This window comes from Bos mutus, chromosome 10, assembly GCF_027580195.1.
Source record: "Bos mutus isolate GX-2022 chromosome 10, NWIPB_WYAK_1.1, whole genome shotgun sequence".
Lineage (NCBI taxonomy): Eukaryota > Metazoa > Chordata > Mammalia > Artiodactyla > Bovidae > Bos > Bos mutus.
This window is the reverse complement of record NC_091626.1, coordinates 37,782,137-37,854,225: the sequence shown is the minus strand read 5'-3', so window position 1 is coordinate 37,854,225 and position 72,089 is coordinate 37,782,137. Positions and strand designations below refer to the sequence as shown.

Below are 72,089 nucleotides of genomic sequence, written 5' to 3'. Positions count from 1 at the left end.
CTGCACGTACATTAACTCATTGAATCCTCGCAATGACTCTTCGAGGTCAGCATGATCATTCAGTTCAGTTCAGTCGCTCAGTCGTGTCCGACTCTTTGTGACCCCATGAATCGCAGCACGCCAGGCCTCCCAGTCCATCACCAACTCCCAGAGTTCACTCAGACTCACATCCATCGAGTCAGTGATGCCATCCAGCCATCTCATCCTCTGTCGTCCCCTTCTCCTCCTGCCCCCAATCCCTCCCAGCATCAGAGTCTTTTCCAATGAGTCAACTCTTCACATGAGGTGGCCAAAGTACTGGAGTTTCAGCTTTAGCATCATTCCTTCCAAAGAAATCCCAGGACTGATCTTCTTCAGAATGGACTGGTTGGATCTCCTTGCAGTCCAAGGGACTCTCAAGAGTCTTCTCCAACACCACAGTTCAAAAGCATCAGTTCTTCGGTGCTCAGCCTTCTTCCTATGATCGTTAATCACGTGTTAAAAGTAAAGAGACCAAGGAACCGGGAACAAAATTAAGAAGCTTGCTCAAGGTCGTGTTTTAGTCGCTCAGTCATCTCTGACTGTTTGTGACCTAATGGACTGGAGCCCCCCAGGCTTCTCTGTCCATGGTATTCTACAGGCAAGAACACTAGAGTGCGTGGGCACGCCCTTCTCCGGGGGATCTTCCTGACCCAGGAATTGAACCCAGGTCTCCTGCATTGCAGGCAGATTCTTAACCATTTGAGCTAGCTGGGAATTTTTATTCACTTGCTCAAGATTGTGCAGCAAGTAAATAAGCAACCCAGGATTCAGCCCTGGTTATTTGGTTCTTAATCCCTGCTCTAAGCCACTAAACTTGACTGCTTGACTCACGACTGAGGTTAGAGCCAATCTTCTTTTATTTATTTATTTTCCTTTGTAAACAATAGAAGCCTCCCTCTTTTTAAAAATGAACTTCGGGACATCCCTGGCAGTGCAGGGGTTAAGACTTTGTGCTTCCAGTGCAGGGGGCGCCAGTTCAATTCCCGGTCATGGAACTAAGATCCCACGTGCTGTGCAGCACAGCCAAAAACAAGAACAAACCAAAACAAAAAAATGAGCTTTCTTGTGGAGTGCCAAAAAATGCCTTGTCCTGGAGTTTGCTCTTACTGGACAGCAGGAGCTGATCAATAACTGCCTGCTTTTAGAGAGCCTCTGCTCCTCCTGGGTCCCTAGCCCATTAGACCCAGCATCCTGCACAAAGGCTTTAGAAAGAGGAAGAGTAGAGGTACGGAAAATAGGAAGATTGACTTGTCTACGTCAGTTCTGGGAGGTTAGAGGTATTGTCCTATTAGTGTCAACAGAATAACTCAGGATTTTCCAATCTGTACCTCCGCAGTGTGTGTTTTGGGGACCCTCTCCCATCCTTTGAGAATAACTGATGCTGTGGTGCTCTTCTGTGACTGATGAGAGAGGGTCTTATTAGGGGAACAGTGGGAGGTTGAAGGCACATTGAAAACCCAGGGATGCGTGACTTCTCATAAGACCTTCTTTTGCCTCCTGCCTTGACTGTCTGTGGCCTTCATGATGTCTGTCTGGAGCCACAGACAATGCCAAAAAGAGGCCTCACAGTCCTCGGGCTGTGGATCCCTTTGAGCATCCACCGAGGTCAAGTTTTATAGACCTCTAAGGGCTACTGTGACAGTGTTGAGGAAGTTGCCTTCCAGCAGCACCATTATTACACCATCTCTTAAAAGAGTAGAATAAATATTACTACTTCTCTTCCCAAAGAACCTGCCTGAAGTTGCCAGATTCAAAGGGCAGTACCTGGGGTATTTTGTTTCAGAAAGTCCTGGAATGGAGCAGTTTATAAAGTCATTTTGCCAAACCTTTCTTTTGCAGCCTCTCCCATTCCCAGCCCTCAGTAAAAAGCTGGAGGTTTGGAGATCATTTGCTCAGGCCAGCCTGGAGGTAGCTTTTCCCCAGCGACTCCTCCAGGTTCCTTCTCACTGGGCTCTGCTTTGAATTGTTAATTTCCTCTCTGAGGGCACTTTCTGACTTTGTTAGCAGGTCTGACACTGTCTGGCTGCTTGCAAAGAGCAACCAGTGCCGATTAGGTGCCAGCACTGTTCTAGAAGTGGGAGACATAAAGGGGAAAAGATCCTGTTTCTAACCTCAGGGTGTCCACAGATCAGTGGGTAGACAGCCAGGCAAACATGAGATTACACTATGGTGTGATATCATATTATAATTGTCAAAGGAAGGCTATAGTGGAAATGAGGCAGAAGGATGCCTCATTTGCTTGGGAGAAGCAGGGCTTTTTGAGAGAGGAAACCTACAGCTGAGACTTGGAAAGGAAGAACTTCAGGGATATATGTGTTAAGTTGGAAGAAAACCATTGCCAAGGATTTTGTGGCATCATGCCATACGTGGTATCTAAGGCACTGAGCTGTGGTACCTAAAGAGAGAAACACTGGGTTCCTATACCTGCTTCTCCACCATCAGGGCAATCACATATTAGTTTAGAAATTGATCATTACTTTGAACTCTCACCAGAACCTCCTTGAGAACTGGTGCTTTTTTAAAAATTTCACTCTTTCCTGTCCCACCTCACCCCCAGGAACAAGTATAATAATTTTGCCAATTAGCACTAAATAATGGGAGCCGAGTTAAACAATGCAAGAATAAAATGGGAAATAAAAGATGGAAATTAGCTGGCCAGGTTGTGGAACGCCTTCCATATCAGTAAAGCTAAGGAATGTGGGTTTTACTTGGAAGCAGACAGAAGACTGATGAGGACTAGAATGAAGGAGGGACAGGTTAGCGCTAGAGATCAGGTTTAGGCCATCATCAGTATGCAGTGAAGAATCCGTTGAAAGCAGCCAAATGGTAAAAATTCTCAGAGTAGAGAGAACCAGAAAAAAAAAAAAGAAATGAGAACTGCAAATATAATCTTGAGGACACCACAATTAGAGAGCAGACTCAGGAAAACCTGTCTTAAAGTATTGGCTTCCACGTATGTAGATATTAATAGCACCACCCAGTCTGTCTGCTCCAAGGATTTATTGAAATAATACAAGAAAAGTGCTTAGCATAGTGCCTGGTGTAGAGCACTTAATAAATATTACTCTTCATTTTTATTATAAAAGAGTGATTTCTTTTTTACATTGAGATTAGTTCGACTGATGTACAAATACTAATTGTTAATATATGCATTGATGATTTGTTGCCCGGTAACTATGATTTTTGAAGTGACAAACTCATTTCAATGTTTGCCTTTTAATTAAAATGGGTATTTCGGCATTTTAAAATTCATTTTTGAAGGAACCCCCTACTGAGCTGCAGCATCTCAGGCACAGCAGGCGTATACTACCATTTTTAAAAAGCCAGCTAACGATTAGTGTCATAATTTTGTATTTATCCTGCTAATTACAGCAGAGACAAACCCCCGTTTGTCCACGACTGTGCAAACAAACAAAGAAGTCTCAGCACCAAGAGGCAAGTTACTTGTAAATTTGCATATTAATTACTGTTTACCGCCTCTGCCCCTGTGGCTGATTACTTCTAACAAAGAGCAGACTATACAGTGACTTGGATTGTCTGAGACCACCTGAAATGCAGCCACTCTAAGCAGGACTGGAGAAGGACACCATGTTTACTAATGGTGACATGAACAGAAGGGAACAGTCCACACCCCTGTCTTAAGGGATCTTTATGTGAAGAGTCATCAATTTCTAAGACTCTTTTTCTTTTTTTTTTAAATTTATTTGGTTGTGCCAGGTCTTAGCTGAAGCATTCAGGACCTAGTTCCCTGGCCAGGGATCGAACTGGGCCCCCCCTAGATTGGGAGCACAGAGTGTTAACCACTGGACCACCAAGGTAGTGCCCCTGAGATTCATTTTAATCAAGACAATAGACAATAAAAGTGGTTCTACAGATTCTCACTCAAGTAAGACCATCTTTGCTAAGGACTTCAGAGCAGTATTATTCTTGATGCATGCCATACAATGTGAAATATAATATCTACTAATTTTTGTGCTTTGAAATATTACTCATACATTATAATTAAACTCTGGTCACAGGACCTTGGAATAAAAGATTTCCTAAGGCTCTGGCACCAACTGTCAGGAGGACAGGGTGCTCTGGGGGGAGCCACCCAAAATCCAGTCCTGTTTTCCCCTAACGGTGTTGAATGGATTGGGACACGTTCATGTCTAACATGGGAATGGGAGTTTAGTGTGTACTGTAGAATTTAAACTTGGTTGTAATTGGAAACAAAAGCCACATTAGTTGATTTAAAGACACTAAAAGCCTGAAAGAAATTCTTTGTGCTCACAATTCGGAAAAAGCGAAAGTATCCTCCTCTTGAGACAAAGGCCCGTCCAACAAAGCCCTTGATGGAGGCAGGAGAAAAATCAATGGAAAAATTTTAATCCTTACATAAGCATAATACATTATGCATGATAATTTTCAGAATTTGAAATCCACTTACAGGCAATCATCTGAAAAAGCAGGGGCTGGTTTACAAGGTGACTTCATTTTTCCTGTAGTTGCGTGAAAAGTGTTCAAAGTGTAAGAACAGAAAAACTCCTTTCTGTTTTTAATCTCTGAAAGAAGAAAACAAATGCTTTTATGTGTAATGTCTCAATAGCCACCCCTTAGGAAAGTCAAAATAATATAACAGTAATAATAACGATAATGATAGCTAACAGTTATTAAGTGCTTACTCTGTTCCAGGCACTTAATATGCATGATCTCCCTTAATCCTCACAATGAGGAGGGTTTTGATTTTTCATCCCCATGAAAACAGCTGAAGAGACTGAAGCTCAGAGAGATTAAGAAACTTGCCAGAGATCACAAAAGTAGAACTTGGAAGAGCTGGGATTTGAACCCAGGCAGACTGACTCCACGGCTACCATGCTATGTGGTTCTCATTTTATGTATTAGGAGACTGCTGTTTATTTTCCTAAGGCCTCAAGTTTTGTTGTAAAGTTGGAATTCCATTCTAGTTTTCTGAACTCCAAAACCCATTGTCTGATACTTTCTCTAATTAAAACCATTAGATTTGAAATATCCCAATATCTTACAGTAGAGATCAGTGACTAACTGACAATCTGCCTACTATCTGATTTTGTAGATAAAGTTTTTCTTGGAACACAGCCATGCCCAGTTGTCTAAGTGTTGTCTGTGGCTGCTTTTGTGTTACAGTTGAGTTGTTGTAATAGCGTAAGGTCCACAGGTTAAAATGTTTCCTATCTGGCTGTTCACAGAAAAAGTTTGTTGACTCATATCTTATAAGAAACGTTTCTTTTCTTTTTCCTAACTAACCTATGGTCCACGTCTTCAGCAGTAGCAGCTTTGAGTAAGAGAGTAGGTATAGTGATGACTAGCCTGGCCAACTGTGCTTATTTAAAATCTGAGATTGTCTGTTGTTCAGTAGCTAAGTTGTGTCCGACTCTTTGAGACCCCATGGATTGCAGCACACCAACCTTTCCTGTCCTTCACTACCGCCTGCAGTTTGCCCAAACATGTCCACTGAGTCAGTGATGCCATCAAGCCATCTCATCCTCTGTTGCCCCCTTCTCCTCTTGCCCTCAATCTTTCCCAGCATTAGGATCTGGGGCCAAGTAAACGCAAGGACAGAGGCTTTGTTATAACAAAGTGTATCTGGTCTTTGGTGCTTTCTCTCAACCTGCTGTAGAATCGAAGAAAAACAATTCCCTTTTGTATACCCAGCACCTTCAACACTGCCAGAGCTATCATAGACAATTGGTCTGATTGATAGTCAGAAATATCTTGCAATAGACCACAAATTCTGTCTCCAGTCAGTCTCCAGGATGGAGTTCAAGTTCAGTAGCCTGACAGTTGTGATCCTCTCCCCTCCCCCTACATATCCTAGCTCATTTGCCTATGCAACAATTTCTATTTCTTCAAGACTTAACTCCTGACCATTTGACCACTCAGAAAGGCCAGATTTGCTAGGCTGGCCAGATCACAGCTGGCTTTGGAAGAGGACTGATGTGATCAAAATGATGCTTATGATGTGCAAAAGAACCTGTAGGGGGGAGAGACTGGAGGCTAAGGGGTCAATTAGGAACCTATTTGAGGTGATAATTGTGTAGACAGGGGCAATGAGAGTAGAGAGGAAGGGACAAATTGGAGAGAGATTTGAAAGGAAGCATCTTCAGGAATCTGATGACTTAGTGATCTGAGGGATGAAGAAGATAGAAGTGTAACAGTAAGAATTTTAGTGTTAGTGACTAGTAGATGGTGTTGTCATTGACAAAAAATAGATATTCTCAGAAGAAAAGCAGGGTAAAGGGGGTGAAACAAAGTGTATCTGGAATTAAGATTGGGATTATCCTCCTGATAGTTGTGTGGAATAGGAAATTAGTGGCACTTTTGAATTGAGGCCTAGAGATTTTAACCTAATAAGAACTGCCAAACAACACTGTAAATCAATTATACTCCAATAAACCTACAATTTTTTTTTTTAAATTGACAGATGGACTCATGCATTCATTGACTCAGCAAATATTTATTTGAGCCACCACAGTGTGCCAGACATAGTTCTAAGCCCTTGGGATGTATCAGAGAACAAAACAAAAATTCTTGCTTTTATGGAGCATCAATTCAGTTCAGTCGTTCAGTCGTGTCCGACTCTTTGCAACCCCATGAATCGCAGCACGCCAGGCCTCCCTGTCCATCACCAACTCCCGGAGTTCACTCAAACTCATGTCCATCGAGTCAGTGATGCCATCCAGCCATCTCATCCTCTGTCGTCCCCTTCTCCTCCTGCATACATTCTAGCAAAAGAGACAAGCAATAAATAATGAATATCATAAATAAGTATATAGTATAATAATGTGTTAAGTGTATGATTAGGCAGGGTAAAGATTAGGCAGGGTAAAGTGTCTGGAGGCTCCTGGAGCAGGTGAGGGCCTTTGCAACTTTTAAAGTGTTCCCAGACAACACCTAGAGCTCTTTTTCTATGATCTATGGTTTGTTATTTGTCTTCTGACTGAAGGAACAGAAGAAAAAATGGTAGGGAATTGGCTACTGTGTGATGTTTTAATAAAGATTCTTTGTGTGCCACATCTGGAGGCAATTTTAAAAAAGGGAAACTTCTTATGGTTCCCATTTCCTGAATGAGTAGCACTGCGATGAAATTTAGGTGAGTTGAGGCTGATAATTTTCAGCAATTTAAATGTCGTTGCCTTTCCTAGAAGGAAGACCTTTGTTTATAAACAGCTGGGTCAATAGAAGTTGTAGCCTCGTTATTCACATTCTTCTGATAGGCTCCCAGTCGGGACACAGGGTGCAGAAGGGACATACAGGGGTTTGAAGCATCATTATTTAGCTTCGGGGTTTTGTTCTTTGTGATGAGGGGGGAAAGGTACAGAACTAATTTCTCTCTTTCTTAGTAGACAAATTAGAGGGGATGACAAACTTTTCATAAAGACTGAGAATTTAAGCAATTACCTAGTGATGCGTAGGAACATTATCTGCATTCTTCCCTTCTTGGATTATTAACAAAGTCCCCACTTGGATCACATGCTAAACAGCTCTCAGTTTTCTGTGTTTCTTCAATAGGATATGATGTGCCAAAGAGCCACTTTGATTTCTACTGCTTTCCATTGCCAAGATGCTTATTTAGGGTCCGCAGAGGAGAGGGGATATTTAAAAAGGAAGGAGAGAAAAAAGAGAGGGTGACATGGTTTTTGGACAGTGTCTGAAGACACCATTGGTACAGATTAAGAGAGAGGTATGCACTGTAATTCTAAAATGGCCTCAGTTCTATTGAAAATAGAGAAACTTGATTCTTTGATGTGGAAATGAACTAAAATGGGAAAGGAAAAGGTCTACTTGTAAACTCTGGGTCTTTTTTTATGTGTTGCTTTTCCTGAGCCAGTGAAATTCCCCAGGTGCAGGGGGCAGCCTGATGCTTGAAGGGACACCCATCGAGCAGACCCAGGTTTCCCTCCCTTTGTGTTGACAGAAGCAGCTGCAGCCACAGCAGTTGGCAAGGTAAGATCCTGTCTGCCTTGGAAGAATCCTGGGAAGAGCCCAGCATCAGTTTGCATCTTTTCAGCTGCAGGTTGAGTAGGACAGAAGGGGTGGGTACTGGAATAGTTTTTAATGTAAAACCTTCTGCACTCAGAGAACTGGGCTCACATACAGCCATCCTTGGAAAGGAGTCATTTTTTAAAAAATTTTTACTGAAATATAGTTTACTTACAATGTTGTGTTAGTTTTAGGTGTATAGCAAATGACTCAGTTATATGTATATATGTGTATATATATATACATATATATACACACACACGTACATAATAACATTCTCTTCCAAATTAGGTTACAAAACATTGAGTAGAGTTTTCTGTGCTATATAGTAGGTCCTTGTTGGTTAACTATTTTATGTGTAGTAGTGTATAGATTTTAGTCCCAAACTCCTAATTTATCCCTCCCCTGCTCCCTTTGGTAACCATAGTTCATTTTCTATGTCTGTGAGTCTATTTCTGTTTTTTAAATAAATTCATTTGTGTCATTTTTTTTTTAGATTCCACACATAAGCTATATCATAGGAAAGGAACTATTTTCAGTTAGAAGAGCCCTCACCAAAGAATGTCTTCAGTGGAAATGCATTTGTTTAATATTGCATTAGCGATTTCTACCCCTTGCACCTATCCAATTCAACATTTATTAAACTCTTCATGGGTGCTTAGGACTCTGTGTGGTGCTGCAGACTAAAAGGAAAGAGTAAACTTGAATTAATGACAAAGTAAAGGGAAACGATTTTTTTTTTAGCAATCTTCGTAGGAATTCCATTACAAGGAAGCAATGAGAAAGCATGGACCCCACACTAGTGATAGCCCCTGGCATTCCTTATCCTTTCATACACACATACAAACACCCAGAGATGTGCTCAGGTAGGAATGCTCTTTGGGTAAGAATACCCAGGGCTTTTTACACAGTGCCACTTGTCCTAGCTGGGCTACCCCATGGTGTCATCTCATTGATGAAATGCTGATTAAGTTGCTTTGTGCTCCATCATGGACCAATGGGTCATTCTCTGCTTCTTGTCAACTTCAAACAGGCTGGGCAGTCTGAGTTTGTTTTAACTCTACTGACCCCAAATGCCTTTTGTCTTTATCAGACTTTATTCTTATCTTTTCAGAAATGGAATAGTTTCTCTTTTTCCTGTTTCCTCAATATTTGCCTAAAAGATGCAAACTTACAAAAGATGTTTCTGAAAGTGAAGCCGACTGAAAAAGTACCCAATTTTGTTTCTAAATAACTATAGAATTTTCCAAAGACAGTCTGTCACAGATGGGGGATTCCATCTCAGTCTACCTTGAAAAGCAATCAAATTAAACAAACATTTGGTGAGTATCTGCTTTGTATCTGACTTTGTTCTAGGGGAGTTAGAAAGGAAAAAGGATTTATCCCTGCCCTTGAGGAGTTTAAAGTCAAATTGAATTAAGAGGCAACATTAATTAAGCCAAGAATTTACTTCTGAGTTCTTGAATTTGCATTCTTGGCTTCAGTGTTTCTGAATGGCCAAAAGGGTCCATTAAGTTTAATCTATGCAACATAGTAGATTTAGTTGTTCATGAAAAAGAGCTCTCTAACCCAAATAAAGGAAACTCAGTCTAGACACTGGGGATGCTTTAACTAATTTTCAAGCTAATTTGGCTTAACTAGTTCTTTTCCTAATAGTACTTCCTTCCAGACTCTATGAGCATTAAGCACTCACGCAGTCCGGCCACTTTCCCTGGAGAGGTAAAGCTGAATCAGGCATGAATCCAGCTCTCAAGAAGCTCACTGCCAAGCTCAGCAGGTGAAACAGAGCACGAGGGAAAAAGTCGCTGGTGCACAAGGACAAGAACCACGGGACCAGTAACTGGGGTTGAGAGGTTGAGAGAATCACTCCTCTGCTTTTTCTTCAGAGTAACTTCATCTCCCCATGTCAAAGTGTAGTGTAAGGACTGTGGGGAATTCTTTGTGCTTTTGGATGCAAGGTGTATTATATAAGGTCTGTAAAAAGTTTTGGGGTACATTTAGAAAAAAGTGATAACAGTGATAATAATATCTAATATGTATTGAGTGCTTATTATATGCCTGGCATTAACCTAAAGATGGGAATATAGCTCTAATCTGTAACTCTATTTTATATCTGTTGACCCCTGAATTATCTAAATATTAATTTCTAAAAGTGCGTTTTTCATAATCTTTTTATAATTGTTAACCTGGGTGACATTTTCATGAGAATTCATTAATTCTCTCTACTTTTGTGTCTTTAAATTTTTCATAATCAGAGGCCAGGCTAAAAAAGGAAGGGGCCAAATAAACTTCATTACCTAAATAATACCTCTGACAAATGATGAAGGCTAAGAAGTCAACAGTTTTCAGTATTTACTATGAGCCAATCCTTCACATACTATCTGTGAACTAACTGTGATTGCATTTTACAGTTGAGGCAATTGAGGCTCAGAGAGGTTAAAGGACTTCTTAAGGAGTTGAAGGAAAAGGCAATGGCTCCCCACTCCAGTACTCTTGCCTGGAAAATCCCATGGACGGAGGAGCCTGGTGGGCTGCAGTCCGTTGGGTCGCTAAGAGTCGGACACGACTGAGCGACTTCACTTTCACTTTTCACTTTGCATGCATTGGAGAAGGAAATGGCAACCCACTCCAGTGTTCTTGCCTGGAGAATCCCAGGGATGGTGGAGCCTGGTGGGCTGCCGTCTATGGGGTCGCACAGAGTCGGACATGACTGAAGCGACTTAGCAGCAGCAGCAGCAAGGAGTTGAATGCTGGTCAAAACTTATGTATGCTCTTTCCAGCATACCATCTTGCTCTCCTGGTCCATATGGTTTCTAAGGACAGGATCCCTGTGTTTAATCTTGGCAGCCCCAAGTGCCAGTGGGTAAAATCATACTGCTACACTTCAAAAGTCTCTCTCTGACCTAGTTCAAAACCAGATAAAATGTTCTAAAAACAATATGACATGTATGCTTTAGGAAACATTTCAAAGAAAGATAGAGAAAACTGGCAAAGCAATGGTTAATGATAATTTGTCTCTGAGCGGAATGTCCTTAAATGTCCCTTCACTGTGTGGGTGTGAATATGGAAGCATAACATTTGGGACTTTGGGGTAACCAACATTTATTTCCAGACATTTCACAACCTCTCTTTAAGGTTATATATAAGGCCCATTTTACAGATGAGAGAAAGGAGGTTGAGAGGTCCAAGTTGGCAACATCAAGCGTCCGCTGAGCATTACCATGCCATGGAGTGTGGTGCAGCTGGAGTTCAAATCTGGCCGTCCTGTCCCTCGGTGAACATCCTCTCACCACAACAGTTAAGTGCTATGGTAGAATCAGATGCTTTCTTCTGTGCAAACACCATCTATTAAAGGCTACAGAGGGTCAACCAAATTCCTCTATGTGGCCTGGGAGCGGGGAAGCATTGGGTGTAACAAAATGGCAGCATTTCTTTGTCATGAGGCAAAACTTCCCCCACTCTGTTTGGATTTATTTGGTCTGCATGGACCAAACTGAACAGAAGTGAATTATCCCATCTGTTGTCAAAACCATCCTCCCTGACTTCAAAGAGTCCCAGCCCCCGGAGGGAGAGCCCCCCAGGGTGCAGAGAGAGATGGAAGCCCCTAGGCCTCCTGTCGCCGCTTCAGTCTCTGGGGGCTGGAGCTACTGCCTGTCATCCCAGCTGACTTCACTTTGAATCTGCAGCTCCTCACCACCCCCAGCCTTCCCCTCAGCTCAAACAGACAAGGCCCGATGTCTGTTTGAAGTAGATGTGCTACTCTTCACACGGTGGGCTCTCCACGGAGGTGCAGCGGGATTAGAGGAAACGGCTCCCCGTGGGGCGAGGCCACCTAAGCCTCCAGCGGCGGTGGCGACAGTCAGAGCTTTCAGCCGCTCAGGGGGCAATAATGGCATTCCGGGCTTTTCCACAGGGGTCCCCAGGCCACCGAGGGATCTTAATTAAAGTGGCTTTGTGGGCCTTGGAGGCAAACACAGGCCCAGAACTCAGAGGGGGTTCTTGTTGTGAGTTCTGGTCTCAGAGGGACCTAGTTCATAGGAGCAAAGGAAATGAAACAACTTGGGCCTACTGTCTAAATTCTAAAGCAAAAGTCTTGTTCACCTGAATAACCCAGAGCAGTCCCCGCAGAGCATCACCTGGTATTTCCTTTGCTGGTGTAGAAATGGTTGGGAAACCAAACTGGAAATTGCTCAAAGTAGAGCTTTCCTGGTGGCTCACTGGTAAAGAACCTGCCTGCCAATGCAGGAGATGCAGGTTTGATTCCCTGGGTTAGGAAGATCCTCTGGAGGAAGGCATGGCAACCCACTTCAATATTTTTGCCTGGAGAATCCCGTGGACAGAGGAGCCTGGTGGGCTATAGTCCATGGGGTCGCAAAGAGTTGAACGAAACTGAAGCAACTTAGCAGGCACACACCATGCATTGGAATGATGCTTTCTCCTCCCTCAGATTATTCTGAGGAAAAGGTAATAAATAGATCTGTAAGGAAATTAGTTATCTTAAAGTTTAATTACATGCGTTAGTTATTACCTTTTCATGATGATAGATGAAAATTTTGAGTTATTTTGCTATAGGGCAAGTATCTCCCCATAGATATTTTAAATGTAGCTCTAAGCAAATATTTTTTAAAAAGATAATACAAAGTTAAATATAAAATTATCTTCTCTGTAAAAATATTTTTTATGAAGATCAATTTTGTGTGTGTGTGTTTGATTTAATTTGAGTATTACTCTCTGGATAGAATCATAGAATATATTTGTTTTGAAAATGTTATTTAAAAAGGAAAAATGAAGTCTGGGTGCCATTTTTAAATAGAATATCAATAATTATATTTTCTCATTAAGATGATACAATTAGATAGGATTAAAAGAAATATTAGTATCCAAGGATAATTTATATTGATGCCTTCCCCTCTGTTCTTAAAGTATGAAATTATTTACACATCCCTCTAATTGGCAGTTGTTTCACAATTTGGAGATATATATACATATATGTGTGTATATATATACACATATATATCACAAATGTGTGCAATTGTTTAATTAGTGCCAATTTTCCTCCTAGACCTTAAGCTCCAAGAAGGTAGGGACTATATCTGATTTGTTTACCATTGTATGCCCAGTGCCAGACATGTCTTAGCTGCTCAAATATCTGTTGAAATACATAAGTAATCACTCAAAGAGATGTAATGTAATAATGATGGTATTTATTTGTTTTTATAAGAGTGCCTGCTTTGAATTTTTTCTCTTAATCAAGAGACTCAGGTAATAAATTTGGACTTTATGATTTTAAGAAAGCACTAATGTTTATCTACAAAAAATTATGACTGAAAATAGTCTATGGATTGTCACATCAGGTATGCAATGGTTTACCAGTTCATACAATTGAGACTTTCAAAAAATTGGTGACTGGTCCCAACAAATCAGAGTAAGGGTAAAATTTACTCAATATAATTGTTTAAAGAGTCTACTTGTAGCTGAAACACGTTTAAATTTTGCCTGGAGATGAAGTAGTCTTATTTCATGGTGTTAGTACCAGAGCAGGTAGTTCTAGGGAATTTGCACAATTGCTGTGCTACGCATTTCATCTATAAAGATGACTAGCTGACATGGCAGAGCTAAGGGACTGAAGTTCAAAGTTGGTGTAGACATCTGTGATTGACTGTAGGGAATGCCAGGCACTGCCAGACAGATGTGTTGGGAATTCACCCCCAACCTTCATGGAATCACCTTGTGCTCACTCCTTCAAGAGAAATCTGGTGAAGGGGAACTTTAACAATGCTGAAAAAGAGCTAAACGATAACCTTTTCTTCCAGGAATAAGGATGCCTCTGGTTGTGCACGAGTCAGCGAGAGTAGGAGCTGTCTCATAGCCTTGCAGACAAGACCTGCATTGTCCAAGGTTGCTGTTTCCGCTGCCATTCCCTGGTTCCCCTCTGCCCTCAAAAGATTTGTAAAGTGGTCAGGGCCATGATGTTGCCCAGTTTTGCTACCAGCTTTCTTTTCTCTTGATCTTTTGTTTCAATGTCTGCTTTCTTTCGTGTATGTGCTCACTGAAGCCTAATTGTGGGGGTCAAGCTATAATTAGTTTATATATGAAGTTTAATTCACTGTGGCTCTTCTGGCATTAGACTCAAATGGGCTTTGATGTCTGGCTGGAGCTTTGATCCCTGTCCCTCGAATGGTGGTCATCACCCCAACTCAAAAGACTGCCTTTTATTTTTTTCCCTCCTATTAGGAGACAGCTTTTCCCAATTACATCATTTGTGTTTGTTTGGCCATAAAAGCTGGAAGGCATCATTTTGTTGCATTGCTCTATAGCTAAACGTGCAATTGATGCTCCTTACTTTGCTGGGCTGCAAAAAAATGTTCACTGCTGGATAAGGCATTTGTACAATGATGCTCAGACTTTGTGGGGGGTGCTGTTGGGAGTCGTTCTGCCCAAGGGCAAAGCGTCAGACTGTGTCATCTGAGGGACCTTTCCTGGCTTTGCCCAGGAAATGTCTAAGTGTAAGCCACATGACTGTGATATATTCAGTCAAGATTCTTTTTCATGCTGGCAACTTTATCTTACTCTCTAGATCCTCCGGGTGGCAGATCCACCCCGTCTTTAATGTCACACATTCTGAGTGTCGATTAGCAGCCTTTCTGAGAAGACAGAAGCCTCCAGGGACAGCAAAAGAACTAAAGAGAGCTGAGCAATACTAGAAAAGAGATAACAAAGTAGCACTGGTGGAGGAAGAAGCACCAGTACTTGCTTTAAAAAGAAAAGGAAAGAAAAATCAAAACAGTAGGGCAAAGTGAGATCCTGTAGCTGACAGGAAGGAGCAGCAAACAGTGGGTGATTACCTTCAACTGCTTCCCAAATACCTGCAAGCAAAACAAAGACTCAAAGAGGAAAGAAAGCCTAAGAAAGAAAGACTAAATTGGAGAGGAGAAATAGGCTGTTGGGTTAAAAAGAGAATAGGGGCAACCCAACCAGGCACACTTAATCTGACAACATTAGTTTTCCTGGAAAAACAATTACAGCGTTGAGCTCCTTGGTTCTAACTTCACTTGACAGCCTGAGTTTGTTTTAATTGGTGCATGAATGAACAGCATTATTTATTAATGTGTAATGGATACTTTGGAAAGCATAACCTCTTTTCCTATTTGTGACCATTTTATTGGTGGAGCTGTTTGAATAGATTAGTTTTAATATTTAAACTTGCTGGGAACACTTTTTCATGGACATGTACAAGCTGTTATGGCAAATGGTTTGCTTTGGGTTAATGAGCCAGCTCGAAGCTGCATTTGGTGAGGAGGGGGCTGGGGAGGTATAGAGGTTTGGAGACACAGTGACTTGTCTGTCTACTTTAACAAGATTTATTAGTAGTGTGTAAAAACATGTTTCGGCTTTTTTCCCCCCTCTCGACTATATAAATATAGTTGTCAATGTGTGACATAACACAGGCCCCAATAATAGACTCCACCCAGCCAGAAGGAATCTAATTCAGAACTAGAAAGCAAGAAACTTGCCTATAAATGAATAGCACAAGACAATGACAGAGGACAAAGGGGTGTGGCATTTGGCAAAGAGGACCAGTCATTATTCTTTAGTGCTTTACTAAAATAGGAAGGAAATTTTGGTTCCTTTATTATCAAGTACTGTGTTTGGCACACAGTAGGCATAAAGCTTAGATGAGCTGAAGAGAATTAATTTTGTATGCTGATGAGCACCCAAGCATAATTCCATTTTTACATTTTTAGATTTAATATACAATCTAGTTAATGGTGAATCATGGTTGTAGTTATAGTTCCAATTATGACTGTGAGGGCAGCAATGGGGAGGTCAATGGAGAGTGGCTAGAGAATTCTTATTTTTGCTTTTTGGTAAATGTGAAATTGTTTTTTGCAGAAATTAAGTTAGTTAGACACTGTGTTAATGAAAAAACAATTTACAACCAACCTGAAGTTTCTTGAATGATTGCAAAGGCATTGTCCTCACTATAGTAATACTTATTGTTAGGTCACTCAATCGTGTCTGACTCTTTGCGACCCCATGGACTGCAGCAGGGCAGGCTTCCCTGTCCTTCACCATCTCCCAGAGTTTGCTCAAACTTATGTCCATTGAGTCGGTGATGCCATCCAACCATCGCGTCCTCTGTCGTCCTCTTCTCCTCCTGCCTTCTGTCTTTCCCAGCATCAAGGTCTCTTCTAATGAGTCTTTTCCAATAGTAACATTAAGAGAAAAATAATCACTGCCTTCGAGGAATCCTAATAATGTAATTGGAGAGAACAGATACACATAAATACCTATGTACATAGTTATGTGTGTGCATAACCGGATAAATAACCATGCAAAGAGCATTTGGTAAGAATCAAATATTCATGCAGTTGACTGGAATTCAGAGGAGAGAAGTGAACTGATCTTGGAGGGAAGAAGGTTGGCCCACACAGAGGGGAGAAAGGAAGAATTCTTAACAGGGGTAAGAAGCTTAAGAAAGGTCTAAGAGTCTTAAATAATGATATAGAATGCATACAACATTGTGCCTGAACTTCAGCAAACTGCAACTGGCTGAATTCAATTTCTGAGTACATCTCTTGGACGTACTGCTTTTAAAACAGATATGGTACTTTTCCATGGACAAGCCGACGAGAGGCATTTCCAGACCCCATCTCACTGAAATGCCCTGAGACCGGTGTCCCAAGCATAGATGACAATATTACAAATGCAACCGCAGGGGGAAAGTTTGTTAAGTCCTTCTGGAGGAAGAAAAGAAAGATACAACTTAACTCACATAACCTTTACTCTCTCTGTGCCTGTGCCACTGTAAACACACTATATATATATATATATATATATTATATACTGTATATTATTATAATTCTTACAACAGGCACCTTGTTAGTAGTTCCATTTTACCCTTGGGGAAACGGAGGCACAGAGAGGTGAAGTTACTTGCCTGCGCAGCTAGTCTTGGCAGGAAAGGGGATTCAAATTCAGGCAATCCGGTTTCAGAGCTCTTGTGCTTGCAGACTAAATAACAACAATAAAAAACTCTTAACAAAAAAACCCAAAGCGCGCAAGCGCACGCGCACCCCCTAAGCCCGGAGCTTGTAGAAGAATTGATGCAACCGCTGGCTGTACAGCGACATCCTCCTGCCTAATTTTAAATGCCTTCCATGAAAAGATTAAAACAACAGCAGCAAAACCAAGAGTTCAACAGTTTTCGGACAACGCTGCACTGTGCCTTGTAGGGCTTGCCTTTACAACTTGGAATCACAAAAGCCAACTCCAAGAGAAAGTCTTTGAATACACTCGCAGTACCTTACTTGGTAAGGTGGAAGAAACCTAAACCAACCTGAGTGGATACGAACAGTGGACGTGTGGGGAAAGGGTTAACATGGTGGGCTGCAACTCGGTCGAGTTTCAGAAAGTTCTCTGGGGAGCCCAACTGCTGCGTCCCTTGGCGGACCCTGCCAGCGAAGCCGGCTGTAACAGGATGCTGGGGCTCGGGGTGCTCGCCCCTGGCTTTGTGCGATTGTAAAGAACCAATAAGAAGCGAGGCAAAAACTGGGTGCCGTAAACCCGAAAAGGGGGCGAGGAGGCCCGCGGGGAAGAGCGGGGGAGGAGAGAGGGAGGAGCGGGGAGGGCCAGGCGAGCAGGAGGCCGGCGCCGACCGCGAGCGGCGCCCCTGACACTAGAGGGGGAAGCCGAGGGGGAGCGGGCCTCGCAGCCGAGGGGCCGGCGCGGGGAGGGGGTTCGCCTGGCCGCCGCGCGTGACGTAGCGCCGGGCAGGGCGTTATCAGCTGCGGGGCCGCGGCGAGGGACGCGCGGCGACAGCGGACGGCGCCGCCCGGGGCCCGGACGGCTGCAGCCCGGGGCCGCGCGCGGGTCTTGAGCGCTCCGGGTCCCCGCCCCCGCCGCCGCGCCCTGCCGCCGGGAGGCATGAGCCCGAGGCCGCAGCCCTAGCGCCCGCTCCTCCGCCCGGGCGGCCCGGCTGCGGGGACGGGTGCGCGCGGCCGGGTTGGGGGCCATGAAGCCGAGTCCGACTGGGACGGCTAAGGAGCAGGAGCCGCCGGCGCCGGCCCGGGGAGAGCAGCGCACGGCGGAGCCTGAGGGACGCTGGCGGGAGAAGGGCGAGGCGGACACGGAGCGGCAGCGCACCCGCGAGCGGCAGGAGGCCACGCTGGCCGGGCTGGCGGAGCTGGAGTACCTGCGCCAGCGCCAGGAGCTGCTGGTCCGGGGCGCCCTGCGCGGCACGGGGGTGCGGGGCCGCTGCAGCCCGCGCTGGGGAGCTGCCGGGGGAGGCGGCGCAGCGCAACCGCCTGGAGGAGAAGTTCTTGGAGGAGAACATCTTGCTGCTGCGGAAGCAATTGGTAGGTCGTGTCCGGAGGTGGGGCCACGGCTGTCCCTGCAGACGGGCCGGGGGTCGGGCAGGTGGTCCGTGGTGGGTGCCTCTAGCTAGGAGCAACCCTCTGGCTTCCCGGGACCCCCGCCCGGCTCTTCCCTGACCCGGGTTCCTGCGGGTCCCCGGGGGCGCGTGGGTTGTCGACGCCCACGCGATCCCGGCGTGTGCCCGCTTTGTGTCAGGTGAGGGGCCGGAGACCCCGTGCGGACTGCCCGGGAGAGGCTGGCCGCTCTCTCCTCCGGCCCTGCCTTCGGGATTCTTGGAGTAGTCTGGTCGGAACCTCCAATCGCTCTAGTTAGACGAATGCCTGCCCTCTCCCCGAAGGTTTGCAAACCCTCATTTAAAACAGCATTTCTTTGGAGGGCTTCTTGGCTTCAGGTCCTCCCGCCGAGAGGGGACAAAAGCCGAGGAGGGGACTTTGGGGCGCGATTGACTGTCCAGTGCCGAATTTTACTATTACACGGAAGCGGCCGCGGGGAGCCCTGCCTGCCCCTCCCTGGGCTCCCCACCTCCAGCCTGCCAGCTTTTGCCTACTCTGCTGCTTAATTTCAGATAGAAGCCCTTTGTATAAGACGGCTAAAACAGATGCACATGATGGAAATTTGGCTGGAGAAAGTGCCCCCTCCTCTCATAGGTACTGCTCGTTGTGACTTGAGGTGGAGGTGGGCGGAAGGGAAAACCTCCTCTCGGAGCATTTATCTTATTGGATTTGTGTCAGCATCTCAGACATTCTCTACCGTCTTCATTAACGGGGAAGAAAAAGAACTTTGACGCTTAATGTATTGATGAACAGCTTTGACCCAGCCTCAGAGAAATGGCGGCAGCTTTGTTTCCATGACCTCAAAAATGTAGTTTTGAAAACAGAAAAAAAAAAAAAATCCTTATCTGACCATGTGATACTATCTGAAACTAGACATATACTAGATAATGTCTCTCCTGCTAACAGAGTGATGCCTTGTGGTTGTTGAGTGTTTTCTTGTATTATCTTTTTTCAGATAATTTGTCTCTTTTTTGAGCGTCAAAGTGATTTTACTTGGTTGGTTCATTTTTTTCCTGAAGAAACTCGTTCTAACAAACAAGCATGTTATGTGTCCAAGCTTTTTAAGTTCAAGGACAGACAAGAGGAACAGATACTCATATGCATCTGTTTTGTAAGGCTGTGTGGAAGTAGTGGTTTGTGCAATACCTCAGGTTTGGCATTTTGCTGTGGTTTTTGGTAGCAGACTGATTTGAGTCAATTGTTGCTGGTAGTGCCTGGTCATTGACATTCTGTGCATTGTCTTATACAATAGCACCTTCTTGTCTTCATGAATCTCACAATTGTGAGTGGCACATTCCTGTTGTTCCCTGGAGAGGGGCAAGACAGCATGTCAGGAGAATTCCCGTCCAGTCAGTGTTTGTGGTACTATTTTCATTTGTAGACTTGGCATTTGTGATTTGAACCAGATGCCTCTGAGTTTTCTTTTCTTTTTTTTTGCTTTCCCAGCAATAGGAAGCACTAGGTGGCGGTGTGACTTAGCACTACAATCTGTCACCTTTGGAAACCCGAGTTGAGTTCAAATCTTGATGGACCTTCCCTTGAGGGTTTTGGATTCTGCCAGCTCACATTATACTTGGCACTGGCTATTAGTATTAGTTTCTCACTTTCAAAGGCCCTAAGACTGATTAAACCCCACAAAGTGACTAATAGAAATCAAAACTCTGCAGGATATTTGGCCAGAAAATCTCACCTAAGAAAGATTATAGTGTATTGTAGGAAATCTGTTACACTCTGACTTCAAATTAAAGAGTTTACTGTGAAGTACTGTTTTGTAATAAATTGGCTGTACACAGAGGTGTTTTTTTTTTTTTAATCTCAGTGGGTTTTTCATATCCCTACCTATAAAAAGTAAGTTTATATATATATTAGCTGAAACTAAAACCAAGTTTTGTTTTTATGAAGAAAATTTATATCACTGCAAAATGTGAGAAAGTGGAATTAAACAGGACATATTCTTGAAGTTTTTCTTCACTTCAGATCATCCAGTAAAATTTTGGTTTTGAAAAATTTAGGGAACTCTTCAGATGGTAATTTGAATACTTAGAGCCAACTTTGTAGTTCTTTGTCACCAGAATTTTTTTTTTTTTTCCTTTCTCTGTTTCTTCCTCATCAGAATTGTTTGAGGAGAAGAGATGCTGGTTTGTTGAACCAGTTGCAGGAACTCGACAAGCAGATAAGTGACCTCAGACTGGATGTGGAAAAGACATCTGAAGAGCGCCTGGAGACAGACAGCCGCCCCAGCTCAGGTGAGTGTGGGGGCACGAGGAGAAACTCTGCTGTCATGAGTTCTGTCTCGGCTCCCTGTGCTTAGCATTCTCAGACCTGCAAAGGACAATGGAGTTTGTTTCCAGTACACAGAGACTACAGCAAAACAAAACAAGAAAAGTCTGTTATTCAGTTGCATGACAGGGAAACAAAATCAGGCAATAAATTTATTGAAATATAGTTGATTTACAGTGTTGTGTTAATTTCTGCTGTACAACAAGTGATTCAGTTACTTGTATATATATTCTTATCTATTATGGTTTATCACAGGATGTAGTTTCCTGTGCTGTACAGTAAGATCTTGTTGTTTATCCATTTTCTTTTTTTTTTAATTGATTTTTAATTGGGAGAAAATTGCCATCCATTTTCTACGTAATGATTTGTATCAGCCGATGCCAGATTCCCAATCTATCCCTGCCCACCATTCCCCAGCAACCACAAGTCTGTTCTTTTATATCTGTGAGTCTATTTCTGTTTCATAGATGAGTTCATTAGATAACAAAATTTTTAATAATGAGACTCATCTGACTGAAGTCCCCTGAGTTTAAAAATAAAAGCTTCTATGCAAATTTCTGGAAGCGTGATCCTCCTTTGAAACTTGAGAAAGTCAGAACAGGGCTAGAAAATTAGTCACACTTCAACTTCCTGAGACCACTTCAAAAGTTTTCTTTTTTCCTTTTAAACCATTTGGCTCCTTACATAGATTTGTTTTTCTCTTCAGGTTATTTTTTTCTGAAATGTTTGTGAAAAAGTTGACACTCTCACAGATCTGAGTCTCTTTCCTTGCCCATCTTTAAAGGTGGGGTCAAGGAGGAAGGTCAGTTTGAGAGTGAGAGTACTCTCAACTTTGAAACGTACTTGTAGTTATGGGCTTTTTGCCTTTTTCTGAGGATTGCTGGAAACGAAACCCTAAAGTCAAGACACTATATCTCATGAACCAAAATTGCCATCCCTCCCTCCATATTCTCTTTTCTCTCTTTTGTACATGATTACCCCTTTTCCTTTTAAGCACAAATGTGTGTTTTTGCTTGACATGATCTTAATTTCAAATGATGTTTTGATTTGTAGGGTTTTATGAACTGAGTGATGGGGCTTCGGGATCCCTGTCCAATTCCTCGAACTCGGTCTTCAGTGAGTGTTTATCCAGTTGTCATTCCAGCACCTGCTTCTGCAGCCCCTTGGAGGCAACCTTGACTATCTCAGATGGTTGCCCCAAATCTGCAGGTAAGACTTTTTAGAATTGACATTTAAAAAATTTCTTTGCAATTGGAGGATAATTGCTTTACAGCATTGTCTTGGCTTCTGTCATATAACAGTTTGAATCAGGCATAAACATACATATGTCCCCTCTCTCTTGAACCTACCCCCACTGCACACCATCCCACCCTTCTAAGTTGTCACAGAGCACTGCATTGAGCTCCCTGTGTTATATAGAAATTTCCCATTAGCTATCTCTTTTACATATGGTAATATATATATTTCAATGCTACTCTCTCAATTGGTTCCACCCTCTCCTTCCCTCTGTATCCAAAGTCTGTTCTCTATATCTGCTTCTCTATTCCTGTCCTGCAAATAGGTTCATCGGTACCATTTTTCTAGATTCCATATATATACATTAATATATGATATTTGTTTTTCTCTTTCTGACTTACTTCACTATATAACAGGCTCTAGGTTCATCTACCTTCCTAGAACTGACTCAAATGAGTTCCTTTTTATGGCTGAGTAGTTTTCCATTGTGTATATGTACCACAACTTCTTCATCTACAGAATTGATAGACATTTTTAATTGGAAGGGGTCAAAGGTCCTTAAAAGTTGTCTAGCTTCAGCCCCTTCTACTGATGAAAAACAAAGACAGAGAACTTCATCTGCTTTTTGCCTTTAGTGCCATAGCTACCTCTAGGATCAAGATCACCACTATTCCCAGTCCTTTTTGGGTGTTACCTGGCTTTATATCCTGATGGTAGCAAGATAGCTTATCTTTAGAAATCCTGTCCCAATATTATAGATCTTGAGCTCTGTTTCTGAATCTTTGCTGTTAACTTGCTTCCGTTTTCAAGATTACTTTAGATCTGCTTTCTTCTTCCTTTAATCATTTAAAGTTAAGGCTTCTCTGGTAACTCAGTCAGTGAAGAATCCTCCTGCAATACAGGAGACCCAGGTTTGATTCCTGGGTCAGGAAGATCCCCTGGAGAAGGATATGGCAATCCACTCCAGTATTCTTGCCTGGGAGATCCCATGGACAGAGGAGCCTGGCAGGCTACAGTCCATGGGATCATAGGAGTTGGACATGACTAAACCACCACCACCAAAGCTTATATCAAATTAAATATATCTGTCAGCCTGCTTAAGAGCTGCTTGGCTCTTCTGGTGGCAGTGGCCCTGCGTATTCTCCAGAATGCCTTGTGTGATGGCAGCTCTCTCTTCTTTTAGAAGGTGGATGGGGTTAGATCCCCTCGACCATTTCCCCCTTTGGGGCTATTATTGCAGTGATCTCTAGAGAGAATCATGCCATTGTTGGTTCTGGAAGAGTTTCTCCATTTCCACTATGTGTCTCACACACTGCTGTATGCTCCGCGTACATTTCTCTGCTTTGAATCCTCCATACAGTTCTGCAAGGTGCAAGTGTTGTCAGCAACCATTTTATGTATCAGAAAATGGAGGCCCAGTGAGGTTAAGTTTGGTAAGTTGCTTAAGACTATATATAGTGAGTAAGTGGCAGAAGCAGGGTTCAAGCTTAGGACTAACTGCTAGATCCTTGTTTTTCCACCACACTAAGGGAATTCAGAAAGTGTTGTGTTCAACCTTCTCATCAAACAGGAGGAATTTGGTTTTACATGCCTTTTGTCAGAGACTCCTGGTTTGCTGAATGGCAGAGTTGTTGCTGAAATTTGGGACATCTTCCTTAGTTCAGATTTAGTGTGATTCCTCAGAAGAGCAGAGAAAATACAGAGATTAAAGGAGGCGATAGGTTCTGGCACAAGTCACTATACCCTTGGTTTTATGTATTGTCCACTTAGGTATAGGCTGAATTTCTGAGGTCTAGGCAGTGCAAACATAACACCAAACAACTGAGGCTGCTAATCAGCTGGTGTCTCTGTAGTGTGTGTTGTTAGCAGCAATCATTTGGGGAAGCACAGATCTGTGTTATCTAGAGTGTCTGGGTCTCAAGTTCATTGGTAATTGCTGCCTTTCATTCTGCAGATTTGGTTTCAGAGGGAAATTTTATAAACCCATTAAAGGTACTTTGGTATAGGTTTTCCTTAAGGACAGACTCCTCTATCCCAAATGTCACATCTTCTCATAATTGAGACAGTTGGGTTGGCCTTTGGGGGCTGGGATGTCTGTCTTGTTCCTTAACTCTAGAAAAGAGGGAACAGGGACGAGAGGTGTCATGTAGGTAAATGTGGCTTTGAGTAAGATAAGGATAGGCCTTGGGGTAGTGAGGAAGAATGAGCACAGATATTACCTAGAGAGATTTCCCCTTCTTACAACGAACTGTTTATTGGGAGTGGAAGTGGAAATGGGGACATGACACATTTATATTATAATAAACTTTTGTTTACAAATGAGTATCATTTCTGGGTCTAGACTGGCCCTGCCACCCAGACTGCTAATAATCATAGAAATTCACAGGGTTTTTCTTTAAACAGTTAACATATAATCTAGCACATAGTAGGTTTTCAATATTTGAGTGAATAAATATAATTATAATGGAAAGCAGATTAAATAGGGACAAAAACTTTGATCTTCTGTAACTAAAAGTCACACAGAGGACTTGATATTTATAATATATACCAGGATAAGAGAGCAGAATAATCTAATTAAGCAAGAAAGCTTAATTTCATTGTATTTTGGCATCTATGTTTTTGAGATGTGGAAATTTTATTCATTAGTACTACTCCTCAATCTTTTAAAGCCTTATCAAAAGTTCCTTCATAAAATATTGTGCTTTATTTTTTAGTATAACTATTAAAAACATAAGGTGATTATTATTTAAATTTAGTTTTGATTGAAATTAGTTTCCCTGACCTTTCAATTGACAGTTATATTCAAACACATGTCATTAAGAATTAGGTCTAAAAAAAAATTCAAAATCAGGAGAAAGCCCATGAAAGTATAGTTTATCTCAAGTACTTAAAGGGAAACCAGGAATAGAACACAGAAGGGAAAGTGGCCCAGAGAAAGAATGGCTCAAAAAACGTTTATTTTTCCAGTTATAAATGCAGTACATATGTGAAAGTGAAGTCGCTCAGTCGTGTCTGACTCTTTGTGACCCCATGGACTGTAGCCTACCAGACTCCTCAGTCCATGGAATTTTCCAGGCAAGAGTACTGGAGTGGGTTGCCATTTCCTTCTCCAGCATACTTTTATTGAAAAGTTAGAAAATAGAAAAAGAAGAACGTACCATTACTTGCTTTCCCAGCACTTTGAGATGCTACTATTAGCATGTTCACATGCTTCATTTCAGACGTTTTTCTTTGACTATATCCAGTCTTAGTAAAATTATAAAATTATGATTTTCACTCCACTTTAAAGTGTTTTCCATATATTATTCAATAGTTTGAAAGCATTTTTAATGGCTGAATATTTTTCATTCAGAGTTATATCTTGTTAAAAATTCCTTTGTTGATTATTTTTTTCCTCATCTAGTAGTATGAACTGTATATGAAATACTACTAGAGTAGTATTGTCTTGTATTTGGTATTCTTTGTTATTCTCTCACTATCTCTGAATTTGTCTTCATAGAAACTGGCCTGATCAAGCTGGTGCTGACCAGTTCATTTCTTCAGAGTGTACCTTTAAATGTTTTTCAGATCTCATAGGATGGCTGGAATATAAAGAAGGCCATTGTGAAGACCAGGCCATAAGGGCAGTTGACTGTTCCCCCTCCACACCACAATCTAATTCCCTTGCTGTCATTGCAGATGTGAATCCCAAGTACCAGTGCGATCTGGTGTCTAAAAATGGGAATGATGTGTATCGCTACCCCAGTCCACTTCATGCCGTGGCCGTGCAGAGCCCAATGTTCCTCCTTTGCCTGACTGGCAACCCACTGAGGGAAGAGGAGCGGCTTGGTAACCATGCCAACGACGTTTGTGCGGGATCTGAGCTGGACGCCGTCAAGACAGACACTAACTCACCATCTCCAAGCAGTTTGTGGTCTGCTCCCCATCCTTCATCCAGCAAGAAGATGGATGGTTACATTCTGAGCCTGGTCCAGAAAAAAACCCACCCAGTAAGGACCAACAAACCGAGGACCAGTGTGAACGCTGACCCCACGAAGGGGCTTCTGAGGAATGGGAGCGTTTGTGTCAGAGTGACTGGGGGTGTCTCACAGGGCAACAATGGGAACCTTAAGAATTCGAAACAGGTGCCTTTGCCCTCCGGAGGCATCCCTTCTTTGGACAATGGGGGCTTCTCCCCACCAAAACAGTGGTCAAAAGAATCAAAGCCAGAACCTCTGGAAAGCAAGAGGTTGCCCGCGCCTGAAGGCTGTTCTCCAGGCACTGCTACCGAACTTCAAGGTAAGCATTTGCCCAAAAATGCCAAGCCCGTCTCCCAGGAACATGCGAGGTGTACCCCCGCTGGGACAGGGGAGTCCTCTAAGGAAAGCGGGCAGATCCCAGCTGCCTCTCCGAAAGAGAGCCCTGGGAGGGTCCTCGCACCGCTGCAAGAGAACAAAGTGGTCCAGCCACTGAAAAAGGTGCCACAGAAAAACAGCCCGCAGGCAGGCACTCTGGCGCCCCCTCCCGCCGCCTCAGCCCTGCTGCCCCCCACTTTCCCGGCGGAAGAGCGGCCGGCCCTGGATTTCAGAAGCGAGGGCTCTTCTTCTCAGAGCCTGGAGGAAGGGCCCCCGGGGAAGGCGCCGCCCGTCCTGGCGCCGCCTCCGGGGGTCAGGCCGCCCCGGGGTGCGCGCCCCGCGGCCGCCCCGAGGGGCTCCGGCGTGAAGCACCGGGCGCTGGCCGTCCACGGGCCGGAAAGTGCTCTGCCCCCCGTGAGGGAGAAGGCCCGGGTGGCCGGCAAGAAGTGTCGGTTCCCCGACGACACGGATACAAATAAGAAACTGCGGCGAGCCCCGGCTAAGGCGCGGCGGGGCGGGGGCGGCCAGCCGGACGCGGGGCTCCCCAGCCGGCCTCTGGGGGCGGGCCACCGCCCAGGGAGCCGGGCGCACGGCCACGGCCACGGCCGGGAGGCGGTGGTGGCCAAGCCCAAGCACAAGCGCACCGACTCGCGGCGGTGGAGGTCGGCCGCCGAGGTGTCGTACGAGGAGGCGCTGCGGCGCGCGCGGCGGGGCCGACGGGAGCCCGCGGGGCTGTTTGCGGCCGGGCCTTACGCCAGCCCCTACGCGTACGCGGCCAGCGACTCCGAGTACTCGGCCGAGTGCGAGTCCCTGTTCCACTCCACCGTGCTGGACACCAGCGAGGACGAGCGCAGCAACTACACCACCAACTGCTTCGGCGACAGCGAGTCCAGCGTGAGCGAGGGCGACTTCGTGGGCGACAGCACGAGCACCAGCGACTCGGAGGAGAGCGGGGGCTTGATTTGGTCCCAGTTCGTGCAGACGCTCCCCCTGCAGCCGGTCCCGGCCTCCGACCTTCGCCACAACCCCACCAAAACCTTCGTCAAGATTAAGGCCTCGCACAACCTCAAGAAGAAGATCCTCCGCTTTCGATCGGGCTCTTTGAAACTGATGACGACGGTCTGAGGCACATCCTCCGTGTAGAGTGGGGCTTTCTAGTTCCCCGCCAGTCGGTGGTGTCTTCCTTTTTCGTGTGTAATAATTTCACGGAGTGCTTTCCTTTGGTTAAAAGAAAACCGAGGTGAATTTTTGTCTCATCTTCGTCACGTATGGACACTAGTGCCTTTAATGGAAGGTAAAGAATGTTTTTTTTTGCTGGTTAGAAGTGAGTATTGAGTTTCTTATGGTGGTGACAGTGAGTGGATTTTGTGGTATCAGATGATTTTTCTTTGAAATGGTCTGAGCATCTGTGAAGGCACAGGTTTTGATGTTCAGGTGTTAAGTGGCTGAGACCTTTTGATCTGGAGGTCAGGTGGATGGCATTTGAGGACATGCATTTGCTACTTTTGGTTCTTCAGGGCAGCGTCGCCATGAGGGTTTTCCTGTTGGGGGTATCACATACAGTTGTGTGAAGCAGATACAAGGGGCAGTCGTGGTTTTCTGTCATTTTTTATATATTCTGCTTTTCTCAGATGTAGCCCCATTCTGTTTTCTTCTCAGAACTGTTTGGTTTACTGGACTCAGAACTTGAAGACCACACCCTACATCCAGAAAGGTGATCTGGGTAGGGAGGCTGGTAATACCTTAAAAGGATTCGCTAAAACCTTTGCCACCCTTGGTGCCTAGGCCCTGGTTACAGTAACCCCTTCTAGGGCCATTTACCCAACATTGATGCCTTTTTCCCCCCTCTCTAATTTACAGCAGATCCAACCATTTCTCCCTTGGAGACTTGCCTTTGGTATAACTTTTCGTCATTGGGTGCAGAGAAATTCACTCCTAATGAAATAACTCTTGGGTGCGACTCCAAGCTCAGAACTGCTCACAGAGCACTGTGCCATCTAAACATTAGCCCAAACATATTAGTGCAATCCAGTCCAGATTGGACCACTGACCCTGTCTTGGAAGGGCTTTTTTAAAAAAAAATTTTTTTGGTAAACAGTATTGTGTAAAATTGCTTTTTTATACCAATATATGCATGTTTTGTGCATGAGTAGTATTTGTTTTGATATTCCTGTTGATGTTAAATGACTGTATGATATAAACAGTATGTGTTTTTATATATCTTTGTGTAAATTTAATATAACTCATTATATGCTGTAATAAACGATTTGTTTTCCTGCTGTTAAGTTTGTTATTTGGGTATAAAACCAGATGTTTACACCTATAAATCTTGTGCTGATTATTGTGGGATTTATATTAGGCCTATTCTAGCATTTGAAATATTATTTACAATAATTAAGGCAGATTTTAAGAGTATTTGAATGGATGGTACATAAACAAATGAGGACAAGCAATTCACTTGTTGAGAATGGTTAAGGTGCTTCTTTAAAATTGAAGGTATGTTTAATAGAGCTCTTCTAAGGAAAATATTTTTGTGAAAACCTCCTCTCTCCCTCAACTTCTAAGTATGCAAAATTGTCAACATGCAAAAGCTGAAAGGATAGTACAATAAACACCTGTGTAGCCACCACCTAGATTCAACAATTGTTAAGATTTTGCCATGCATGGTTTAACACTCTATATAAATAGATTAGATTAAACCATATTGCTGGTTTTGTGGGTTGAAGATAGATTTTGGTAATCTTCCCTCTCCCTACTACACTACTACATTATTTTAGAGTAAATTTCAGGCATCATGATGTTTCATTTATAAAAACCAGGTATTTCCTAAGAACAAGGCGATTCTCCTATGTAACCACAACACCATGATCACACCTAATGAAAATTGACAATAATTCTTAATATCAAATGTTTAATCTCTGTTCAATAGGTTTCCAATTTGTTTCAGGATTTTTAAATAGCAGCTTCACTTCTCCGTCCAACCAGGAGCTCTGCATTTGGTTATAGATCCCTAGTCTTAGAATTTGTTGTTGTTCAGTTGCTCAGTCATGTCCGACTCTGCAGCTCCACGGACTGCAGAACACCAGGCTTCCTGGTCCTTCACCATCTCCTGGAGTTTCCTCAAACTCACGTCGATTGAGTTGGTGGTGCCATCCAACCATCTCGTCCTCTGTTGCCCCTTCTCCTGCCTTCAGTCTTTCCCAGCGTCAGGATCTTAATCTTAGAATAGCCTCTCCATATTTTTTTACAATGACATTTAGTTGTTAAAGTCAGCACGGTTGTCTTGTAGAAGAGCCCCATTCTGGATTTGGTTGTTTCTTTGTGTGTGTGTTTTTTTTTTTTTTTTTTTTTTTTAACATCTTCTAGTCCCTCTATTTCCTGTAAACTTGAGGGCTTGATTGGGTTTAAGTTAAACATTCTTGGAAAGAAAATTTCACTAATGACCTTGCTGCTTTTATTGCTTCACATCAAGAAACAGAATATCAGGTTACCTACTATTACTGAATTTAAGAGTGATCCCTTGGTCAAGTTAGTGAGCAGAGCTTTCTCCACTGTAAAGGTTTTGTTTTTCCTCTTTGCAGATGGTTAATATTTGTGAGTGATTCTTTGGTACAGTGTGTATGTATATCCTATTCTTCATAACTTTTGACTTAATGGCTTGAGTTTACTTTGCTGATACTTGCCTGAATCAGTTATTGCCTTGGGGATGCAACATGGTGGTTTTGTAAATATCCTTCCTTCTACTTTTATTGGGTGACATGATACAAAAAGGAACTTTCCTTATTTTTTTCCCTATCTCTCTTTAAACGAGCATGGTGAATTCGTGGATTTTTACTCATTTAATACTTTATAATCACTTATGTGTATTGTTCTTTTTGATGCTCAACATGTCCCAAATTTGACCAGTGAGAGGATAAATTTCATTAAAAGACTGTGGAGTCAGCTCAGTCTCATATATTTGAAATATGAGAAATTGTACTCTATTAAAATGATTTTTCAGATGCTAAATTTCAATGTAACAAAAATCTGATAACTATCCATTTTTTATTCTGTCTTGCAAATGGTCTCTTTTTCTGTATTTCTCTCTTATCTCTAAGAAGGCTTTTAACTTTGAAACTATAGCAAATTATTTCTCTGAGACTTAAAAAGATAAGGCTTTTTTTTTTTTTCCCAACAAGAGTTCTTTTTTTAACAAGACACCTCAGACAATTTTTGAAAATGTAGAGTTGCTAGTCTTTTCATATTTGTATGTTTTTACATGTAGTCATTCTTCTTTGACTAGAATTTCTTTGGTTGCCTGATTAAATCTAAGCCAAGGACAAACAAGCAGATGATCTGACCATCTTTTCTAATGCTATGTGTGATCCAATCTTTTTGGGGGCAAGTTATAAAGTTTATTGTGTAACGCAGCTGTGACCTACAGTCAGTTCTTGAATCATGTCCAGGTTGTTCTCAATAAGCACAGAAGGGGGACTCTTTCTAAAAACCAGCTTCTGAATCATTAAATTTTAGGTGACAGAACACCAAAGAAAGAGAAGTGAGAAAAACAGGATTTTCAAAGAACCTTGAGTTTGTCCACTTCTGTCTGTTGCTTGACTTATCTGTAGCTAACAGTTGTACTACTCAGTTCAGTTCAGTTCAGTCGCTCAGTCATGTCCGACTCTTTGCGACCCCATGAATCACAGCACGCCAGGCCTCCTTGTCCATCACCAACTCCCGGTTGTAGTACTAGAAAATTGGAAAATTGGATTTTAGAAAATTGGATTTTGTCCATTATTTTCAATGACAAGTATACCTTGTTATACTTGTTATTTCAGACAAAAGAACTCTTTAAAATATTTTTCTTTATTTAAATAAATTACAAATTCTCATTGTCAGAAGGAAAAACTGTCAGTTTATGTACATATGTTTGCACTCTTAATCTTCCTCAAATCCTACCCTTTAATAATGTTGGTGTGTATATTTCCATACTGTGTTATGTGTACAAACAAATATATTATCGTTATATTTTTTCTTCAAAACCAGGTCCCGGTCTATATTTATCATTCTGTAACTTATTCTTTCATGAATATAATTCTCTGCTTCTAATGGGGTTCCAAGTACTTCCTCACTGAAGAAAAAGGCACCAGATTTTATGGGGCTACTTATTTGCCCTACTTAGAAAAATTCTAATATTTAGCAATAAAAGTGTTACCCAAGTGCTGTACACTTGCAGACCTACTGCCTTTTTAGTTTTCTCATGTGTTATTGTTCAGTGTCCTACTCTTTGCAGCCCCATGGACTGCAGCACGCCAGGCTTCCCCATCTTTCACTATCTCTCAGAGTTTGCTCAGATTCTTGTCCGTTGAGTCCATGATGCCATCCAACCATCTCATCCTCTGTCACCCCCTTCTCATGTCCTCAATCTTTCCCATCATCAAGATCTTTTCCAATGAGTCGGCTCTTCGCATAAGGTGGCCAAAGTATTGGAGCTTCAGCTTCAGCATCAGTCCTTCCTATGAATATTCAGGGTTGATTTCCTTTAGGATTGACCGGTTTGATCTCTTTGCTGTCGAAGGGACTCTCAGGAGTCTTCTCCAGCACCACAGTTTGAAAACATGAATTCTTTGTCATTCAGCCTTCTTTACAGTCCAACTCTCACATCCATACCTGACTATTAGAGGAACCATGGCTTTGACCATATGGACCTTTGTTGGCAAAGTGATATCTCTGCTTTTTAATATGCTGTCTAGGTTTGTCATAGCTTTTCTTCCAAGGAGCAAGCATCTTTTAATTTCATGGCTGCAGTCACCTTCCTCAGTGATTCTGGAGCCCAAGAAAATAAAGTCTGTTACTGTTTCCATTGTTTTCCCCATTTATTTGCCATGAAGTGAAGGGACTGGATGCCATGCTCTTCGTTTTTTGAACGTTGTGTTTTAAGCCAGCCTTTTCACTCTCCTCTTTCACTTTCATCAAGAGGCTCTTTAGTTCCTCTTTGCTTTCTGCCATAAGGGTAGTGTCATCTGCATGTCTGAGGTTATCGATATTTCTCCTGGCAGTCTTGATTCCAGCTTGTGCTTCATCCAGCCTGGCATTTTGTTCACTGTATTTTATTATTTTTTACTGTGAGGTCACTTCAGTGGGCTATTATTGGGGGAAATCTTGTGAGGCTTGATTAAGAATTTTGCCATACCGAGGAGCTTTGTCTTTTTTTCTCCTAGGTGCCTTAGGGACATATCCATGCTGGACCACTTTTAAGTTCATTTCTCTGTGTTGGGGTTACCTGCCCACAGAGGTAGTACAAGTGCAAATCCTAAACCCACATGGAAGTACGCTGGTTACATGTTCTCAGAGGAGACATTTCCCACGGCAGAAGAGCTTCTTTATTTTCATCCTGGGCCAGGAAGTGAAATTTTTTTCTTGGACCAACCCTTCGCTGAGGGTGTATCCCTTCTGTGCCTGTAGAAAATATGAAGAGGTCTCAGTCCCAAATGCTACAAGTCCTTGTCCTCATGTGCCTTGCTTCAGGGACCAGAAACTTCTCCCTCTACTCTCCAAAGGTAGACCGAACTTGGGTGCATTTGTAGTGAAGTCAATACACACGTATGAGGATGTTTGTTAATAGTTTACCCATCATTTCTAAGTGTTTTACAGTGAAATGATTAGGTTATCTAGCCCATCAAAGGGCTGGAAATAAAATCCATACAGGCACCCATTCATTGCCTTTGCCAATAAGTTGCATTCTCATTTCCTTCTCTCATTTTGGTACAGTATTATCAAGGTACAACTGAAGTATGGTAAAATGCACATACTTGAACTTTACAATTTGATCAGTTTTGACATACTTATATAATTATGTAATTATCACAATCAAAACAATGAAACTTCCATCATTCTCAAAAGTTTCCTTGAGATCTTTGTGTCCTGTCTATCTCTCTTGCCCTCCACCCCTTTCCCCAGAAAATCACTGATCTGCTTTCTGTCACTATAGAATACTTTGTGTTGTCTAGCATTCTGTATAAATGAAATTAAACAGTGTGTACCCTCTTTTGCCTGAATTTTTCATTCTTCATAATGATTTTTAGGTTTATGTATATTGCTTCATGTCTAAATAGTTCTTTTCTGCTTTATTGCTGAGTTGTATTCTTCTATACAGATAAATAATGATTTGTTTATCCCGTTTACTTGTTGGTGGACATTTGGGTTATTTCCAGTTTGGGGATATTATAAATAAATCTGTGAAGAATGTTCATGTACAGGTCTTTGTGTGGACAGATGTCTTTGTTTCCTTTGGGTAAATGAAATGTGTTGGTCTTATGGTAGGTGAATGTTGTAGAAATTGCAAAAATGTATTCCAAACGAGTTGTACTATTTTACATTCTTATAAGTGACATAATGAGAGTTTCAGTTGCTTCATATCCCTACTATCATTTGGTGTGCTCCGTCTTTTTAGTTTTAGCCAATTTAATGGATGTGTAGTGGTATCCTATTGTGGTCTTAATTTGAACTTCCTTGATGACTAAGAATGTTGAACACCTTTTAATGTGTTTATTGGCCATCTACCTATCTTCTTTGACAAAGTGTCTGTTCACATAGTTTGTCTATGGGTTGTTGGGCTTCTCATAATGCATTGTGAGAGTTTTTCTTTTTTAAAAATTTAATATAAAAGTCCTCTGATGAGTATTGTGAGTATTTTCTCCTAGTCCATGGCTTGCCTTTTCACTTTAATGGTGTCTTATGAGGAACAGACATCTGTAATATTAATCAAGTCCAGCTTTTTATTTTTTCTTTTATGGTTTGTGATTTTAGCATCCCATCTAAGAAATGTTTTCCTAATCCAAGGTTGTGAAGATCTTCTCCTATGCTTTCTTCTAGAAATATTATGGTTTTAGGTTTCCATGTAGATCAAATGACATATTCTGAGTTAATTTTTGGGATATAATGGGAGGTAAGGACAGATGTTCAATTTTCCAAACACATACTTTCAGTCTAGTACTATTCATTGAAATGATTTTCACTTCTGACTTGGCACCTTTGTAAAAAAATTGAAATATATATACATATATATACACACACACACACACACATATATATGTTTGGATTCTATTCTAGTTCATTTATCTGTATGCCTATTTTTTCACCAGTATCAACTGCCTTAATTTTTGTAGCTTTACAGTAATTGCTGAAATCAGGTAGGGCAAGTCCTCTCAACTTTGCTTTGTCATTTTCATTCTTTTAAAATCCTTTGATTATTCTTAATCCTTTTCATTATTATTTAAATTTTATAATCAGCTTATCAATTTCTACCAAACAACAAAACCCTGCCAAAATTTTTATTGGTATCACATGGAATGTAGTTCACCATAGATGTATTACCATCTTAAAAATAGCCTTTCCATCCATAAATTTGCAGTATTTATCCATTTATTTAGGTCTTTTAAATTTTCTGAAGCAATGTTTTATAGTTTTTAGTATAAAGGTCTTAGTCATCTGTTGTTAGATTAATTCTATGCATTCTATGATTTTTGGTGATACTGTAAATAGAAGTGTGAAAATTTTATTTTCTAATTGTCTGCTGGTGATATATATATATAAGAATACAATTGATATTCTATATTGACTGTAAGGGCTTCCCAGCTGGCACAGTGGAAAAAGTGCCTAACAACGCAGGAGATGCAAGAGATGCTGGTTCAATCCCTGGGTCGGGAAGATCCCCTGGAGAAGGAAATGGCATCCCACTTCAGTATTCTTGCCTGGAAAATTCCATGGACAGAGGAGCCTGGCAGGCTGCAGTCCGTGGGGTTGCAAAGAGTCAGAATGATTGAGCACAACAATAACATTATTGACCTTAAACCCTGCTAAATTCATTTATTAGGTTTAGTAATTGCTTTGTAGAATTCCAATCTTAGACTTTTTGATATTGTCCTAAAGATCTGGAGTGTTGGAGAAGACTCTTGAGAGTCCCTTGGACTGCAAGGAGATCCAACCAGTCCATTCTAAAGGAGATCAGTCCTGGGTGTTCTTTGGAAGGAATGATGCTAAAGCTGAAACTCCAGTACTTTGGCCACCTCATGCGAAGAGTTACTCATTGGTAAGACTGATGCTGGGAGGGACTGGGGGCAGGAGGAGAAGGGGACGACAGAGGATGAGATGGCTGGATGGCATCACCGACTCGATGGATGTGAGTCTGAGTGACCTCCGGGAGTTGGTGATGGACAGGAAGGCCTGGCGTGCTGCAATTCATTGGGTCGCAAAGAGTCGGACATGACTGAGCCACTGAACTGAAAGATCTGGAAACCTTGTTCATTTTTCCAATACTTTCTGTTTTTCAGTTTAGATGATTTCTATTGATCTATTTTCATTTTCCCTTGTTACCTATCTATTTTCTGCTATTTGGCCCATCTAGTGAATTCTAAAAAAAATTGGATATTGTATTTTTCAGTTTTAAAGTTTCCAGTTGGATTTTTTGTTTGTTTGCTTTTTTTTTTTTTTTTTTTTTTTTGTACTTTCTGTTTCTTTACTGAGAATCTCTATCCATTCATTTCAAATGTATTTTCCTCATGGAGCATAGTTACAGTAGTTACTTGAAAGTCTCTGATCGTTTCAACATTTAACTGATCTTGAGGTTGGCATCTGTTGATTGTTTTCCCCTTGAGATCCGGTCATATTTTCCCGTTTCTTTGGTTGTCAAGTAATTTCAGATTGTATCCTGAACTTGTCAGAGTAATATTGCATAGGTTCGGAGTCTGTTTATAATCCTCAGGGGAATGTTGATGTTTTTGCTTTACCAGGCAGTTAATCTTGTTAGGCTCTGACCCTAAGTTCTTCTCACCTTTGTGGGCAGTGGTTTAACTCTCACTCATTTATATAAACCTTTGCTGTGGTGCTTTGGGTCTGTTGGGTACCTGCACAGTTCAAGGGTTAGTCTGACACTTAGGTTGGTGGTTCCTATCTCATTTAAATTCTCAGAGCCTTTGCTGATGTTGGTTTGAGTCGGTACCTTGCATACTTGACTCAAATGTTAGATTGAGCCAAGGGTTTCATACACAGAAGTGGGGGACCCCCTTTCTCTAGCTTTTTTCTCCTCTGAGGTTTCTCCTACTCACTTCACACACAGGGTGATCATTTCCTGGTTTCTCTGGCTAGAAAGACGTTTTCTATTGGAATTTTAGCTGCCTATTCCACACATTGCTTTGAAACTGGGACCGATTCTTAGGATGAAGCTGCATGAGAAAAGGAAAAAATGGAAAGCACACCCATCCCTCCATCCAGCTGCTTTTGTTTACTTTCACAGTCCTCAGGTAGTTTTTTCTCCCCGTATTTTTGTCAGAGTTTTTAGTTGTAATTAGTAGGTGGACTCGGAGAAGGCAATGGCAACCCACTCCAGTGTTCTTGCCTGGAGAATCCCAGGGACAGAGGAGCCTGGTGGGCTGCCGTCTATGGGGTCGCACAGAGTCGGACTGAAGTGACAGCAGCAGCAGCAGCAGCAGCAGCAGTAGGTGGACTAGCTGCCATGGTAGAACCAGAATCCACTGACCTATTTATTTTTAATATGGATAGATTTCAAAGATGCAGCAGAATCCTGAAGGAAAGCCAATCATATGCTTCCCCCAAATTCCCCACCCGACTCTGAAAAACACACAAGGCTTTCTGTGTTCTGGTTTTTAAATCTCATGACATAGTAAAAGTCATTAAAAGCAAGGAAATACTTTACCTGGAAGAAGGTGTATTTAGGATTGGTATGGTCAGTTTTATTTTACTTTTTTCTAGGTGCAGACCTTTAATTTGTAGGATAGAAGGGAGCTATATAATTGTTTATTTCTTTGATTCTTTCCTTTGGGGCTGAGTGAAAAATAATTTTCTCTACACATGTGTATATTGCTTCAAAGGTAGCATAAAAGTGCCTTTTGTTTCCTTGAGTCATTTTGTTTAGTTTCAGACCTGTCACTTTTATTTATTTACCTGATCATCATATCTCTGACTATAATATAAATATAGTATATAATTACATTTTTGAAAATGGTTATTTACTTGTTGGCCCACAGTGGTTTTTTTGGAGCTGTTACAACCTATCTGTTAAACATAAGGAGTAGCAGCATGAAGCCCAGAGCTGATTCAGATAATTATTTTAAGTTGAGGACCATTGCCCAGGTAAATAACAGCTGCTTTGGAATCATTACTGCTCAAGTGGTCAATGAATAATTTACCTTTCCTTTTAACTATAACAGATGAATATTTCAAGGTTACCAAAATATGAAAAAAGTCTTAAATATCACTAGTTCATCTAGCTGTTATATTTTAAGGGAATGTTATGCACAGATACTCGGAGAAGGCGATGGCACCCCACTCCAGTACTCTTGCCTGGAAAATCCCATGGATGGAGGAGCCTGGTGGGCTGCAATCCATGGGGTCTCGAAGAGTCAGACATGACTGAGCAACTCCACTTTCACTTTTCACTTTCATGCATTGGAGAAGGACATGGCAACCTACTCCAGTGTTCTTGCCTGGAGAATCCCAGGGACGGGGGAGCCTGGTGGGCTGCCGTCTATGGGGTCGCACAGAGTTGGACACGACTGAAGCGACTTAGCAGCAGCAGTAGCAACATCAAAATGATCAGAGTGTGAACTTGGTTTTGGTAAACAACCCTAAAATCTATTTATGTATCAAAAAACTATGCAAAATGTGTTAAGGCTTTACACTGGCAACTTGGGCAGGGAATCTTGCAAAAGCAACTTTTCCCCATGGGATTTTCTTTCTGAATGTATGTTCTTTACTTAAAAGAATGCTTCCCACATTTCTGGCTTTCTGTAGGTTCTGACATTTAGTTCTGAGTATTGTATGTAGCCAGGACCAGGATAATGCAGAGGTCTATTTTTAAAACTGAAGGGGGCTTTTTTTTCCATTGAAAATATTCTTTTATTATTACAAACACAGTGTATGTGTATTATAGAAAGTCTAAAAAATACAAATAAGCAAAAAGATAAGGCTATAAAAACATGATTTTTGTTATCCAGAGATGATTCCTGCCAACTCTTCATTGCATATCCGTCCAAATCCCCTTCCAATTACGCTTCTATGTATTTTTGTCCCTCTGTTGTTCAGTTACTAAGTTGTGTCTGATTCTTCAGAATGAGATTATACCTTTCATACTGTTTTGCCACTTGATTTTTAAAGACAAGGATCTTTACCTTCCCACGTGCAATAAATGCACTTTTATTTTGTCTAATATCCAGTTCACATTCATATTTCCCCAATTGTTTAAGGGAACTTTAAAAATTTTTAAAAATTCAAAAATCAATCTTTTATTTCTAGGGGTGTTATTCTAAATATTTGCCTCAATTTGTTGGATTCAGATGATTCATGGGAGGTCTATGGCAGGCCTGATAGTTGGCATTGATAATCATGTGGTCAATTTGGCTATAGATTAATTGATTCTGCTCACAGCTCTAGAGTTACCAAAACCAAAGATCAACCTGTGCTCTGGTGAATTGAGGGACTAAAATGACTCCCATTCTGTCAAGAAGTTCTTAATAAAATTGAGAAAATATACAATGTGAAAAATATAATAGTACTTAATATTTGTAGCATTTCACTTTCTTTTGTATTACTTTATATGATGCCTGATTAGGGTTTACCATGGGAGCAAGTTAGAACCTTTGGAAAGGACCCAGGTAATTGCTGACCATTAGAATGTATCCCATAAACAAGTTTTTTTTTTTTTTTTTTTTGAGTTTTGTCCCCTAAATGATATCACATGTCAGGAAAGAGTTACAGTTATTCCCAAAGAGCAAAAAGTAGTCCAAGGGAGGAACATTCTTTCACTGGAATCTCATCAGTTGATATTTAGAGGAAAGGATTTAGGAGGCTGAAAATATGGCTTGTTGCCTAAGATACACATATTTTACTCTTCAGAAACAAATTTCTGGAAGAGTATCACTGTAACATTTAGATAAATGTGCCTAATTTTCTTTTTGTCCTTACATCCAAGTTTTTAAATATAAAAGTTGAAAATCTACAAATTAAATGAAATTGAGAAAATAGAGAAAAAAGGAAAATTATCATTACCTTATCTTCCTACTCAATTATTAGTGTTTTGATGTTTCCTCCAAATATTTTTCCTATGCATATACCATAGCTACTACCATATACATGTATACATATGTATACATATACACATATTTATATGAAAGTGCATACCATGCATGTATTTATGTAAGTACTTGCATGTTCATTTTATATACATATAGTGTGTACTTATATTTTTATATACAAATAGATATATAAGTGGAGAAGGCAATGGCACCCCACTCCAGTACTCTTGCCTGGAAAACCCCATGGACAGAGGAGCCTGGTGGGCTGCAGTCCATGGGGTCGCTAAGAGTCGGACATGACTGAGTGACTTCACTTTCACTTTTCACTTTCATGCATTGGAGAAGGAAATGGCAACCCACTCCAGTGTTCTTGCCTGGAGAATCCCAGGGACAGGGGAGCCTAGTGGGCTGCCGTCTGTGGGGTCACACAGAGTCGGACATGACTGAAGTGATTTAGCAGCAGGAGCAGCAGCAGATATATAAGTATACATTATATGTGGGCTTCCCTGGTGACTCAGTGGTAAAGAACCCACCTGCCAACGCAGAAGCCACTGGTTCAATCCCTGGGTGGGGAAGATCTCCTGGAGAAGAAAATGGCAACTCAGTCTAGTATTCTTATCTGGGAGATCCCATGGACAGACAGAAGGGGCATGCAGTCTATGGGGTGGCAAAAGTCCGACATGACTTAGTGACTAAACAAAAACAAATACATTTTATGTACTAAGTACATAAACATATGTACTTAGCAATAGTGGAGCACTTTTCTCTGATTACTACAGCCTTTCTAATCAGCATTTGGTAACGGTTACATAGTATCTTCTTCCAGTGTTCAATAATTTATTTAGCCCTTCCACTCATGATGGAAATATATTTTGTTCCTATTCAGAACCCAGTGTCTCCTAGCCCACCCACCAAGTGTGCCCGAGATGCTCCGTGGAGGGTTCTTCCTCCCCTTTCCCTCCGGATCTCAGGGCATGGCTCCAATATCCACATTCTAGAATGTTCCCTCAAGGAGCCTGATCTCGGGTCAAGCCTCATTTCCGCTCTTTCACTCTGCTCTACTCTGATGGACTTGACATTTTGAACTCTTCTTTCTCGTTCAGTCTGCCTTGCCAGGAAGTCGGACTCAAGTTCTGCGCTCTTCTCTGCCTCTTCCCAAATCCGTCTGCATCTTCCCATCTAGTCCCGGGTTTATAACTCTCGACTGGGCCAGAGTGCTCGGCCTCAGCTCACCATTGGATGGGAATGAAGGTGGCAGGGGAAGGTCACTGGATCTTTAGTTTGTGCCTATTATAAATGACTCTGGGATGAACATTTTTTCATAAAATTTCCCCTCATACTTAGGATTATTTTCTTAGGATAGAATCCCAGAAATGGAATTACTGAATTTAAAATTATGACTGTTTTTAAAGCTGCTAATATTTGTTATCAGCTGTTATAGCTAATATTTAATAACCATTTCTGAGACAATATCTCATCTAATTTTTATACCAGTTTTGTGCACCTCCCTATTGAGAAGACATATATGGTATGGGTAACACTACAGTGCATTGTTTTGGGCTGTCATCGTGGCATCATCTTTGCTTATTCTAATTTAAAAGGCAACAATAGGCTTTGTTAATGTGTTTGCTTAATTCAGGGTGTGGGGAGTAGGTATAGTAGCAGAATAGGTTCATCAAGTAATTTTATTTCTTTTAAAAAAGAACTGTGTTTTGGGTTTGTTTGTTTGTTTTTTTTTGAGCATTATTCGTACAAAAGATCCTCAGACATGAAGACAAAATCTGTTTTAAACCACAAGAAAAGCAGGAGAGGGATCTTGGTTGATCAGGTATTTCAGCACCTAGTAGATGCCTAACTGTGTAGATATTGAGCTGTAATGTAGGCTTCACAAATGGAGGACAAGAGAAGGACCCTGTCTGCTTTGGTGTTTCCAGAGCCAGGATGCTCAGTGCTGGACGCTTGGTAGGTGCTCAGAAAATGTTTGTAGAATGAATGAAAATTTTATCAGTTCAAATTTGGGTCATCAGTGAGTGACAGAAACCCCAAAATAATAGTGGCTTAAACTGAATAAGGGGTTCCCAGGAGAAGCTAGTGGTAAAGAACCCATCTGCAAATGCAGGAGACATAAGAGACTTGGGTTCAATCCCTGGATCAGGAAGATCCCCTGGAGGAGGGCATGGCAACCTGCTCCAGTATTCTTGCCTGGGGAATCCATGGACAGAAGACCCTGGTGGGCTATAGTCCATAGGGTTGCAGAGTCGGACATGACTGAAGTGACTTAGCATGCACGCAAACTGGAAAAGTTTCTTTCTTACGTAAAATAAATCTAGAGAAAAGCAGTCCAGGCTGTTTAAGGAAGGTTCATAGTATCAGGGCCCAGTTACTTGTGTCTTATAACTTTGTATTCCTTGGCATGTTAACTTACTTTAGGGTCCCAACTCACTGTTTGAGCTCCGGCCATTGCATCAACATTTCTAAGAAAAAAGAAAAGAAGAGCATGCTCCCTCTCTTTAAATTGCGTACAGCCCTTTTACTTATGTCATATTGGCCAGAACTTAGTCACATTGTCAATTCTAGGGTGAGGAGGCGACGAAATGTGGGCTTTGTTTTGGGGGCTATATGCCTTAGGTAAAATCAGGAGCTCTGTTACTCTGGAAGAGGGAAAGAATATATTTGGGGGACCACTAGCAGGATCTCTCATAGTGAACTTAAATCTTAGGAGGTGAAACTATGCATACATTAAATTTTAAATAATCACATAAAGCTTTTATATTATTGAAACCAAACAAATTGTATGGATGATATGAAGCACAGGGAGACCAACTGAAAGGATATAGTTGAGAACGGCGTCATAGCTGAGGGGTGGGACTGGGTACACAGAGAGTGGTAGGCAGAACTGGAAGCTAGTCCAAGGGCAGCAGATGTTTTATATTAGGTAGAGGTGGTAAAAATACAAAAATAAAATCATGTTGCTGATGAATAAAATCTGTCTACTTTTGATTGTGAAAAAAAGGTCATAGTAATACAGTTTCAAAATAAATATATTTTATTTAACGGGTACTTTTACTTCCTTGAAACAAATCTTTAAAGTCATGTTACTTGGACTTCCCCCTTCAAGCCTCCTGTGGTTCTTCTGTATTTAATCAGTGGTTCTCCAAGGCCTCAATTTTCTTTATAAGGCTCTTCTGTTCTTTTACGGGGCACAGAGCACTCAAGGAATCCTTGTGGCCAATGGAAATTTCTTCCAGAGTTAGGGCACCATAGTTCTCCCCCCTCCCTCCTCTGCCCCACTTCCCACACCAGTTCAACAACTGTTGTCTCCTAAGTTTCCAGTACAAAAAAAGGGGAATGAAAAACTCTTCCACGTATTTACAGAGAGTTTCTTTCTCTTATTATTATTTTTTAAAAGCACACAGATAATACACATTCACCAAACAATGAGAAAACAGGGGTGAGCAAAAAGAAAAAAGTAATCTGTAATTCCACTCTCCAGTGTTCGCCACAGTTCTTCTTCTTTTTTAATTGAAATATAGTTGATTTACAATATTGTTTGTTTTTGGTGTACAACAAAGTGATTCAGTTATATATACACATATATATTCAGTTATATATATATTCAGATTCTTTTCCATTATAGGTTATTATAAGATATTGAATATAGTTCTCTGGGCTATACAGTCGGTGCTTGTTGTTTATCTATTTTATATACAGTAGTTTGTGTCTGCTAATCCCAAATTCCTAATTTGTCCCTCCCTACCCCTTCTCCCTTTGGTAGTCAAGTTTGTTTCCTTTGTCTGTGGATCTATCATGTTTTGTAGATAAATTCATTTGAATTATGTTTTAGATCCCATAAATGATATCTTTTAATATTTGTCTTTCTTTGAATAGTTCATATTTTGTTATTAAGCCCTAAGAGAAATTTTAACTCCTTAAAAATATATTTACATAACCATTTATTTTAAAAAACACTAGCAAATTAATGTTTTATAATTTGCATTTCAATTTAATAATCTAGTGTGAACTTTGGTCAAGATATAACTGATCATTATTTTACAGCTGCCTAATATTTTATTGGGAAATTGTGGAAGGACCAATTTTCAGTGATTCGAAAAGCCTGTGTGCTGTGCTTTTCATCAGGAAGTTAGAACTGAGTGGGAGCAGAAGGCTTGAAAGAAGGTCATCAGCAAAGGTTAGTCATACCCTTGCCCGAGGCTGAAAGACTGAATCTGATACCTGGACAACTGGTGCCTCCCAGAGGAGGCTGTCTGGAGAGGTGGCTGTCAGTGGGGATTGGTATCGCTCAGAGCCTGGGGCTCCCCCAGGAAGCGGCCTGGAGCCCAGGTGAGAGCCTCTTTGAAGGCAGATGGCTCTCAAGCCAGCTGGTGTTTGCAGAAAACCCTCATCTGCCGGATGAGGACCTGTCGTTTCTCCAGTTGGTGTTGGAGAAAAAGAGCTCTGTGTAACTGCTGTAGTTTTAGAACTTCTTTAGCTGCTACCTCATTCCCGTTACCTCACCCCTCATTCCACAGTTGCTTGCATTCCGCTACCACTATCTGATGGCCACGGAGAGCAATGACTTCATGAGCTAGGTATGTGTGGCGCTTAAGCTTTCCCACTCAGGAGCCTTTTGAAATAAAACTCAGATTAGCTAACTGCTAGGACTGGATAATCGAGTACATTTTTTAATGGTGACATAATGACTTTTCTCAGTTATTTCCTATTGTTTGAAGGGGGTCATTATCTCTCTGTGAAGCCACATCTGATATGGAGGCTGAAGTGAATTGCTGAAATACAGGCCCTTACCTCTGAATGGTAAGAGCCCACCTGCCTCCATGTAATGGGCTTTGCACCATCAGGACACTGAATGGATGCTGGGCGCTTGCAGGCTGCCCTGATGTTGTGCATTAAGGTTATATTTCTTATAATATGAGAGCTACATCTGACATAGATTCTGTTCCACAAGAATAAATTTGTTCTTTCTTGAGAATAAATGACCTCGGGGATCGTTGGCTTTTAAGTGTTATAAATTTTTATGACATTATGAAAGGAATGGAGGCTATAGTAAGCCACTTAGTATTATATTTCCATTTTCTGGATAATGGATTAGATATAATGGCCCAGCAAATGTGAGTAGACTACAGAGAGACTAGAAATAGAATAGGACACAAAATATGCACAACAAAATCGCCTAAGAAAGTCAGGTTAGCTCTCCTCTGATATGACCACTTGTTAAAATACAAAATACAAGGTAAATGCTGAGGAACAATGTTAATGATTGATGGGAAATTAAGTGAAAATAAAACCTGACTAAGTTCTTAGAGGACCCTAAAACTGGAATTTGGAAAAGGTAAAGGTAGCCAGAATAGCAGAGACTCAGGCTAGATATCAAACAGGAAACTGGGGAAGTGGATTGAGATAAAACCAGAAGATTCAGATGAGATGAATGCAGAGATGTGACCCTGAGGAAGAAAAAGGAGGAGAGAAATGCAGGAGGGAAGGAAAGAAAAAAGCAAGAAAGGAAGAGAAATAATTGCAAATATAATTTCTATGTGGAAATATAAATATTTCATAATGCTAAAGTGTTTTTCATCTAGGAGAGCAGGGGTTTGAAATGAATTCACATATTAAATAGGATTCTGCATGTTAAGAAGGATCATTTTTATTCTTTTTGATAGGAGAAATGGAAAGATAGTGAGAAAGATGCTTCATATTGCTAGGGGCTAATCTTTTTGCCTGGAAGCTGCTCTTACTCTTAGTAGTTACAGAGTTAAAATAAGTAGGCTTTTTTTGTTGTTTGTTTTGTTTTGTTTTTAGGGAAACTGAAGTCGAAGACAAAAGGAACCTTGTGATTTGGTAGTCAAGGCCATTGGCATAGGGCTACGTGTCCATGGGAGCTGGCATTCAGAGAAACAAAATACCTTGAGAAACAGATGGGGAAACAGCCAGAGAACCATAAAGCACTTTGCTGGACATCATATTGCTGAAAGTTGGCATAGCAAATTCTCTCATCATTTAAGCATTATGAAGGAGTTCAGTGACTCAGGGACAAGTCATAGACTGACTGGCAGGAATTGACTGAAAGGATGTTCCAACGCTATATATTTGGATGTTGTCACTTTATGTCTGTCTCAGCCTCTGTTTCCACATCTGTAAAATGATGGCATTGAAATAGATGATTGTGGCCCTAGTGAGGGCTGGAAAGAGGGCTAGGGCTTTCACAGTTGGGAAAGTTGAGTGTTTTATCTAAGATAATAGTGAATCAGTCTTCTAGGCAAAGCTAACTAGGAGTACCAAATCTATAGGAGTCATGAGGCTTAAGTGGTGGTGGGTCAAAGATAGAAGAGTGAGTTTCTAGGACACAGTCTCCAGACAGGGTCAAATGGCCAACTTTGGCATTTTGTTGTTAAGACCTTCTTTCTTGCTGTGCTCTGTACCTGAGCCATGTCAGTCCTAAAGCAGCTATATATGGGAGCAGCTGTTAAATCCAGATACTGTATTTGTGAGAAAAGTTTGTAAGTATCAGAAAATAAGGGAGCCAACCTAAACAATAAAAGAGAAGTGATTATTAGCAGGGGTGCTTGGCACCTTGGTAATAGACTCAAAGACTGGAAGGCTGTTGGGACTTTCCATCTCTGGTCTTTGTTCCTCTTGTGTCTCTGCTTGGTCTGTTAGGCATAACCGCATTCTCATCAGCACTGTTAGTGCATAGCTGGGATATGGTGTCCAGTCCTGGACTTTACATCCCGAGGGTGCACATGAAGACTGTTCAAATAGGAATGATTAAAGAGCTAAAAAAAATTTAGCCCTGAGAGGAGATGCTAGAGAACCAGGGATAATTCATCAAGAAAAAGTCTGCTATTGGGCATAATGCAGTTATAAGGATATGATGGATTATTAGTGGAAGATGGTTGTGACTGATATTATTTGCCTTTACTAAGGATAAACTAAGAGGGGATAGACTCCAGTCACAACAAAGGGGATTCAGGCTGGATGAAAAATGGGGGGGTAAAAGCAATGGAGACTAGAGGCATTTTGATGACTTTCAAGGGAAGGCTGAGACCTCACCTCTAGCAGTTCTGACAAATAGGTGATTCTTATCTCTGTGGAATATTTGCTCTGTCTTCAGGCAATGAGATGACCTGGAAGGGCCTCCAGCCCTTCTTCATTTGCGGGGACAGATATTTGGTTGGGTCAGAGACGTTCTGATTTTTTTTTTTTTTTTCCTGCCGTATCAGTGTCTGAGGGACTTCTTATGCACATTGGTATTGGCTCAGGCTTACAAGTTAAAACTGGACACGGAACAACAAACTGGTTCCAAATAGGAAAAGGAGTACATCAAGGCTGTATATTGTCACCCTGCTTATTTAACTTATATGCAGAGTACATCATGAGAAACGCTGGGCTGGAGGAAGTACAAGCTGGAAACAAGATTGCCAAGAGAAATATCAATAACCTCAGATATGCAGAAGACACGACCCTTATGGCAGAAAGTGAAGAGGAACTAAAAAGCCTCTTGATGAAAGTGAAAGAGGAGAGTGAAAAAGTTGGCTTAAAGCTCACATTCAGAAAACTAAGATCATGGCATCTGGTCCCATCACTTCATGGCAAATAGTTGGGGAAACAGTGGAAATAGTGGCTGACTTTATTTTTCTGGGCTCCAAAATCACTGTAGATGGTGATTGCAGCCATGAAATTAAAAGACACCTACTCCTTGGAAGGGAAGTTATGACCAACCTAGACAGCATATTCAAAAGCAGAGACATTACTTTGCCAACAAAGGTCTGTCTAGTCAAGGCTATGGTTTTTCCAGTGGTCATGTATGGATGTGAGAGTTGGACTATAAAGGAAGCTGAGTGCTGAAGAATTGATGCTTTTGAACTGTGGTGTTGGAGAAGACTCTTGAGAGTCCCTTGGACTGCAAGGAGATCCAACCAGTCCATTGTAAAGGAGATTGGTCCTGGGTGTTCATTGGAAGGACTGATGTTGAAGCTGAAACTCCAATACTTTGGCCACCTGATACAGAAAGCTGACTCATTTGAAAAGACCCTGATGCTGGGAAAGATTGAGGGCTGGAGGAGAAGGAGATGACAGAGGATGAGATGGTTGGATGGCATCATCAACTCGATGGACATGGGTTTGGGTGGACTCCGGGAGTTGGTGATGGACAGGGAGGCCTGGTGTGCTGCGGTTCATGGGGTTGCAAAGAGTGGGACATGACTAAGCGACTGAACTGTACCATTACATCGTCTTCTGTGTTCATTAGTCTCAAGTTGACAAAGTGTATTTACATTAGATTTGCAAATTTGAGATATATTTTTTGTTGGTTATTTAGAAAAATGAATTTATGTTAGGTTTGCAGCTTTGTCTAGCTGACACAGTGCATTTATGTTAGATTTGCAGTTTGGGGACATATTTATTGCTGTTTTTAGAAAATATTTAAATAATATGATGTCTAAGCTGCTTCTTGCCTTCGAAGCATCCAGTGGCTATTTCACAGATGTGAGTCTGAACTGATTATTTAGTTTTCAATCACATGATTTGGTTTTTCAAATAAAAATAATTAATATATGCCCTTCAACTGTAAAAGAAAAATAATTACAATTTTTTCCACTTAACTGCTTTAAACTCAACCGTTACCTCATTCAGGTACACGTGACTCAAGTAATTGAAAGCTTCTCAGCTCACAGTGTGAGAGCAGAGGCGGGGAGTCACATTTTGTAATGAGGTCCTTAAAACCAACTCTATGAGTTGGCTGTTTTACATGTTAAATGAAAATCTTCCGATGAAGCAAAAAGTCAGTTGAAACTTTCATTTAGTTTTTATCAGGAAAATGCACATTTCCCAGCTAAATGCACAGAAAAATTATAAGGACCGGGGAAGTGTTTTGGGTTGTTTCATGGCTAGAAAATCAATGGAATAAAACTCGCCCTCTTATTTTGATTCCTTTCCCTGGTGCATTCAGCCCTCAATTGCAAGTCCCTCTCTAGGTTGGTGGTATCTTTGACCAGCTGGAAGTGGTTTTAGTGCTGAACAGGACTCTTCTAATAATACGAAGCTGTCACAAAAAATAAGGCCTTGGAATAACAATAAACTACGTCTGCATCTGATAATTACACACAGAATTTGTATGCACCACGCATTCTGACACTAATTGAGTGTCTTGCTTCCAGATGGATGTCAGTTTCAGTCATGCTATGATGCCTTCTCCCATAGACTACCAACTTCACCACTATTATAGTCCCTAATGATAGGAATTTCATATTGATCTCCAGTTATTACAGCCCCAAATGTTATATTTGGAATAATTTTGCATTGTTTCTCTGTAAGGTTTGGGTGAAATTACAAAGAACTGGGCTCAGGGGTCTGCTACCCAGCCTCCGTCACTCAGGTGCAGGGTACAAAGAACTGGGTTCAGGGGTCTGCTAGCCTTCCCCAGCCCCCATCATTCAGGTGCAGGGTGTCTTTGACGAGAACGCAGCCTGAGCCACAGCTGCTAACAAGGTCAGATGACAGTGGGCTGGGGAGGCTTACAGGCAACCCAGGCTACTGTAAACAGCTTGTGGTGGATGCAGTGGGAATCCAGGGTGTGGAGAGCTGGCTTCTCTTTGAGTGGGGCAGGCAGTAGAAGGTCAGAGGAAAAGCCAAGGGCACAGTGAGGCCAGCAGAGTGGAATTCAGACACTTTTTGATAAACGGACTGATATGGGTTGGGGCCCCAACTGTTGCAGGAGCAATGTTCACCCAAATCCTTCACCCCAGGTTTCCTTGAAGTCCTTTATAAATGTTGCTGTTCTCATTAAGCAGGGCATTTCATCCTGATTTCAGATTATATCCCCAAGCACTAGTCTTGGAACCATTAGGTTTCTGAAAGATGAGATGTTATTTCAACAATAGCTCAAGGCAAAGACTGAGCTCCTGTCCTTCAGTGTTGATCCAGCCATGGAGCCCTTGGGTGCAAGGCCAGCCTAGATATTCTTCCTTCCCCTAATGGTGCTTAGGCTCTGCTTGCAGCTAGGTGGGCATCCCAAATCTAAGAGTAAGCAACTCAACTGGGTTGAGTGCACCTTCAGTGAGGGAAACACATACAGGTTCACTTAGACACAGCAAGCTCACCACATTACACTGAGGATGGCATTTATTCCCCTAACTGGTTAAAAGGAGAACTGCCTAAGATGATTGATCTACTCTGTAGACATTTTTGCAACAGATAGAAATAACTAGCACTTTCCACTGAGAGTAGGCAGTGTCCGAGTCCTATTACTGTACTGTGTTGGGCTATTCCTGTCCCTTGTCAGCTCTGGGGGCTTGGAGCACCCCCAGGCACAGAGTGGGATGGGAATGAGGGTGGGTGAGTATAAGATGACTGACAAAATTCTGAAGTACATATACTTAACTTTCATCTCTTCCTGACGTCTGTTTTTAGATTGGCTGAAGATAGATGGCTGAGCTTTGAGAGCGAGGACAATGGCAAAGAGAGCAGTCTTATTCTTAAGTTTTTCTTTTCCTGTTGTTTGTTTGTTTGTTTTCATTACTTTGGCTGCCGTGCGTGGCATGGAGGATCTTAGTTCCCTGAGCAGGGATTGAACCTGTCCCTGCTGCGTCAGGAGCTTAGAGCCTTAACCACTGGAACACTAGGAATGCCCCAGCAGTCTTGTTAAAAGGTGTTGGGGGGATGGTATTAGATGGCTTCAAGAAAGTTAAGGATTTGCTCCTAAATGTGGACTTGGAGCAGTGGACGTGGAGCCATGTGTGGATGAGTGAGGGGTAAGTCAGCCCAGGACAAAGCACAGTCAATTACCGAGGCGGGTGAGGATTCACCCCTGCTGCCTGACTGATTCCTAGCGCCATGTGGTCTCTCCTTCTAAGTAGCTGACTGCATGTGCTCCCGTTTTGGAGCTGGCGAGAAGGTGTTTGCCGGAAGAAGATCCTGGGGAAGTCTCTACCCCAGGTTCTGGAATAAGCAGAAGACAGCCCTGCTCCCCAGCATAGTGACAGCTGAAAGTCACGAGGGAGCCTTCTGTTTGGGTGTCATGACCTTTCCTGTCACATCTCTGCATTGTGGCAGGCTGCTGGGGAGGAGATTGGTGTGACAGGCTCACCTTTCAGCATGCCTCAATCACACCACTTAGATTGCAGGCAGGAAGAGGCAGGAGAGAGAGGCGAGCTGGTCATGTTTCCTAAACACCCTCTTCTCTCCATCAGGACCAGGTCACAGAGGTCACCTGTCATGTGCGAACATCCTGACGATAAGGGGAGGCCTCTCCCTAATCCCTCGAGTGTGGCGTTTGCATGGGTTATTAAAGAAGGGGTGTTTATCTCACCTGGGCCATTGTCCACACACACACATCCCAAGCCCCCCTAACAAGCCCCTCAGCTAAGATGCCCGCCTCAGTGAGAATCCAGCCTTCACAGTGGGGAACTCTTGATTTTTAATTATGCCGGAAACCACTTTCTCTTCTCCTTCCTTTTAAAAATGATAAATGACTTAAGGAGAAGCAGACACAATTGTGTGTTTTCAGTATCGTGTAGGAGATTTGGAGGAAGAATTATGATGGGTTGAATTTGAATTTGCTTAGCTTTGACTAAGATAAATTGTCACTAAAATCATAAGTTTGCATATTTTCACAATCAAGCCCATTTCACTTTTGAAACTAGCTATTCTTTATAGGGTTTTTGTCAGCAACAGGGAAGAAATGGGACGATAATGATCAGATTAGAAAAATACCATTAAAAGCACTGAGACAGTTGATTTGCTGGGTTGAAATATTTGGTTAGGATGCTGTTCTCCTTGCTTTCCCTATAGCAGGAAGTGTGAGGAAACTGTTTCTGTGGCCACTGCTGTTGAAACTGAAATTATTCCTTGTCATAGCAAGCGCTATGATGTTCTACAAATTATGGAAATTGACCTTTGTTCACATCATTATACAAAATACATTTCTAAGTCATCTTCATAATGCCCAGATAAAGACAATGGACTTACTCTGGACAAAATTTTCCTAAAGATGATATATTTGTAATTAATTGTATGCATAGACCACCTCTGAAATAATATAGTAGAAACTGGTAACTTTGCCTCCCTCTGTGAAGAACAATTGGATGATTGGAAGGGTGGGCTATTATTTAATCATTTTAAAACTAGCCATTAGAATATTACCTATTAAAATGAAAACTTAAAAATTCTTTTAAATATTTTTCTTTACTGAAAAGTGGATACCATGCTGTGACTATGTGTGGTTGACCCATTGTATATATTCAGTCCCTCTGGCTTGATTTGAAGACAGGCACAGAGATGTAGGCTCAGGCATGAAAGGAGTAACAGAAGCAAAATCTATCAGAATGATTGTCCCAGCACATCTCCCCGGAACATCTATGATTGTACTTGGCTGCATGCCGATGTTAATTTAAACGTGAATTTAAGATCAACCACCACTTATTATTTATCTTATAAATGTGTTCCTAGTAGGACAACATTTACAAGTGTTGATAAAGGAAGTCACCCATAATCTAACTGCTCAGAAATCATTGTTGTTAACCTTTTAAAATATATCTGTATAGGCCCTTCTCTATGTTTATCTCTTTACATATGTGACTGTGTCTCTGTGTATGGCCACGTGTGACCATATCAACTAAATTCCCTCTAAGGACCAGGCAGATAACATAAATGTGTAAACTTAGAGAATGATGAGGATTATGCTAAACTGGAGAATTTACACCTAGCCTAAAAGTACTCAAAGTTGTAAAAATAGGCTGCCAAATGTAACAATCTGTAGGTGGGGTTTAGCTTGTAGGGCACTGGTTTGTTTCACAAGAGGTCACCAAGATGATTGTTTTCTTCTATATCCTTTCAGAGATATTCTCTGTGTGTGTGTGTGCATTTTATATGTGCACAGACACATGAACCCATTCCTTCCCGCTTTTTTTTGTTAAGCAAGTGGTAGCATGTCAGTTGCAGTTTTAACTCTAGACTCAGCTGAACCTTTTGGCTGCACTATCATCCTGTCTGTATTATCACTTGTTACCTCTCTTCTGATCTCCTCCTTCATTCTTTTTGATCTTCTTCTGGGGGTGTAGGGGTTCAACCCTACTATAGTATATTTGCATTTCTTTTATGGTAAAAAATATCTTCACTTTATACCTTATATAATTTCATACCCTCTTCTCTTCACTTTAAATCTTAAATTGTACCAAGTTCCGTTTTATTTTCTTCCCCCTGCCTTGTTAGTATCACCATCACTCATCAGTTATGATTATCTTCAGATTCTATTAGCATGTTGTTATGCCTGCTGCAAAAATCCTATGAGATGTTAAATAGCACTAAGCCTGAGGTTGACCCTTGGGTCACCCTATTAGACTCAACCACCTTCCCTAAATTGAATACTGTGTCATCCATCATTGTATATTCTAAATGCTCTTGCCAACAGCTTTTAGCTATCAGGAGCTCCTTTCAGTATCTACCACCTGCTACCAACCCCCATCTAACCGTGTAACAAATTTAATGAAGAATCTTGTTCCACTAATAAGATTATTAGGCATGCTTCTGTTGACAGTGCACACATTGGCAGCTTTTCTTAAGAGCTTTTTAAAAAATTGCTTGGCTGCAGATAATTTGTATAAAAGAGCCATTTCTTCCAAAGCGCTTAGAGTGAACAAAGTGAGTAGAAGTGAGTTCTTATCTTGATTTGATTGGTGTATCATCTTGATTTAACTTCTGAGCCTTGATTTCCTTGTTGATAAAACAGGGTTAATAATATCCACTCCAGTTATGTCACGGGGTTATTGGAATAAACTTACAAAACAAATGCAAAAGCGACCTTGTTAATTGCTATATGCGTTGATCCTTTTCCACTCTAGGGCTGCTCCACAGTAAGCTGAGAAAATCAGTAGCATTGGATTTACACTTAAGCTATTTTAAAATGGCAATTTCCCCTTGAAACGTCTTACTTTCCTTTAGCCTCTTTCCTAATACTCTTTATACAGCAGGTGACTTTGACCTGAGACTCTAGGCAAAAGCTTTCTCCATGTCAGTGTCAAACTCCAAAATCCTAACTTTCAGTCTTTCTTTCATGACTTCATTGAAGACGACAGACTCAAGTCGTTCCTGCTGGTGCACCTTATCGTCTATTACCTGCCTTCTCTCACCTCGCTGACTTTGCTCTATCTTTCTTTTTAAAAAATATTTATTTATTTGTTTGACTCTGCTGGGTCTCAGTTGCAGCATGAGGGATCTTTAGTTGTGGCATTCAAATTCTCAGTTGCGGCAAGAGGGATCTAGTTCCCCAACTAGGGATCAAAACTCGGCCCACTGCATTGGGAGTGCAGAGTCTTAGCCACTGGATTGTCAGAAAAGTCCCTGATCTGTCTCTCTAAGGTATAATTTCCCTCCTCCTCTATTGGCTCCTTCTCTCCCTCAAGTGTACTCGTGTTTCTTTTTCTAAAATCCTTTCCTTAATGCAGCTCTTCCCTCAAGACTAGCACTCATTTTCTCTTTCTTATCTCACCACTATATATCTGTTCCTCACAGTCCCTTCCCACTCACTCTGGCCTTAGCTTCTTGCAGTCCATCCCTCCATAATGTCCTGTGGCATCTTGATGCCTTGAAAGCCACATTCTAATATTCAAACTTGCTAGTTTTAACTTAGTTCTCATCTTACTTGAATATTTTTAAACTTCATTTAACATTATTGGCAATAAAGCTTATTTGTTGTTCAGTTGCTCTGTCGTGTCCAACTCTTTGTGACCCCATGGACTGTAGCATAGGACTGCCAGGCTTCCCTGTCCTTCACTATCTGCCAGAGTTTGCTCAAACTCAAGTCCATCGAGTCAGTGATGCCATCCAACCATCTCATCCTCTGTCACCCGTTCCCCTCCTGCCTTCAATCTTTCCCAGCACCAGGGTCTTATCCAATAAGTTGGCTCTTTGCATCAGGTGGCCAAAGTATTGGAACTTCAGTTTCACCATCAGTCCTTCCAATGAATATTCAGGGTTGATTGCCTTTAGGATTGACTGGTTTGATCTCCTTGCTGTCCAAGGGACTCTCAAGAGTCTTCTCTAGCACCAGTTTGAAAGCATCAACTCTTTGGCACTCTGCCTTCTTTATGGTCCAACTCTCACATCTCTACATGAATACTGGAAAAATCATAGCTTTGACTGTATGAACCTTTGTTGGCAAAGTGATGTCTCTGCTTTTTAATATGCTGTCTAGGTTTGTTATAGCTTTTATTCCAAGGAGTAAGCGTCTTTTAATTTCTTGGCTCTAGTCACCATCTCCAGTGATTTTGGAGCCCAAGAAAATAAAGTCTGTCACTGTTTTCATTTTTCCCCCCATCTATTTGTCATAAAGTGATGGGACTGGATGCCATGATCTTTGTTTTTTGAATGTTGAATTTTAAGCCAGCTTTTTCACTTTCCTCTTTCACCTTCATCAAGAGGTTCTTCAGTTCCTGTTTGCTTTCTGCCATTAGGACTGTATCATCTGCACATCTGAAGTTATTGATATTCCTCCAAGCAATCTTGATTTCAGTTTGTGCTTCATCCAGCCTGGCACTTTACGTGATGTATTCTGCGTATTATTACATTCTCAATTAAGGCTGGTTTCTCTTTTTTCTGCTTCTAGGTTCTGTTCCCAAACCTTGATGGTCTTATCAAATTACATGTCTTCTATGGATAATCCCCTAATACTAGGTTATATCCTAATTGCAGCCCGCATTTCCAGCAATCGACAAGACAGCTCCATATGCAGGTCATGATGAAGCCATTCAAACTCAACATTTCAAAGTCAAACTCCTCATCTCCTCAATGCTAATCTGTACACTTGTTCTCCCTATTTCCATTCAGATGGTTTTTACTATAAACTGACAATTACTACTAAAGCTGCAAAATGAGGAATTAGGTGGAGAGAAAATCAGGAAGAATATTAGAGTAGTAGTAGGCCAAGTGAAATTAGCATGAACCACAAGAGAAAACTAGGCAGGGGGCAAGAAACTGACATCATGCATTTTGCTTAAAATGGAGTCAGAAGATCCACTAAGGACTTCTTAGTATGCCAGTGTTTGTATTTTGAGTCTTCAGTCAAGGCTCCTGATTGGTAGATACAAAGCTTAGGCCTGCATCCCCAGTAATTTGTTGTTTTAAAACTGCTGTGTGATAAATATATCTCTTTTAGACTATCTAATTCCTTATACTCACATTTAAAATTTATACATTCTTCATTATCCCCTCTTACTATGAAATATTTTAAACATACAGAGAAGTATAGATAACAGATACTTCATTACCATTAATCACCTTGCCACTTTGTCATATTTTTGCAGCCATTTATAAAGCATTTTATCTTGAAATAATTTTAGACTTAAAGATTGCAAAAATAATATATACTTCATCTTACATTCTCAATTGTTAACCCTGTGGTTTACAAAACTATAGCACAATGATTGAAACCAGAAAATTAACACTGATACAATACTCTTAACTAACATACAGACCTTATTTATATGTTACCAGTTTTACCCGCTAATGTCCTATATTGCCTCTAGGATAGCTCCTCATCTTCTTTTTTTTAATGATTTGATTTGACCCTTTAAAAAATACTGGCCAGTTATTTTGTGGAATGTCTCTTAATTTAGATTTGTCAGGGGAAACAGTGGAAACAGTGGCTGACTTTATTTTTTGGGGCTCCAAAATCACTGCAGATGGTGACTCCAGCCATGAAATTCAAAGACACTTACTCCTTGGAAGGAAAGTTATGACCTAGACAGCATATTAAAAAGCAGAGACATTACTTTGTCAACAAAGCTCCATCTAGTCAAGGCTATGGTTTTTCCAGTAGTTATGTATGGATGTGAGAGTTGGACTATAAAGAAAGCTGAGCACCGAAGAATTGATGCTTTTGAACTGTGGTGTTGGAGAAAACTCTTGAGAGTCCCTTGGAGTGCAAAGAGATCCAACCAGTCCATCCTAAAGGAGATCAGTCCTGGGTGTTCATTGGAAGGACTGATGTTGAAGTTGAAACTCCAATACTTTGGCCACCTGATGCGAAGAGCTGACTCATTTGAAAGACCCTGATGCTGAGAAAGATTGAGGGCAGGAGGAGAAGGGGATGACAGAGGATGAGATGGTTGGATGGCATCACTGACTCAATAGACATGGGTTTGGGTAGACTCTGGCAGTTGCTGATGGACAGGGAGGCCTGGCGTGCTGTGGTTCATGAGGTCGCAGAGTCGGACACAACTGAGCGACTGAACTGAACTAAACTGAACTGATGTTGAAATTCATGGTATGCATTTTTAGCAAGAACAGCACAGAAGTGACTTCGTGCCCTTTTTGGTCCATCACATCAGGATGTTCTCAATGTTGATGTGTTCCACTACTGGTGATGTTCATTTTGATCACTTGGCTGAAGAGGTGCTTTCCAGGTTTCTCCACTGAGAAATCACTCTTTTTCCCTTTGCAATTGGTAAGTATGTTTAAGTATCTTTTGTAGAAATATACTGACTATGCAAATAGCCTATTTTTCACTATATCTTAAGCATCCATTAAGGACTCTTGTGGCCACAATGATTATGTTGGTTTTTGCCCAATGGTGTTTTCATTCTCTTGATGTCAGACCATATCAACCCTGTATATGTTCTCATTCATGACTTTTATCTTGACTACATGTATATGGATCCATAAATAATCCATAATAATAAAAAATAATCCATAATCCATAAATAATGTAGTTTGGGCATATTTTATAGCACTAAGTGAAGTGAGTGAAGTCGCTCAGTCGTGTCCGACTCTTTGCGACCCCATGGACTGTAGCCTATCAGGCTCCTGCATCCATGGGATTTTCAGGCAAGAGTGCTGGAGTGGATTGCCATTTCCTTCTCCAGGGGATCTAATGTTTGTATATATATATATATATAAGTATACTTTTACCAATTCACATAGGTACATATGGCTCGACATCTCATTACTTTAACTGCTGTATAATATCCCATTGTAGGATTATATTAAATTTATTTATTTTTCATTGCTTAATAGATGTTTGACTGTACCCAATTTTTGTTGTTATGAGCATGTTCTTTTTTTAAATTGGAGAATTGCTTTACAATGTTGTGTTGATTTCTGTCATATAGCAATGTGAATCAGCCATAAATATACTCTTGAACCTCTCTCCCATCTCCTCCCCCCCATCCCACCTCTAGGTTGTCACAGAGTAAATATATTCTTGTAAGCTATCTGCATGAACTGTTATGTTCCACTGGATTACATACTTGAGGTATAATTACTAGGCCTTAATATATGCATGTTCTTAACCTCATTAGCTTTCGTCTCTAAGACGTTTGTTTTTATTTATGCTACTACCAGTCTTGTGTATCCCTATGTCTATACATCTTCACCAAATCTTGGTTTTATTAGACATTTAAGTTTTTGCTTATAGGAGTGAAGTGGTTTTTGTTGTTTTTATCTGCGTTTCCCTGTGTATTAGTGAGGCTGAACATCTTTTAATGTTTATTAGCCATTTTCTCCTGTAAATTGCTTGTAATTTTCTGCCCATTATTCTATTGGATTGTTGTTCTCTTATTAATTTGAAGATTTTTACAAGTTTCACCTACTGGCACTTTGCTAGTTATCTGTGATGCAAGTATCTTCTCTCAGTTGATGACTGGTTTTCTTGTCTTCTTTATTTATTTATTTATTTTTTTATGGATTGTTTTCTAACCTTGCTCAAAGTATCTTTTCATCCTTCTCATTTTAATTCAGTCTTCCAAGTGGGTTTCCTAATTGGGCATATTAATGAAGTAGCCTTTGACATACCACTCATAAATCAATTTCTTTTAACTAAATTTTTTTTCACCTAGAGTTTGAAAAAACTGGATGAGTTTAAAATGAATTTTTGGACTCAAGGATCAGAAATGCACTCAGAGATGTTTGAAACAAAAACAAAAAAAGAAAGAAAGAAATCAAAAAGCAACTTTGATCCTGTCACAAGTGAAGTATAGCCTTCATCTATTTCTTTGTAATAGAATCTGAAGCTGGGAAGCAGGGCTCTTTGAAATATGTAATATCCAATTTAAAATTCACTGAATTTTAGAAATAAAGAACTAGAAGGAATCACAGGGACCATCTGGTTCAACCCTCTCATTTTACAGGAAATAGAGGCTCAGAGAGATGAAATGAAATATTTAGGGTTGAGATCTAGTTTCTTTGCCCCCAAAGATTCTGATTTTTGAAAGGATGGATTTAGCCCTTCATTCTCTCAAGGGAATGAGACTCTCACAATTTGACTTGGGCACACATAATATCCTGTAAGTTTCCCTCTTTTTTTGATGTATGACTGTCTCCCACCCCCCTGCCATTTACTATCACTCTTGGAATTGAATATAAGTCCTGGTCAAATGCTTTGGACATATAGCAATTCATATTCTGCTGAACCTAATGGAGATTATAAATCAGTCTGCAGAATGAATGGGGGACTTCCGTTTTCTCTTTGTTTTCTTCTTTTTTTTCTTTTATTAAGATCCATTTCCCTTCTCTAGGGAGAGAATACAATAATATTCTTTCTCGGAATTAGGAAACTTCGGTTAGAAATAAATCTCTCCGAATGGTTAGCTGAGAGTCCCTTGAGCAAGACTGAAAGGCCCCCATATTTTTTCCCACTTATTTTTCTTATACAGAGTCTGCATCTAAATGGCCTAAAGGTTTATTTTGGTTAAATCAGTTTTCTTTTCTAAATAAAGTGCTAAATGAGGGGTTATGTTTCTAGTTAGAGTCCTTCTTGGTGCTAAATGTCTATGAATCTAGGATAAGATACATCAAAAGGGCTTTGAGAAAAAGCAGAGCAAGCAACTGAATATAGAAATCCTTTGGGATTCCTAGTAATGACTATCGATCCTAACTGCCCGGTGTTGTTAAATCACCTCTGGATTTCCCTTAAGCTACTTTATGTACTAATTGTCAGATTTCTCTGTGTCCTTTCTTTAAATTACAGCTCTCCACAAGCAACTTTGCATGCTAGAAACCAGATAGCTACCCCCTCAAAGACATGTCTCCTTTGTTCATTAGTGTCGCCTAATGATGACAGTGAGGAAAATGGTGGTGATAAAAATAAACTAGTCATGCTCACTACATGCCAGACCATGCTCCAAGTATTTCATATGTATTAATAGCTCACTTAATCCTTACAAGCCTAGGAAGTAAGTTATCCTTATTTTCTGCATTTTATAGAGGGAGGCATGGAGAGGTTATGTGATTTATCTAGAGTCACACTGTTTATCAGTTAGGATCCAAATAGATCATAGATGGTGCATAAAAATAGTTAACTTGGGAGGGTCTGAGTAGATGAGGGGAGTGAGCAGTCAATCAAACTCTGGAGGAGAGAGGTATGCAACAAGGTATGCTCCTTGCAAGGAGCAGTGATCTCTGGGGGGTAGAGGCACTGTTAGCCCATGGCAGCTTTTCAGGGAAGGAGCCAAGGGAACAAACACCCTAATCCCTTTCCCATCGCTCTGGGCTCCAGCCAGGAGTCTTCAGTGGTAGACTTGGGCAGACTTCATCAGAAGTTCCAGTTTACTGAAGCCTGTTGATGTCATCTACACAGCCTAGCATCAGAGCAGAGATGCAGGGTTCATCTGGCACAGATCACACAGTAAATAGCGGAGCTAGGGTTTGAACTCAGGCAGTCCCACTCCAAAGTCCTTAACCACTATGCCATATAGTGCCTTGTAGAATGAGGAGGCAGCGTAGCGCACACCGACTAGCATGTAACTAGAATGTGTAAAATAACTAAGCTAAGAGGCAGTGGCCTGCTCTATAGCACAGGGAACTCTGCTCAGTATTATGTAACAACCTACATGGGAAAAGAATTTGAAGGAAGAATAGATACATGTATATGTATAACATGTATGTGAATCACTTTGCTGTACACCCGAAACTAACACAACATTGTTATACTCCAATATAAAATAAAAAGTTAAAAAAAAGAGGCAATGATTGGTTCAGTAAATCACTGAACAGGTTCACATACCACTAATATTTGTTGGTGTTTGTTCTGATGGCAAAAGAACCAACAGTACCATGTTGATTTCATTATTTATTTGTATGTGCCTAACAATTCAGAGAGATTTGCAATCGCAAAGAGTCGGACACGACTGAGCGACTGAACTGAACTGAACCGAACTGAACAATTCAGAAAGGATTCCAAGCTATTGGACTCATCTTCCCCTCCATCATTAATCATGTAATCATCACTTAATCATATAATCACATAAGATCATAATCATGATCTTTTCCTTTTAGGTTGAGGAAATCATGAATCTTTTCCTTTTAGGTTGAGCAAAAAAATCTACTGATTTCCCTCCAATTACATATGCTTTCTTGTAGTTGTATTCTCTTGTTGAATTATTCCAAAATAATTGGATTAATGTAAATTGAGCTGAGTACAGAATCAAATTTTATAAGCAGTTACCAGTTGCTTCAAGAATCACTCATTGCTGCAATAAAATATTTTGATATGATTGGTGTTTTCCAGTTAGTTTCTATTTTACATGATAGAAAAATCCGGGGGCACTGTGTGATAGCTCTGGAGTACAAAAACTGGCATAAGGAATCTTTGATTCTGTATGAAAAGTAATTGAGGCAAGGAATAGTGGGTGAGTTCCATCCTGGTAAAGTGGCCTAAGGGCAGATTTCATATCAGAGGCTTCATCAAGGAGGCTGCCCAAAGGGAACACAGCCTTAAGGACAGAGGACAAAAAATAGACTTAGGAGAAAACAGAGTGATGTTTGAAAAAGATACGTATGTCTTTGATTTTCTTTTTTAAATGTTCATGTTTGAAAAACTGCCAGTGGGGATAAGAATTCTGATTCAAATACAACTGTACAAGTGGCAATTTATTATAAAGTTTCCAAAGCAAAGGGTAATGCAAGAAAGGTAGTTACAATGCTCTCTGGCTTCTTTAAGTTATACGTACTATCAGCATTTGCCCAGCTGCTCCAGAGGGAAAAATCCCTAGGACTCAGAGAGCAGGGAGTTCTCTTTAAATAAAGGAACTCACTGTATAAGAAAAGAATCGCTAAGGTCCTATGGTTGAAGACCTTTCCTCTCAATTACAGAAAAAATAACAAAGCAAAGAATAGAAGTGTGCTTCACTCTCATTTTTTGAGATGCGAGCTACATTAAATTGCCAAAGAATGTGGAGGTCAATTCCAGCCTTATGGATTGATCGCAAAGCAATGGTGAGGATTGCTCAGGACTCAGTGAACTGTCACCAAAGGAATGACACGCTGGAGCACTGGTATGTTCAGTGGGTGGCACCCTGTCAACAAGGTCTGGGAGCGGGGAGCCACTCTGTGGAGTGTGGTGGGCTTGCTGTAGCAGGGGAGCTTGTGGCCAGAGATTACAGTTCTGTGTTCCTACCTCTTCCCCTTCCTTCAGGAAGAGAAAGTTGCCAGCTGCTTCACATTCAAGCAAGGACAGAAACTAGTTTTGAAGCACCGTTTCCTTATTCTTTAACAGAATCGCTTGTGTGGCCCCACTGGAGTTGTGTGCGTAGATGAGTAGGTATTGTGATATGGAGAGAGAGATGGTTGAGGTACTGGGACCCGACCTCACTCAGCCTTCCCAGAGTTGGCTGGCTCACTTGGGTGTGGCTATTTACATGAACTAAAAAACTGATCACTAGGAGGGTAACACCCAGGGCTCAGGTCTTTGAGGAGGGGTCTGATGAGGAGGAAGAGGTCACCTTGTCTTGAAGAACTACCAGGAGGAATTCTCTTTGGCATTCATGGCAGGCAGCTAGAACTCAGGCCTCAGCTGTGGCATCTTGCTTCCAACTCTCTTCTTTGGATGGCTTTCTTGGCACTTCCCCTTCCTCTGCCCTGTATCTTCTCGGTTGATCATGGCCTGAATTTCCATTTCCTCATGTATGTGAGACGACCTATGAAGCCTCCCCACCTGACTCACCCTGGATCCTGGTAGATGCAGCAGAGTAAGAAAATAAATGAGCCAGAATCCAAAGGGTACTGGCTGATTTGGCAGGAGGCCTCTTTACTGAACTTAAACATGGGGCGTGAACATCCTAGTCCTAAATCACTGCAGCCACTTTAGTCTCTGTGGTTCCTATGGGAACCAGAAACATCAGCCAGCTTCTCTGCACTAGGAACATGATTCATTAGTCATGCCTCATCAGCAGCGCCCAGGTTCAGTCAGTGCCTGTGCTAGACTGGACTTGCTTTCCAGATACCTCAAGGGCCTGAGTGACTCCAGGACAGAGCGTAGAAAGGGTGTTTGGGTCATGGATAGACCAGAAGTCATGCAGTCACTGCCTCAATCTCTAGGAATTACTGGTGTGAGTTATTATTTTTTAAGCTTTTTATTGGAGTGTAGTTGTGTTAGTTTTTGCTGTATAGCAAAGTGAATCAGCTATATGTGTACATATATCCCTTCTTTTTTGGGTTTCCTTCCCATTTAGGTCACCACAGAGCACTGAGTAAAGTTCCCTGTGCTATACAGTAGGTTCTTATTAGTTATCTATTTTATACATAGTAATGTGTATATTTGTATCCCAAACTGTATAGATTAATCCTTGTTTGTAGAGCATGTAGTCCCCACTCTGATAAAAGCTCCTCTATTTTTAAAGTTGTTCATAAAATAATATAAAGAATGGTTAGACATTTTATCCTGTGCCAGGAGATTTAAATTCCTGGGTGGAATGGATTGAATGAGTAAAATTTTAATGTATGTATTTTAAAAGTAATTTTATTTACTTATTTTTGGCTGTGCTGGGTCTTTGTTGCTACGTGGGCTTTTCTCTAGTTGTAGGGACTACGCTCTAGTTTCTGTTCACGGGCTTCTCATTATAGTGGTTTCTCTTGTTGTGGAACATGGGGGCTAGAATGCGTGGATTTCAGTAGTTGCGACACATGGGCCAATAGCTGTGGTTCCCAGGTTCCAGAGCTCAGGCTCAGCAGTTGTGACACATGGGCTTAGTTGTTCCGAGGCTTCTAGGATCTTCCTGGATCAGGGATCAAACCCAGGTCTCCTGCATTGGCAAGTGGATTCTTTACCATTGAGCCACCAGGGAAGCCCTAATCTATTTTTTAAAACCCAAAAACTATAGGACAAAGGTCAAGGAATAAAGATCCTTTATAATATTGCTGTCTTTGCAGATTTTCTTTTGTTTGTTTTTGAAATTTGATTCAGAAGCTGCCAGGCTTCTCTTGGAAAGGTTTCTGCTGGTCTTGACATTCTTCTGTGAGCATTTGTGGGGAGCTGCTTGGTGTCGCCTGGTGCAGATTCCTGAGACAGACAGCACAATGAACATATTCCTACTTGGCAGAGTGATTGATGCACTCAGTGTTACGTAGGTTGATGGGGATACCCAGATTGAAATGGTGCCCTGCCTTATGATTTGCACCTGTGCAGCAGAGCGGACTCAGAATAGGACTTTTCAGAGAGGCTGGTACCTTTTCAGCACTAATGCTCTTTCCCTGAGATCATTAGATCAAAGCGAAAGTATTAGGATTTAAGGACAATGAAACTGGATTGAATTAGGCAATTGCATACTGTGCTGAGGAAAAAGAAATCACCAGGTATGCTCCAAACAACTGAGGGAAAATCACCTTTTTCGTTACTTTGAAGAGAGTGGGCTTGAGCTCCAAAGCTCCTTCGTTTCCTTAAATTGGGAAGGAATGCTGTGATCTCTTTTGAGGTGACCTCAAGTCACTGCATTTGAGTTTTAAGCAAGAGCTCTTCTAGAGCAGGTCACTCCCTCCGACATGGGTGTGGAGTTCTTTCTCTCCTGTCAAGTGAAGATTTCATGAGAGTGATAAGATAAGAGTGGAACTGGTGAGACATGCTGTTCACTGTGCACCTGTGGAGGGACCCATAGGAGGTCCAAAAGCCATGGGCATTTACAGGTCCTCTACGTGTCAGGCAAGAGGAAGGCTATATTATACTGTCCCTGCCCTCAAGGCACTCTCTCCTTACAGTGGCTTTGGAGACCTGAAGCTGCTGGCGCTTCAATTTGGTAATATTAGGATATGATTAAAGATTAAACTCAAAGTATTTATTAGATATAAATAAATCTTGAGCCAAGTGACATGTTATTACTCTTCAGAAATTATCCTAGCCTTCAACAGACTTGAACCTGAGACAATAAGGGATCAGAAAATAATATCTGAGCAAATACTATTGAAAGTTTTAGTAATCAGGCAGCTGAAGGCTGCTACTGCCTGAAGATTTTGTTCGCAATGAAGACACTATTGTAGTTTATGGAGGAAATAAGATCTCTCTAAACTTCCTTTCCTCCCTTTGGTCCCCAGCTGCAGAGTTGCTTCAGTGGCTTTCTTTGTAGTAGTCATTGGCTCTGAATACTGTCCACCTCTTTTCTAATTCATTTATTCTTATATATGTTCAATAACTATATGAGTGCCTCCCATATGTGACATATTGTGCTAGGCATGGGAGAAGGAGCATAAAGCAAGGTTATGCTTCCTGACCCGTGGAACTTACTTTCTTGCTGGAGAGACAGATGTTAAACACATAATCACATATTGAGCGAAGTGGATGTGTTAACTGGGTGAAGGCAAAATACTTGTTGTAAGAGTGTATAATGGAGGACTTGCCCTGGTCTGAAGAAGCAGGGAAGCTTTTTAGAGTGAAGGATGTCTGAGCTGAACTTTGAAAGATGAGTAGGAATTAACATTAGACGAAGGAATAGGGGTAGACATGTCAGCCAGAAAGAGCAACTTGTGCAAAGGCCTGGAGCAGGAGAGATCAGGAAGGGGTTTGATGGAGATTAGCCTGTATCACTGCTATGATAATGAGAAGCCTTCAGTGGATTTTAAGTTTCATTGAAACATGAACTAATTTGCACTTGAAGCTTAGGTTACAGAGAATGGTCTAGAGGAAGGAGAGACTGCAGGCAATCATGCCAGTGCAGAGAAGAAATGAAGTCTCCTGAAACAGTGTGTAGGAGATGGAGGAAGTGAACAGATTTGGGAGGTGCTTGCTGCTGCTGCTAAGTTGCTTCAGTCGTGTCCGACTCTGTGCAGCCCCATAGACGGCAGCCCACCAGGCTCCCCCATCCCTGGGATTGTCCAGGCAAGAATACTGGAGTGGGTTTGCCCTTCCTTCTCCGTGGTGGGTGCTTAGGAGGTAAAATAAGACTTGGAGATTGATTAGGTCCAGGGCTGAGGGAAATAAAGGAGATCAGGAAGCCAGGCTGTTAGAGAAGGACCAGGTTTGGTGGGAAGAAGGAGATGATGAGTTGAGAGCTAGACTTGAAATTTTGAGGTGCCTCTGACACAAGTGGAGATATTCAGTAGACACATGCCCACTAGAAGAACATTGATAGCTGAATAACCCAATAGTCATTCCTAACTCCCTCTTTCCTGTCTCAATTCTCATGATCGAATAAACCAGAAACATCCTTTTTCCAGTCTCACAGACAGAGGTGACCATGTCACTAAACTGTGACCAGTGAAACAAGGGGGAAGCATATTGGTGGATCTTTGAATTCCCTGATGAAAGGAAGAGATGCAAGAGAGGAATTGCTTCATCAAGAGAAATAAAAGCATATATTTACACAAAAATGTGTTTACAAATGTTCATAGTAGCAATATTCATAATAGAAAGACAGTAGAAATAACATGAATATTCAACAAAATAGGTGAGCAAAATGTGTCCAAATGTGTGGCAGATGATTTCAGTTTTATTGACTTACCAAGTCCCTCCACTGAAAATAGATTTTCAGTTTGAAACAGAAGTGGGGGAGAGAGTTATCAGAAGGAAAAGGGGTAAAGAATGGGATAAAGATATCAGTCAAGAGTTAAAAATGTGATATTATCTCAGATATGGCAATTTATAAACAGCATGCTCACTCCTTTCACTGTAAGTTGCCAGTCACCAACAAGATGAACAATGTGCCTTTCTTTAAGAGAAATTGGAATCTTCATATTCTGCATGTTTTCTCTGAGATATACTGTAAAGCAAATACTTCAGACACATTGATTCAGCCTTCCAATGTGATGGTTCTCCTTAAAGCCAGGTGTTCACAGCTCCCCGTCAGTCCTCCCTGAGGTGGGTGACCTGTCTAAGCAACTGCTTTGACATCAGGAGGACTGAATCCAAATACCAGTCAGAGCCAGGGAAAATACACAGTAAGCTCAACATCTAAGTGTCAATCGAAATGGTAAATATGTGATGTGCATGCTATTAACACACACCTCTCTTCGCCCATGGCAGACATCACTAATCCATTGCATTGCTTTTTTCCTACCAGATCCAGACGTGGCTTTGGAACCTTTCTCCAAAAGGGCCTTCAGACAATTGATCAGTTTAGCTCATGAGGAGAATCCAGGTTGCTGTTTTTGGTCCAGGAGGTCAACTTAAGAAGTCCAATTTTTTGTAACCATTAATGTATGATAAAACATTTTAGTGTTGTCCATTTAAGTCACTTAATACAGACACTTTACCTTTGGACCCTTTCTCCTTATAAATTCTATCCTTTGTAAGTTGGGTTTCCCAGGTGGCACTGCTGTTACAGAACCCACTTGTCAATGCAGGAGGCATAAGAGATGCGGTTTTTCAATCCCTGTTTTGAGGAGATCCCCTGGAGGAGGGCATGGCAACTCACTACGGTATTCTTGCTTGGAGAATCCCATGAGCAGTGGAGCTTGGCGCGCTATAGTACATAGGTTTGCAAAGAGTGGGACACAACTGAAGCGACTTAGTCTCCTTTGTAAATTAGGGACAGTGGGTGCAGTGGAAAGCTATTGCCCTTTAGGTTAGAATGCCTACTAATGACTGTGAGTCAGCCACTTAATGCTTCCTGACCTCACTCTTCATCAACTGTAAGATGGGGAGTCTTCAGTAGAAACACTTCAGTGTGTCTGGACAGTGACATTTATGTAAAATTCATAATGTGTTGTCTGTATTTTTGGGTCACCAGCAACTATAAAACACTCCATTTAGCTTTTGAAAAATGATTTGGAAAGCTTTGCCTCAACTTGCCTATTCTTGGTCAGGTTTTTCTGACTTAATAGTCTTGTTAAGCACCACTTAAAATCTAACCAGAATCCAGGGCTCTTATTATCTCTTAATCCTTACATTAATTGCATATATATTAGACAACCTGGTTCTATTTGCTTAAAGTTTACACCACTTTCCCCTTCATTGGCATTCAGCCGAGCATCTCTAGAATGCAGTCATTCTGCACAAATGAAGGGAGATGTGAGCTCAGCTCCCCTGAGCTGAATGCTTTCTCAATTATACCCACTGACTTTTTTTTAAATTTAGCTTTGGAATATTTAAAGTCAGACATTTGTTGACCTGCTACTTTCACATGGTTTCAGCACAGATGCTAACTCCAGGGTCCTGTGGGATAAAGAAAACAAAATAATTTTGATTTCTTTTTTGGTGCCTTTAGCCCATTCCTCAGATACTGTTTTGGTACCATCCCAGGGATACTGAGTTTCATGGTTTAAAAGTAAACATGATTTGTCTTAGAAACAGAAATTTACACCTCTTTAGGTGGTATTTATAGGGTATAACTCCTAGTCAATTGTTTAATTAGAGTGGTCAGTAAGTCCTGTTAAGTTTTACACATTACACAGGGTCAGAAGGAAAGTCAAGGTCAGTAACCAAAGTGAGGTGTTGACTGTTGCTTGGGTTGTGTCTAATCAGTAACCAAAGCAACCAACTGACACACATGTAATGGAGTGTGATTGTCAGACATTGGCTGAGCATCAGGCTAGGTCCTGGGGATGTCCAGCGTTCTGAAGGACAATGAGAGAATGAGTTTGTTTGGAGCCAGGGTTCACATAGGGTGTTAGAAGAGAGGACTTGGGACAGCAGGCTGGGGCCAGGCCTCAGATCCATTTGAGTTCCAGGCCGTGGCATTGGAGCTTTTTCTGGTGTGTGAACAGCATCTGTTGACTGCTTTTAGATGGTGTTAAAAAAAAATAATCTCTCAGTGTTGTGAGGGATGAACTGCAGTTGTGGAGAGACCAGAGCTAGGGGAAATATTTAGGACAGTTTTAACTACAGTTTTAGTTGCAATATTAATTTTTTTTCTTTTTTAAATCTAAGGGCAAAGAAACAAGTTAAATGCCATCAAGCAGTTGGGATGAAGGAAAAACCAGGCAGCCAAGAATTTACCACTGTGAAAAGTTTTCATTTTGACTGACTACTTGTGAGAAATAAAGGATTGGATCTGGACTGTAATAGACTCGCATATCCACAGATCATCTGGTTTTGCAAGTGGGTTTTAGTATTAAACCTGAGAGGTTCCCATGTGGAGACAATGTGCCCTTGTCCATCTCTGCATCTTCGGAGCACAGTGCCCGGTCAACTCTGGGGCTTGACACGTTTCATTGAGTAATTGAAAGCCATTAAAGATAAGAATGGATAAACAACAGAATTGCCAGAAGAAAGATAAAAGAGAATAAAAAGGCGATCCAGAGAAACAGGAAAGAGGTCATTCCAAATCCTCCATATGGGAAAAGCTGGAGACTAAGAGGTATCTAACTTGTCAACACCCACTATATTGTAAGTGGCAAGGTCAGAATCAGGTCTGCCTACCTTAGTGAAAGGGGAGTTATGATGAGGATTCCAAGGAAGATCAAGGAAGACAGGAAGTGACCTCAATATAGTTAAGTCTTTGATTTTCTGGTCACCTAGTCATTTATTCAACAAAAGTTAACCAGCTCCTACTCGGAGGAAAGCTAAGCAGTTGGGATGTTTGGGTTAAGGCAGCATTTGCAAGTCATGACGGATGAACAAGCAGGATGTTAGCAGATAGGCAAAGTATTGGGGAACTGCTAGAGCAAACTACAGACCAGCAGCCTACAAAAGTGTGGTGTTTGCCTGATACAGTTACATGGCCTCCCTGAGTGGTCTGGGCTTCTTCCCAGAGTGACTGTTGTGTTCCCAGGGCAAATGTCACAGAGACAGGAAGTGCGGGCTCCCAGTTTCTTAATGCTTGGGCTTGGAAATGGACCCAGCATCACTTCCACCATATTCTATTGGTCAAGCAGTATTACGGACTGAATTGTTTACCCCCCAAATTCTTATGTTGAAGCCCCAATCCCTTGTATCTCAGAAGTGTGTTTGGAGATAGAGTCTTTTTAAAGAGGTAATTAAGTGAAAATAGGGTCATTTCAGTGGGCCTTATACCAATATGACCCGTGTCCTTACAAGCTGTGTGCACATAGAGGAGCAGCCATGGTGAGATCATGGGGGGAAGATAGCTGCCTGCCAGCCAAGGAGAGAGGCCTCAGAAAAACCAAACCTGCCCACCCATAAATCTTGGGTTTCTAGTCTCCAGAACTATGAGAAAAGCAATTTCTGTTGTATAAGCCACCGAGTCTATGGTATTTTGTTATAGCTGCTTGAGTGGACCGACACAACACTGAAGGGTTTGGGGTCGTGGTGGGGGTGACTCCGTCTCTCCCCTTCTCTCTCTGGGGCCAGCATGACTGTTGTGCTGAAGGCTAATGGTCAGAGGCTGGAGTCCAGATAAGCAGTTCTTTCAGTAGTCAGATGAATGGGCAGGTAATGAACAGATATATTTGGAATACGAAGACCCGACAAAACAGACGTACAACTTCAAGATGTGAAATTGGTAGTGTTTGGTGACTGCATATTTTAGGTAGTGGTTGATGCGGGGTTTCGGGGGGAAGTTCCTCAGAGGGAAAGGCCAATGAATACCAGATGGAGAATAACAGGGTCCTATGGAGGAGGAGTTTGGTTGGCCACATTCCAGTAGAGTCTTTCATTGACAGAAATTGATAATGACAGGAAGTAATACAAAATGCATATGGGCGTGCCTCAGAAATTAGAGCCCCTTAATTAAGCTTCCTCCGTGTAGGCTAAGGCTCAGTTTCATGGAGTGGGGGATGGTTGGCAGAGGGCATCCTCTCCTTTTCTAGATAACCCTCTGCCAAGGGGGCCCTGAACACACCCCTACCATACCCAGGATGCACCAACCAGAGAGGGTAGCTCTGTGACCATCTCGGCTGGTCTCTGGCCTTACAGACATGTCCAGGAGCAGGGACAGAGACAGAACCTCCTCTGCCTCCCTGCTGCTGCCAACCGAGCCAGCTCTGAGGATTCCATCACCATTCTATTGATGCCCTGGTTGACTTTGTTAATAAGGCACCACTGCAAAACAGCTATGATGGTAAAACCATAGGTATGGGGCAATATTTGACCAGGGAAAATAGATTAACATGGAATCTGTGATCATTCTTAGTAAGAACTAAAGTTGACCTTTTCTTTAGAAATATTAAGGGGAAAAGAGGGGGAAAACGAAGCAAATGAATAGAACAGAAAAAAATACCAAGAAGATGATTACTTCCTCTAGGAAAGGAAGTGTTTTCTGGTGCTTTGGAAAAGGCATTTGCATATAACAAAGCCCCTTCTGGCTGAGGCCAGCATGGCTCAAGCTACCGGCTCAGAGTTAATTATAAGTCATTTCTCTTCTTTAACTAAAGCAGTGTCTCTCCCACTGCACCTTTCTTGCTTTGATGCTGCTTGTACTGGAAACTGAGAAAATCACTTTTCCTCATTCATGAATACCATTTCATACTTTCTTAATTGAAGCAGATTCTTTTTGTCAAATACTGGAATACAAATTAGGAAGCAAAAAAAAAAAGGATGAAACTAATTTACAAAATGTGAGCACAAATGAATGTCATTTGATCTATTCTCCCTCAGACCCCGCTTTTCCTAATTTCTAGTTTCTGCTAGGAGGCCTGAGCTGGATGCAGTGCCCTGGGCTTCCATGACCTGTTGACAGCCAGCTAGAGTGCTCCTCTTTCCAAATAGTATCTCTGCCAAGCTGCAAACCCACTATGTCTCACATGGCAACTGTACCAGGAATTCTTCCCCTAAAAGATGGAAGAGGTGATGTATTTTGATTAACAGACAAAAAAAAAAAAAAGAGTCTGGATCGTTTCACTTAAGATTACAACCCCCACCACTCACGGTGTGCACATTAGAGTGCCACTGGGGTTTTCTTTCCCCGACCCTTAGATCACCGGCCAGCACTTTTATTCTAATGTTTGGACGTGAACACAGTGATGCCACTCTGGGCACAAACAGTGTTCAGCTCTCACTCTCTCTTTTTTTTTCTTTTTCTTCTCATATCTGTTTAAACCTTTCAGCTCAGCATGAGATGTGTCTGAAAATGGCTTGGATGTAATTACTAACAGTGTTACCTCTCTGCTGAAGCCTGTAATTCCCTCTTGATTAAGATGGCGATATTGATTTGGCTGGGAGTGCATGCAAATAAACCGTGACCTGGGGAGAGGTGTAGTTTTTCAGTTTGCTGTGTGTTTGTGATTGCGGGCTAGTAGTCAAGTTTACCCCACCCATATGGTTTGACTGCAGTGTTTGCATGGATTAATACCTGTCTTCTAGGCTCATATGAAAACTACAGCCATCAAAAGTTCTCATCTGGAGCCTTTATTTAGCTTGTGCCTATCAATCACAGCCATCTCTGCGCTTAACATATATCAGAGACCTTCAAGAAGAATGGGCTCTCTCAGTCAGGCTGGCTGTCAAAGGTCATGGTACTTCAGAAGGAGACAGGTGGAGGAGGGGATTGAGAAAGTATGTCAAGGCGATGGAGTGATTTGGTAATTGACGACCACAAAAGAGTCTGTACTATATTCGCCAGTTAGGCATTGAAGCACATGATCCCTTAAAATAAATGACCACTAGTTCATAC

General features: G+C 41.5%; 1 protein-coding gene and 2 long non-coding RNA genes across 3 annotated transcripts; all 3 read left to right on the top strand.

The window, feature by feature from the left end:
* The first annotated feature begins 17,710 nt into the window (after window positions 1-17,710).
* On the top strand, window positions 17,711-28,587 carry DACT1 (dishevelled binding antagonist of beta catenin 1). The gene is given in 5 exon segments (XM_070377765.1): window positions 17,711-18,264; window positions 18,266-18,380; window positions 20,566-20,698; window positions 21,786-21,941; window positions 25,647-28,587. Coding segments are annotated over 5 exon segments (2,412 nt in total). The 5' UTR covers window positions 17,711-18,037; the 3' UTR covers window positions 27,428-28,587.
* A 7,206-nt stretch (window positions 28,588-35,793) lies between these two features.
* On the top strand, window positions 35,794-48,412 carry LOC138989392 (uncharacterized). Its single transcript, XR_011465632.1, has 3 exons — window positions 35,794-41,334; window positions 43,429-43,561; window positions 45,187-48,412. It is a non-coding gene; the product is annotated as an uncharacterized lncRNA (long non-coding RNA).
* A 5,953-nt stretch (window positions 48,413-54,365) lies between these two features.
* Window positions 54,366-70,553, top strand: LOC138989510 (uncharacterized). Its single transcript, XR_011465805.1, has 3 exons — window positions 54,366-56,824; window positions 61,468-61,649; window positions 68,447-70,553. It is a non-coding gene; the product is annotated as an uncharacterized lncRNA (long non-coding RNA).
* The last annotated feature ends 1,536 nt before the right edge of the window (window positions 70,554-72,089 follow it).